We start from the raw sequence: 71,883 nt of genomic DNA, 5'->3' as shown, positions 1-71,883 counted from the left end.
GGGATACGCATGATAAATGTCGAGGAATCCGAAAGAAAGAGGGCGGTGCCTCGGCGCCGGATCGATTGCGGCGCCACTGTGAAGCACGCAGTAGAAAATAGGGATCATGCGCGAGCGGGAGATTTAAAGGAACCGCGAGCCTCTCCAACCCACTACGCCGTAGAGTGAAAAAATGAAGGATCAGCCCCCGAATCCCCTGAATCCGAGCCAGATTTATATCCTCTGTTTCCAGACCCTGACTCTTTTGTCTCCCGGGTGGGTCTGCTCAGACTTACTGGCCCTGGAGACGCTCAGTTGTAACAATGGGTAACCAAATATGTGATCATTACTGGGGAATTTTCTGCAATGGGCATCTTTGCATATCCTATGTTTACTACACAGCAGGGGGCTAAAGAGTGGGAAGCTCTATATGTTATGATTTTTTCTTGCAATTGACAGGGAGAGCCCATACAGTTTCTCTGTGATACTCATGTACTAGAAGTTGGTAAATATAAGTATGACCAGGTTTCTATCAACCCTTGGAGACCTCTGTAGATACTGCTGGCCACTTCTTCCAGCACAGGCTGGCCACCTGTGTCGGAATGAGTGTGCATTTTTCTCAGTATAAAAGCCCAAGCCTCATACGATGTGGGGGAGGCAGAGCCTCTGCGGGGATGCCCGCTAAGTTTGAGCCTGCCACCTCGCACTGCAGTGATGCTTCTCGGAGCTGGTTTGCTGTTAGTCTCCACAGGGTCCTTGTTCTGTACGTGGGACTGTAGTGGGAGTAATGATGGCTTTTGCAGGGACTAAAAAAAAAAAAAAGAGGGGGGAAGAGAGAGAGTAATGATGCTGCACTTAACCTGTCTAACCTGTCTACTTCTCAAGAACTGAAGAACTGATAACCTGGGGGAGGGGGTGTATTTGTGTCCTCCTGCCTACAGGTCCATGGTGACTGCCTGCAAAGTTTGTCAAGCCTTCCCATGAGCTGGACAGACGAATGGATAAACCTGATGCCTCAGCTACAGGAGCTGACTGTGATTACCCCAAGCAGAATGAGATAGAGGAAGAGAAAGAACAAATAACTGCAAAACATCACTTGGGGGCAGTTGAAAAGTAACATCCTGAATATGTGTGCTTGTAAAGTAGCTATTATTAGAGGTTGTGATTTTGTGTATAAAACCACCTGTATTTACTATCTAGTTGCTAATAAGAAACTGCACCTTGTATTGTATAGATTTGTCACTTTGTAAAAGAGATGTTAGAGTATGGAAATTTGCAGTAGCTGCTAGAAAATGCTAAGGCAAAAGCTAGAAAAATTTTAATACAATGGTAGTGTTATAAAGCAGGTGATGGAACAAATTAAGAGGGGGGGAGAATTCCACTGGTGAGAAATTTCTTTGGCTAGTCCCTCACTGCCATCAGCATCTTCAACATGCTGCTGCACCCTGTAATAGTTACTCTGCTAATGTAAATATGTGTGTGCCTTGCTGTAGTAGCGACTTGTTACTGGATAAAACAAAAGGGGGGAGATGTGGAGACAGTGTTCTCACAGGAGAATGCATAATTGGTACATAAACTTTGAATAGTCCTGAAAGATACAGCAAGGCCATGAGAGGCCTGAAGAAGCTTAAGCAAGCAAGATAAGAGTCCAAGAGACTCTACTGGAACAGCAACTGAGCAAACAAGGACTCGTTATCGCAGCTGAAAAAATTCAGCGCGGCCCTGCTTGGAAATATTTAGGTTGGCATATTACGGAGGGCCAAGTACGACCGCAGAAACTGCAACTTCACATTCAAATTTCGACCCTACATGATGCACAGCACTTAGTTGGAGATATACAATGGTTGCGTCCCGTCGTGGGCATTTCAAACTATGATATTGACACCTTGAGACCCCTGTTGTAAGGCACCGGCCCAGCACGGCCGGTGCGACCCACGTCGGAACAGCAGCTAACCATCCAGAGCATCAGCACACAAATTGTACAGAGATGGGTTGACCGTCGAGACCCAGACCTTCCCATAGACCTTACAATATTACAAGGCCCTAAGCAACTCTTGGGTGCACTGACACAGTGCAAAAAGAAAAGGGGGGAGGAGGTGAAGATATTGGAGTGGCTTTTTACTGCTGTCCGGCCCAAAACTACTATTCAACAGAAAATAGAAAATTTAGCAGAGTTGGTCCAAAAGGGCCGAATGAGGGTGTTGCAATTAACGGCCCAGGAACCCAGAACTATTTACCTGCCAATAAAATGGCGGGATCTTGAGTGGTATCTCCAGCATTCACAGGCGTTATAAGTCAGCCTGCTGTCTCAGGCTGCGGAGCTTAAGGTAGAGCAACTGCAATCCACTACCTTGCGCTGGATCAACCAGCAAGAATGGATCAAGATACCAAAAAGGAGTGAGCACCCGCTGGCCAATGCAGTAACGGTTTTTACAGACGCTGGAAAGAAGTCTCGGTGTGCCGCAGCGACCTGGATGCAGGATGAGAAATGGCACCAGCAGATATTGGCCACGGAAGCAGAGGACTCACTGCAGACTTTAGAGCTAGCGGCGGTCATCTGGACTTTTCTGAACTGGCATCACACAGAGATAAATGTAATCTCTGATTCTATGTACGTCACAGGTGTGGTTCAGGGCATTGAGGGTGCTCGGCTCAGAGAGTGTCGAAACCAGCGGTTGTTTGACCTGCTGCCATCATCCACATACAGAGTCATAAATGGTCACAGGGGTTGGGGGAAGGCAATGATAGAGCAGATCAATTAGTTTCCATTGCTGCACCCCTGAGCGACTTCGTAAAGGCCAGGGAGGCCCACAACACTTTTCACCAGAATGCCAAGGGACTATTCCATCAATTTAAGATTACAATGGAGGAAGCGAGAGGCATTGTCAGGGCCTGCCCCAGCTGTAGCCATCATGGACCAGGGCTGGGAATTGGGGTGAACCCTCGGGGCTTGGGCCCTTGTGAATTATGGCAGATTGATGTCACACACGTGCCGCAGTTTGGACACCTAAAGTATGTGCACGTCAAAATTGACACATATAGCAGATTCCTGTGGGCCACAGCCCAGACAGGAGAAAAGGGTTCCCATGTAGTACAGCATCTAACTAGCTGCTTTGCCGTTATGGAAGTGCCTCAGCAAATAAAAACGGACAATGAGCCTGCCTATGTAGGTGAGAGAATGCGCCAATTTTGTCAACAATGGGGAGTCAAACATGTGACTGGCATTCCCCATTCACCAATGGGACAGGCCATAGTTGAGCGGGCGCATCAGACCCTGAAACAGTACCTTGAAAAGTTCAGTGACGTTCACGACGTGCAAGAAAGACTGTCTAAGGCATTGCTTGTTCTGAACTACTTGTGCATTTTTGCAGATCAAGACTCCCCCCCTGCTCAAGTGCACGGCCGAGCCGCAGCGTCCGAATCTAAGGCACCCATGATGGTCATGTACCGTGATCCCAGCACGGGCCTATGGCAGGGCCCGGCAGAAGTGAAGTACATGGGGTGAGGTTATATGTGTGTGCTTACGTCCACAGGTACACAATGGGTCCCTGCGAAGTGGACCAAAATAGTGTCCTTATCTTCCCCTGCTCTTCCTGACAGTAACGAAGACTCCGGAAACAGCCAGCCATCCGCCTCCGCAGCCCAGGAACAACGGGTGGGCGACGATGGTTAAGCTTGCGGGGCAGAACGCCATTTGCCTCGCCTTACCTTCCCCTGGTAACCCGTTTCCAATATGTTTGGTTGGTATTCCTATAGGCAACTGGCCTTGCCCGTCCTCCATGTCGTGTGTAGCACTGCCAACCTCAACAGCACAACAGACAATTGGGACGCTTGGGTACCATATTTGCCTATTGCCCCAAATGGGCCTCGGGAGTAGAGGGGGGCCGTGCGAATGGGTGCCTGTGTAACATTTAGTTGAACAAGCGCCTAAGCCAAGGTGAATGGTACCACGACAAATGTAAATTCTAGTCCTTTAGATTACAGGAACGCCAGCGTCTGGTACAGGTATGCTTCCCGCAATACTTCCCGCTCTACTGATCATCCCCTGAAGTTGCTCAGCGGAATGTTCTGATCTGCGGCGATCCAGCCTGGCCTGGCATTCCCTCAAAAATGAAAAAGGGGACCTTGTTACTGGAAGACTGACCCTGTTGACCCCTAATACTTCAATGACAGCACCGTTTAAGGTGCTTAAAACGCTTTGTACTTAGTCTTACTGCTAACTGTAGATCTGATGTAAGTTTTTGGTCACCTGACACTATTATAACAGTTTCTTTCCTTGCGCCAGGTACGGCGTCGGCCGGGGCCTTGGCTCAGCTAAACAGACTTGGTTGCTGAGTTCCTAAGCAGACAAATCCTGCATCGAAGGCAATTTCTGATTTGTTGTTTAATGTTGACTCTGTAAGACATGCAACACTGCAGAACCTTTTGTTGTTGGAACAGGGACATGGATGTGAAAAGTTTGATGGAATGTGTTGTATGAATCTCTCTGATCATTCTAATTCGATGCACGCACAGCTGAGAACCCTGGCTCAGCTTACCCAGCAATCGCAAGTGAGCAATAACCTAGGGATAACTAAATGGTTGTCCTCACGGGGCATTACAGGTTGACTTAAACACTGTTGTTTGAAGCACTGCGCTTATGTATCATTGTTATGTTAATCATTGTAGCTATTAGACTTGTTTATAGTTGTGTGATGAAACAGGTGAACAGAATAACCCACAATGTCTTGCTCGCACAAAGAAAAAGGGGGGAATTGTTGCAGAATGGCTCTAAGAGCAAGGCCATGGATCCTTAGAGGCCTTGTGCGAGCAAAGCAACGGGTAGGCCTCACAGGTAACCGGATACCGGATGTGGGAGGAGAATGTGAAGGAAGCTGTGTATATCTAACCAATACTTTTGTGCCTAGGAGGCGTGGCTAAATACCACGCCTATATAAGTGAACTGTGCCACAAATAAAGTAGTTTGCTTATCACCCATATTGGGTTGGCGTGTCTTGCTTCTCCTCGCCGCTTACAGAAGACAGTCTGGGTTATTGCTGCTTCTGGTAAAGGCAAACCCACTTGTGGGATTGCTTTTGCTCAGGGTCCCAGTTATACTTTATGGGTAATGCATAAATTTGGGGAAGTCCGATGTATACTTCAAGGGGATTTGATTTTAGGGGAAAACAGCTAATGAACTCAGTTGCATGCTGTTGCCTGCTGTGTAATACTTTTATAGCCCATCAACTAGATGTCTTCAGGTTACCAGAAAATGGCCCTGACTTCCCTCCAACCATCATCCCAACAAAGAATGAACTTTGATGAAACCAGACGAGTTCTACGGTAAAGGAACAATCAGCAGCAGCAGGCAATGATCCAACACTGTAAGCAGACTCTCCTGCTCTGAAAGACTGTTACAAGAGATGGAGCCCAGCATCATGTACTGAATGGACTCAGGAGCTTTATAGGGATTGGTCCATGCATCAAGGAATGATCTCTGTGTGTGTGTGTGTCTGTGGATGTATATATATATGAATTCACATGAGATAAGCGCGATGGTATATTGAAAATGTGGGATCTGAGCATGACGTGAATGGTATGGAATAAGGGGTGGATACTGTCCTGGGTTCAGCAGTAGCAGTCATTTTTTTCTTCTTCTTGGTAGCTGGTGCAGTGCTGTGGTTTTGACTTTCGGCCTGGGAACAGTGCTGATAATCCCAAAGTTTTTATTTGCTGCTCAGTAAAGTTTACTCTGACTGACACGCAGATAGATTCCGCAACTCGTTAAAGTTGCAAAGTTGGTATGCTTTTATTCAGCGCTGAGGCGCATGGGGATACCTCCTCCATAGCATGTGCATCTCAGTGTTGCTTCCCTCTACTTTTATTTTCTAAAGTTATACTTATTCGTAAGGTTACATGATACACCTATACATACTCATGTCCTATCCCCGCTTCCTATTATAATGAGGGAGAAAGGTCCTTCGCACCTGCTTAGTGCCCCGCCCCGGTCGTGGGTGAGGGTATCAAGATGAAGTAAATGAGTCTTCCTCTTGTGAGTGGGGGTCTGTCCTGGGTTCAGCAGTAACAGTCATTTTTTCCCCTTCTTAGTAGCTGGTGCAGCGCTGTGTTTTTGACTTTCAGCCTGGGAACAATGCCGATAACACCAATGTTTTTAGTTACTGTTCACATGTTTAGTCTGACCAAAGACTTTCTGAGTCTCATGCTCTGCCAGAGAGGAGGGGAGTCCAGGAGGAAGCAGGGACAGGACACCTGACCCAAAGTAGCTGTCGTGGTTTAAACCCAGTCAGGCAACTCAATCACTCACTCCCCCCCTTCTTTCCCTCCCCCTACTCCCGGAGGGACTGAGAGGAGAATCGAAAAGAATGCAACTCCCACGGGTTGACATAAGAACAGTTTAGTAACTAAGGTATAACACAAATCACTACTGCTACCACCAATAATAACAATGATAAGAGAAAATAACAAGGGAAGAGAATACAATACCACTCGCCAAGAAACGAGTCCTACCATGTCCTTCCGGGTAACTCCCAGTTACCCCCCACCCTGGGCATGACGTGCTGTGGTATGGAATACCTCTTTGGCTAGCCTGGGTCAGGCGCCCTGTTTCTGCTTCCTCCTGGCTTTCCCTCCTCCCTGGCAGAGCATGAGCCTCACAAAGTCCTTGGTCAGAGTAAACATCACTTAGCAACAACCGAAACCATCGGTTTCACCAACATTGTTCCCAGGCTGGAAGTCAAAACACAGCACTGCACCAGCTGCCACAAAGGAGAAACATGATGTCCTGGGTTCAGCAGTAGCAGTCATGTTTCTCCTTCTTGGTAGCTGGTGCAGTGCAGTGTTTTGACTTTCGGCCTGGGAACAGAACTGATAGCGATGTTTTGTTTTGGCCAAGGACTTTGTGAGCCTCATGCTCTGCCAGGGAGGAGGGGAAGCCGGGAGGAAGCAGAGACAGGACACCTGACCCAAACTGACCAAAGAGGTATTCCATACCACAGCACGTCATGCCCAGGAGGTAACTGGGAGTTAGCCGGAAGGGCTGGGAGACTGCAGGGTTGGAGGAGGTATCGGTCCGGGCTTGGTCGGGCTGAGGGGGGCAACTTATCGGTTGGCTGGTGCTGAGGTGTTGTATTCTCTTCCCTTGTTATTTCCTTTATCATTATTATTACTGGTGGTAGCAGCAGTGATTTGTGTTACACCTTAGTTACTAAACTGTCCTTATCTCAACCTGTGGGAGTTGCATTCTTTTTGATTCTCCTCTCTGTCCCTCCGGGAGCAGGGGGAGGGCAAGAAGGGGGGGGTGAGTGAACGAGTTACCTGACTGGGTTTAAACCATGATTGCTACTGCTGAAACCAGGACAGTAACACTGAGGAGCACAGGGCTCTGAGAAAATGGCATCAAGGGCTGCTGGGTTTACATGGGAGATTTATTCTCCCACAGCTGCCAGATGTGCACAGATGCCAGTGCAGTGCTGCCAGACTGGCACAGATGCCAATGCAGTGTCTGAAGCATGAGTGGTTAAACAACCTACCTGCCACAGCCAAGAAGTTCAAGCTTCACCTAAAGTCCCAGTTGTTGCTGCAAAGTTACATGGCTCACAGAAAAGAGTAGGTAAATAGACAGAGTCTGGCAAATCTCCTTCCATAGGGAAAATCAGCTCAACACGGGCAGAGCCATTCCTTCCTTTTTTGTATGGCGGCTCACTGTTATCGACAAGCTTCTTTCTTGTAAATATGAGTTTGGAAAAACTATTTTCACTGGTAAATTAAGGGGTTTTCTTCTGCACAATTATATTTTTAGCAAGTTTAGTTTCAATTTTTACTCCTTCTGATTGGTGTTTAGAAGTTTTACACTTTTTTCTTTACAACCTTATGAAGTTCAACCAAGCCAAGTGCAAGGTCCTACATCTTGGTTGGGGCAATCCCAGGCACAACTACAGGTTGGACAGAGAAGAAATTCAGAGCAGCCCTGTGGAGAAGGACTTGGGGGTGTTGGTTGATGAGAAACTTAACATGAGCTGTCAGTGTGCGCTTGCAGCCCAGAATGCCAACCGTATCCTGGGCTGCATCAAAAGAAGCGTGACCAGCAGGTCAAAGGAGGTGATCCTCCCCTCTACTCTGCTCTTGTGAGACCTCACCTGGAGTATTGTGTGCAGTTCAGGTGTCCTCAACATAAGAAAGACATGGAGCTGTTGGAACAAGTCCAGAGGAGGGCCACAAGGGTGATCAGGGGACTGGAGCACCTCCCGTATGAAGACAGGCTGAGAAAATTGGGACTGTTCAGCCTGGAGAAGAGAAGGCTGCGTGGAGACCTCATAGCAGCCTTACAGGATCTGAAGTATACAAGGATGCTGGGGAGGGACTCTTCATTAGGGACTATAGTCATAGGACAAGGGATAACGAGTTAAAACTTAAACAGGGGAAGTTTAGATTGGATATAAGGAGAAAGTTCTTTACTGTAAGGGTGGTGAGGCACTGGAATGGGTTGCCCAGGGAAGTTGTGAATGGTCCATCCCTGGTGGTGTTCAAGGCCTGGTTGGACAGAGCCTTGGGTGACAAGCTTTAGTGTGAGGTGTCCCTGCCCATGGCAGGGAGTTTGGAACTAGATGATCTTAAGTTCCTTTCCAACCCTAACTATTCTATGATTCTATGACTTCAGATACTACTTAGCTTAAATGTTCTTTCTCTTTGTATTGGAAACATTTTTCCATTGACAACAGTTGACTGTTCTGTTGTCTCTATGGAGTAGGGATGCAACATAAGGCAATTTTGTCTCTCTTTACAGTGAGTAGAAGTGTGGAGGAGAGAAAAAGTTAGGCTTAAACCCATCCAGAGGTCTCCTCAGGACTTACCTGATCACCCCATGGTCCTTCAGAACTAAATGTTATATGAGGAACTGACAGATAAAAATTTTTATTGGAGTCTCTATTGGACTGTAGATAATGGATCCTGAAAGGTGAACACAGTGATCTTGGTACAAAGAAGCCTATGGAAATGTGAGGAAAACTCAGTGAGGACCATTTCCTTTTCTTTTGTTACTGGAGAGTTGTAATTCCTTGTCAAGGAGCTAAACCATAGGCTTACACTTTTTCCACTCCTGTACCCCAGCTGTTTGGTTGCAGACTTATGCACTTGCATTTTAAAAAATATGTAAAGACATAGCACTGTACAGTTTGTAATAATGCTGCAGAAGTTCGCGGTGCCATCAGTCTCATTCTGCAGTGGTGGTCACCCAGTACAAAGCTGTTCTGCACTGCCATCCACACAAGGTGTGGGTCACTAGAGGTGAATTCATTTATCAAGGGGAAAAATCCGTCAGCCACAGAAAAGGTCCATTACTTCAGCTGTACTCACACTTGGACTGTTCTGTTCTATTCACAGAACCATTTTTATGTCGTGGCTGCTGCTAACAGGCTGAAGAGATTTCAGGCTATGTCTTGCACAAGCTTGTGTGAAGCATCTACTACTCTTAGAGCCATGGAAGACATAACATGAAATCATGGAAGAAGGGCTCAGTATCTTCAATAATTTCTACCCCTTTGTTTTATAACATAAGGTTTTGGGTCTGCCCTCCTTAAGTATTGTGTGTGCAGTGCAGAGCTTCCAGAAGTGCCTCAAGGAAGAAGTACTGAAATTATTTCTAAAAGCAAAGGTGACCTTGTTTTGTTTTTACAAGTTTTTAGTTGTTATACATAGTGATGGAAAAACATGGCTGATACTGGGGCTGATTATTGCTGAAGGCATTGATTCTGCAGTGTTGTTGGAGTGTTTATACCAGAAAACACCTTGTCAGGTTTCTGCTTTCTCACAATGATCATCTCTGAAGACTTTCTTCATGACTGAAGTGCACTGCCACAAGGGTTGCACAATTGGTCAGTTGCTGAGGTGAGTAACTTGAGAGAGGATGCCTGCAACACCGGAGTGGAGCGGGGAGAGATCAGCGTCCAGGAGCCTCAACTCAGAGCGACAAAAGCCATTGAGGAGGGAGCCTCAAGTCCTCAACAGGACTTGCCCAGGAGCCGGCAGCACAGCTCTCTCGAGCAGCTGACTCACTGGGGACGGAGCCATGAGGCTCGGCGGCAGCTGTGAGCGGTTAAAAACTCTGCCCAGGGAGTGCGGTGAGGCAGGTTGCGTGGGCAGGTGAGTGGGGTGACCTCCTGATCACAGAGGACTCGACTGGAGCGCAGGAGGAGGAAGGACTGCTTGCTTGTGCAAAGAGACGTAGATGGGACGATCGACCAGATAGATCATGGTCACCACTCGATCAAAACCTGTAGTTAGGAATAACGTGGGTACCCAGACTGAGCCTTCCTGCAGACATGCAGCCGTGCAGGTCTCTGGCTGCAGTGAATGCCTGAGCCTGGCACTTGTATCGGAGAGAGCCAGTGACACCGCTTGTGTGCGGTGTGAGCAAGTAGATGACCTGCTAAAGCAGGTGGTTGAACTGAGGGAGGAGGTAGAAAGGTTGAGAGCTATCAGAGAATGTGAAAGTGAAATTGATTGGTGGAGCCACACCCTAAGGCAAGGGCAGAGGGAAGTGGTTGAACAAGTGATAGATCCCCTTCCCTCCTACCTTCAGATAGAAGTAGTGAACTTAAGGGACAAGGAGGTATGGAGGGAGGTCCTTCCTCGGAGAGGTAAGCGAAAACCCTCACAATCCTTTCCTTCCTCCCAGTTGCCCTTGAGTAACAGGTATGAGGTCTTGGAACTGCAGGGCCAGGTAAATGGAGATGGAGGGGTAGATCCATCTAGTGAGTCACCTAGGGCTTGTCACTCACCCCCATGCCTTAGAACTTCCTCAACCAAGAAGAAAAGAAGATTAATTGTGGTGGGTGACTCCCTTCTGAAGGGAACAGAAGGGCCCATTTGTCGACCAAATCCATCCCACAGGGAAGTCTGCTGCCTACCTGGGGCTCGGATTGGAGATGTTAAAAGGAAACTCTCTGATCTGGTGCAGCCCTCTGACTACTATCCACTGCTGGTTTTTCAGGTTGGCAGTGATAAAATTATTACAAGCAGGGCAAGGGCAATGAAGAGAGACTTCAGGGCCCTGGGACGGCTGGTTAGAGGGTCTGGAGTGCAAGTGGTGTTTGCCTCCATACCTGTTACAAGCAAAGGTGAAGAGATAAATAGGAAGAGACTGCAGATTAATGTATGGCTACAGGACTGGTGCCAAAGGCAGTGGTTTGGGTTTTTCAATCATAGGCTGCTATATGAGACACTTGGTTTGCTGGTGGCAGGTGGGATACATCAGTCCCAAAGGGGGAGAAGGTTTCTGGGGCAGCAGTTAGCAGGGCTCATTGACAGGGCTTTAAACTAGGTAGGAAGGGGGAAGGGGAGATAACTGGGCCTGTTGGGGACAAGCCCAAGAGAAACATGCTAGGGCTTGAAGAATGGCAGACTAGGGAGAACTCTCAATCTATTGTTTCATTTGAGGGAAAGGGTAGTTGTTTAAACCCTGTCCTGCAGGGGAAAAAGGGTACCTGGGCAAGAGTTAGTAGAGCTCACTCACAGAGCTCTAGGTTAGATTCAAAGTGCGAGGGGGTTGTAGCTGGGTTTGAACTAGTGGGGCAATGTTCTAGTATGAATGAAGACCAGAAGGCCTCCTGCCTTCCAAGGGTGCCACTAGCGTGCTCTGCTCGCTCCCTGAAATGCCTGTACACCAATGCATGCAGCATGGGGAATAAACAGGAGGAGTTCGAAGTCTGTGTGCGGTCTAAAGGTTATGACCTGGTGGCAATTACAGAGACATGGTGGGACAGCTCACATGACTGGAATGTGGTTATGGATGGCTATGTCCTTTTTAGGAAAGATAGATCAGCAAAGCGAGGTGGTGGAGTTGCTCCTTATGTGAAAGAGTGACTAGAATGTATTGAGTTCTGTCCAGGGACAGATGAGAACCAAGTGGAAAGTCTGTAGATGCGAATTAAGGGACAGGCTGGTACGGGTGGCACAGTTGTGGGGGTCTATTATAGACCTCCTGATCAGGACAAAGGAGTTGATGAGGCTTTCTACAGGCAACTGAAAGCAGCCTTGTGACTACAGGCCTTGGTCCTTATGGGGGATATTAACTACCCCGATATTTGCTGGAAGACTTACACAGCCTGTCATTCACAGTCTAGGAGGTTCCTCCAGTGCATCGATGATAACTTCTTAATGCAAATGGTGGACGAACCAACTAGGAGAGGAGCGCTGCTGGATCTGGTACTCACTAACAAGGAGGGTCTGGTTGAAGTAGTGACGGTCAATGGCAGTCTGTGCTGCAGTGACCATGAGATGGTGGAGTTTAGGATCTTGTGTGGGAGGAATAGAATACCTAGCAAGGCCACATTTCTGGATTTCCGAAGGGCAAACTTTGGCCTCTTCAATCAATTGCTAAGGGAAGTATCATGGCAAAGGGTACTAGGTGGTAAAGGGGCTCAAGATAGTTGGTCAGCATTCAAGGACCACTTCTTCAAAGCTCAGGATCAGAGTGTCCCAATGAGTAGGAAGTCAAGTAGGGGAGCCAGGAGACCAGCATGGTTAAACAAGGAACTGCTGGGCAAACTCATGCAGAAGAAGAGAATCTATGGATTATGGAAGGAGGGGCTGGCCACTTGGGAGGAATATAGGACAGCTGTTAGAGGATGTAGGGAAGCAATTAGGACAGCTAAGGCCTCCTTGGAACTTAATCTGGCAAGTCGGGTCAAGGACAATAGAAAGGGCTTCTTCAAATACATAGCAAATAAAACTAACACAAGAAGAAGTATAGGCCCACTGCTGAATGAGGTGGGTGCCCTGGAGACAGAGGATATAAAGAAGGCAGAGGTGTTGAATGCCTTCTTTGCCTCTGTCTTTACTCCTGCAGACTCTCCCTGGGGGACCCAGATTCCTATAGCTCCGTAAGGAGTCAGGATAAAGGAGGAGTTTGCTTTGGTAGATGAGGATTGGGTTAGGGATCAGTTAAGTAATCTGGACATATATAAATCGATGGGTCCGGATGGAATACACCCGCAGGTGCTGAGGGAGCTGGCAGAGGTCATTGCTGAGCCACTCTCCATCATCTTTGGTAAGTCGTGGGAAACAGGTGAGGTGCCTGAGGATTGGAGGATGGCAAATGTCACGCCGGTCTATAAGAAGGGCAAGAAGGAGGACCCGGGTAATTATAGACCGGTCAGCCTTACCTCCATCCCTGGAAAGGTGATGGAACAACTTATTCTTGACACCATCTCTAGACATATCAAGGATGAGGGGGTCATTAAGAGTAGCCAACATGGCTTTACCAAGGAAAGGAAGGAAGAAAGAAGGCAGAGAGTTGTGGTCAATGGGGCAGAATCTAGCTGGAGGTCTGTGACTAGTGGAGTCCCTCAGGGGTCGGTGCTGGGACCAGTGCTGTTTAATATTTTCATCAACGACCTGGATGAGGGAACTGAATGTACCCTCAGCAAATTTGCTGATGATACTAAACTGGGAGGAGTGGCTGACACACCAGACAGCTGTGTTGCCATTCAGAGAGACCTGGACAGGTTGGAGAGTTGGGTGGAGAGGAACTTGATGAAATTCAACAAGGGCAAGTGTAGAGTCTTTCATCTGGGGAAGAACAACCCCATGTACCAGTACAGGTTGGGGGCTGACCTGCTGGACAGTAGTGAAGGGGAAAGGGACCTGGGTGTCCTCGTGGATAGGAGGATGACCATGAGCCAGCAATGTGCCCTTGTGGCCAAGAAGGTCAATGGCATCCTAGGGTGCATTAGAAAGGGTGTGGTTAGTAGGTCAAGAGAGGTTCTCCTCCCCCTCTACTCTGCCTTGGTGAGGCCGCGTCTGGAATATTGTGTCCAGTTCTGGGCCCCACAGTTCAAGAAGGACAGGGAATTGCTTGAAAGAGTCCAGCGCAGAGCTACAAAGACGATTAAGGGAATGGAACATCTCTCTTATGAGGAGAAGCTGAGGGAGCTGGGACTCTTTAGCTTGGAGAAGGAGACTGAGGGGTGACCTCATCAATGTTTACAAATATGTAAAGGGTGAGTGTCAGGATGATGGAGCTAGGTTTCTTTCAGTGATGTCCAGTGATAGGACAAGGGGCAATGGGTGTAAACTGGAGCATAGGAGGTTCCATGTGAACATCAGGAAAAATTTCTTTACTGTGAGAGTGACAGAACACTGGAACAGGTTGCCCAGGGGAGTTGTGGAGTCTCCTACGCTGGAGATATTCAAGGCCTGCCTGGACAAGTTCCTGTGTGATGTACTCTAGGTTACCCTGCTCTTGCAGGGGGGTTGGACTAGATGATCTTTTGAGGTCCCTTCCAACCCTTAGGATTCTGTGTTTCTGTGATTTTTTCCCCCTGGTGTTTGTTACTTAGAACGAAAGATACGAGGTATCCATTTCTTCTGTAATTTTCTCAAAAAGATTGTTTTTTTTTTTCCCCAAACATGATGATAATGATTCAGTTCAACTACAGAGTTGAATGGCTTGGGTTTGTTGGCTTTTTTTTTTTTTTTATTCTACTCTGTCTTTTTGAAAAAATAGTCATTGTCGTGGTTTAAGCCCAGCTGGTAACTCGGAAACATGTAGCTGCTTGCTCATTCCCACTTTGCTCCCCCCCTTCTCCCAGCAGGATGGGGAGGAGAATCAAAAGTATGTAAATCCCATGGGTTGAGATAAGAACAGTTTACTAACTAAGGTATAACACAAAACCACTATTGCCACCACCAATAATAATAATGATAATTATGAGGGAAATTACAAAGCAAGAGAATACAACCACTCACCACCTGCCAACCAATACACAGCCCGACCTGAACACTGATCTAGCCCTTCCGGGTAACTGCACCCAGTTTATATACTGGACATGACGTGCTGTGGTCTGGAATACCCCTTTGGCTAGTTTGGATCAGGTGTCCTGTCTGCTTCCTCCCAGCTTCCCCTCTTCCCTGGCAGAGCATGAGATTCAAACAGTCTTTGGTCAGAGTAAACATTACTTGGCAACAACTAAAAACATCGGTGTTATCAACGTTGTTCCCAGGCTGAAAGTCTGTTGTGGTTTAGAACTCAGCCACACGGTCTCGCTCGCTCACTTCCCCCCTTCCTCCTCCCGCGCTACCGGAGGGATGGGGAGGAGAATTGAAAGAATGTAACTCCCACGGGTTGAGAGAAGAACAGTTTAGTAACTAAGGTATAACACAAAACCACTACTGCTACAAACAATAGTAATAATGATAAGGGAAATAACAAGGGAAGAAAATACAATACCACCCACCAACCGATAATACCCAGCCTGACTGGGCAGTGCAGTAGCCCTTCCGGGTAACTCCCAGTTTACATACTGGGCATGATGTGCTGCGGTACAGAATACTTGTTTGGCTAGCTTGGGTCAGGCGTCCTGTCTCTGCTTCCTCCTGGCTTCCCTTCCTCCCTGGCAGAGCATGAGACTCAGAAAGTCCTTGGTCAGACTAAACATTTGGGTAGTAACTAAAAACATTGGTGTTATCAGTGCTGTTCCAGGCCAAAAGTCAAAAACGCAGCGCTGCACCAGCTACCAAGAAGCAGAAAAAATGACTGCTACTGCTGACCCCAGGATAGTATCCACCCCTTATTCCACACCGTTCAAGTCATGCTTGCATCCCACACTTTTCAATATACCATCACTCTTGTCTCATATATATATATATATACAGATACACCCACAGAGAGAGAGATATAATTCCTAAGTCTACAGACCATCATGAAAAAGTCTGATGAATTCTATCAGTCCATGATGTCAAGCTCCATCTATTGTAACAGTCTTTCAGGACAGGAGAGAGAGTATGACACAGGCAATCTGATAGGCCTCCCCATATTTGTAATTCAGCCATCGTCCTCCATACCAAAGATGCTTTAACCGTTTGGCTTGCTTGATTACAGCACATGTTTCACACTAATGAATAACCTGGGCAATAGTGTCCATTGTTAAGTTCACACCTTGATCACGAGCCCATCTATATGTTGCATCTCTGCCCTGATGGCCTGAAGTGTCATGGGCCCTCCAGGACAAAAATAATTCACCCTTATGTTGCCAAAGTCCATCTGAGCCACTTCAATCTTAGCAGCTTTATCCACTTGTTGGATGTTCTGGTGCTCCAGTGCAGCAGCCCAGATGGGTTTACCTCTGTGTTGCCAGTTGCTCTGCTTCCATTGCTTCAACCACCCCCACAGGGCATTTGCCACCATCCATGAGTCAGTATAAAGTACTGGCCACTTTTCTCATTCAGCAATGTCCAGGGCCAGCTGGATGGCTTTCACCTCTGCAAACCGACTCGATTCACCCTCCCCTTCAGCAGTTTCTGCATCTTGTCATAGGGGACTCTGTACAGCTGCCTTCCACCTCCGATGCGTTACCACAATACAGCAGGACCCATCAGTAAACAAGACATATTGCTTTTCACTTCCTGACAGTTTATTATATGGTGGGGCCTCTTCAGCACGCATTACCTCCTCCTCTGGTGACATTCCAAAATCTTTGTCCTCTGGCCAGTCCATGACGACTTATAGGATTCCTGGATGACTGGGATTTCCTATTCAAGCTCGTTGTATAATGAGTGCAGCCCACTTACTCCATGTAGCATCGGCTGCATGATGTGTAGAGGAGACCCTTGAACTTCCAGCCCAGCATGGGCAACTGGGGTGCCAGGAGGAGCTGTGCTTCAATGCCTATCTCTTCTTAAGCAGCTCAAACCCCTTCATCGGCTGCCAGTATCTTTCTTTCAGTGGGAGTATGGCTGGCCTCAGATCCTCTGTACCCCCGATTCCAAAAGCTGAGGGGTCAACCTCGAGTCTTCCCTAGAGATTTCTGCCAGAGGCTCCAGGTAGGATCATTCTCCCCAGCTACGGTGTAAAGCACATTTTTCACATTTTTCCCGTTCTGGACTGGTCCAAGGGCTACTGCATGAACTATCTCTCCTTTAATTTGCTCAAAGGCTTGTTGTTGCTCAGGGCCCCGTTTGAAATCATTCTTCTTCCAGGTCACATGAAAAAGGGGGTTTACATTCAGACTGGAATTTGGGATGTACATTCTCCAGAACCCCACAACTCCTAAGAAAGCTTGTGTTTCTTTCTTATTAGTTGGTGGAGACTTTGCTGTTATCTTGTTGATCACTTCTGTGGGGATGTGGTGATGTCCATCTTGCCTTTTTATTCCCCAAAACTCAATCAAGTTCCCTTGACATTACTCTGTTTAATGGCACAACCAGCCTTCAGAAGAATTTGGATTATTTTCCTCCCTTTCTCAAAAACTTCTGCTGTATCGCCCCACATGATAATATCATCAGTGTAGTGCAGGTGTTCTGAATCTTGCCCTTGTTCCAGTGCAGTCTGGATCAGTCGATGAGTCCCCAGCCCCGGACTTGCCTGGTTTACGGCCACTCTATCAGTCAGGACACCTGACCCAAACTGACCAAAGAAGTATTCCATACCACAGCATGTCATGACCAGGATGTAACTGAGAGTTACCCGGAAGAGCTAGTGCAGGGTTGGACTAGGTATCGGTCGGTGCTCGGTCAGGCTGGGTGGGCAAGTTATCGGTCTGCTGGTGCTGTGGTGTTGTATTCTCCTCCCTTGTTATTTCCTTTATCATTATTTTTATTGGTGGTAGAAGTAGTGATTTGTGTTATACCTTAGTTACTAAACTGTTCTTATCTCAACCTGTGGGAGTTGCATTCTTTTTGATTCTCCTCCCCATCCCTCTGGGAGGAGGGGGAGGGCATAAGTGGGGAGTGACATAGAAACTGTGGCTGATTTATGGCTGACTGTGTTTAAACCATGACATGGTGTGACTTCATTTAGGTCACAATAGTCTATCGTTTGTCTTCACTCTCCATTAGACTTTCACACTGGCCATATGGGCTATTAAAGGGTGAGTGGGTCCTGCTGATCAGTCCTTGGCCCTCCAGACTACAGATCAGATTATGGATGGGAATCAGGGAGTCTCTTTTGGTCTGATATTGCCGCCAGTGCACTGTTGTGGTCGTGATTGGCACTTCTTGTTCTTCGACCTTCAGTAACCCCACAACAGAAGGATCTTCTGAGAGACCAGGCAAGGTGGACAGCTGCTTAAACTCCTCCACCTCCAAGGCTGCTATACCAAAAGCCCATCGGTACCCTTTTGTGTCTTTGAAGTACCCTCTCTTGAGGGTATGCTAAGGATTCATGGAGCCTCTGGACCAGTCACAATAGGGTGCTTTTGCCACTCCTTCCCAGTCAGGCTGTACAGTCAACTCTTGGGGTCCTCCTGTCACTCCAGATATACAAATGAGTTCCACCCCTTGATAGTTTGACAGCATCAGGGTACACTGTGCACTGGTATCTACTAGAGCCTTATACTCCTGTGGGACTGATGTGCCAGGCCATCTGATCCACAAAGTCCAGTTAACCCAACTGTCCCTCTCCACCACCTGGCTTGAGGCAGGGCTCCTCTAATAGTGATCATAATATTCTCCACTTCTGTCTTGAAGAAAGGGATCAGAATTCCTGATTACAGGAGTTAGAGTAAAATCAGCTCTTCCACTCCATCTGGGAAGCTGCTCACCAAAGACTGGAGCAGCAACTTTCTTGAGAGGATCATCCTTGACTGTTGTCTTTCTCTTCAACTCACGCACCTGTTCCTCCAGAACTGAGGTAGGTTTTCCATCCCATTTTCTCATGTCTTCTCCATGATCCCGCAGAAAAAAAATAGGGTGGCTCGTGGCATGTACGTCCTCTATCTTCTCTCTTGGGCAATACCCTATTGTTATGCCTTCTGTGAAATATGGACTCACTCCTCTAAACAAGATAACAAAGTTTTATTGAGGGACAAAGTCAATAAAGCAAAAGCAACAGTGCTGGACGCATGACCGTAGCCAGAGGCGCAAGTGATTAGCATTTGTTACAGGTTTATATAATGTCCTGGGTTCAGCAGTAGCAGTCATGTTTTTTTTTTTCCTTTGTGCTAGCTGGTGCAGTGCTGTGTTTTGACTTCCAGCCTGAGAACAGTGCTGGTGAAGTCGATGTTTTCAGTTGTTGCTAAGTGATGTTTACCCTGACCAAGGACTTTGTGAGGCTCATGCTCTGCCGGGGAGGAGGGGAAGCCGGGAGGAAGCAGAGATGGGGCGCCTGACTCGGGCTAGCCAGGGAGGTATTCCATACCACAGCACGTCATGGCCGGGGTGGGGGGTGACTGGGAGTTACCTGGAAGGACACGGGCTTCCGGGTGGAACTCGTCTTCTTGGCCGGTGGTATCGTATTCTCTTCCCTTGTTATTTTCCCTTATCATTGTTGTAGTTGATAGTAGCGGTGGTGATTTGTGTACATTGGTTGCTGGACTGTTCTTGTCTCAACCCGTGGGAGTTGCACTCTTTCGATCCTCCTCCCCGTTCCTCCGGGAGTGGGGGAGAACCCCGGTGGGGGGGTGGGACACGGACCTCGATTGTTGTCAGCTCGGCACCACTCACTGGGAGTGAGTGAACAAGTTACCTGACTGGGTTTAAACCACGACATATACTTTCACTATTACATTACTTACATGCATATTAATAATTCCCGCATATAGGCGGGGAATATTATAACTAACTCCTGGAACTTATTATCATAAGTCCCCTCCTCTTGGCGTCTGCGCACTGCTCTCCGGTGATTGTGGGCAGGGGTTTTGAGGAAGCAGTCTTCCTCATGTGAGTAGGGGTCTTCAAGATGAAGTAAGCAGTCTTCCTCACAGTGTACTTTTCACCTTTGGCACAGTTGGACACCTCAGTAATCACACAACTAGCTGAAACTAGCCATATCTGTAATTCTTCTGGTAGCTAGCAAAGATTTAAAACAGTGTGACCTTCCTGCAAAATAGTGCAGCCGTTATAGAGTGGTTTTTAGAAATGAAAGTTCATCTGCTGTGCTTCAGAGAGGCTGGATTTATACCTAAAGAACAAGAGTGATAATTGTATAGTGCATTTGCCTCAAATGAAACTGTTGACATTAATTTGTGACATACTCAGCAGTTGAACATGTTATAAATGTGGCTCAAATAAATTGACGAGAGCCAGACCAATGAATCAAATCGGTTTATTGAGCAAGCGACAGCAAGCAAAACAGCGCTGGGTGGCCGGGGAGTCTCCGCTCCGCCAACGGCACGCAACCCACTTCCCCAAAGTCACTGGTTTTATACTCTTCTTCATCCGATATACGTGTCACTTCTTGGCGTACTCTGCGTCTGTGTGGCCTGTTGATAAGGGGTCTCATTCTGCCTCCCGGTGGGTGTGGGGAGGAAGGCTCCTTATCTCCTTCCCCATACATCGTTTACTTTAACGGATGCCTGCGGTCTATAAGCAAAATGTCAAAGCGTCGTAATTTTCCAGTAAGTCTTAAGCAAGCAAGATTTGATTAACAAACAGGAATTTACTCATCACAAACAGGTCTCCTGTTTGACCATTTGGTCCTTTGCAATCCAGTGAAGCAGAAAGAGCCACTACTGTCTGAGAAGAGCAAAAGAGACTTGGGAAAAGAAGGGGATTGGGATCACCTCCTCTTTTTTAATTAAGGGTATTTTAAATTAGGGATCTTGATCAAGGCACCGCGGCTGCAGTACACACTCAGGGAAAGAGCTGCGGCAGAGATCAGCGATCCAGGGTCGCGCCGCCCTTCCCTCACCACTGCAGTCCGAGGCCCGCGGCGGCGGCTCCACTGACAGCCACATCCTCAGGCCTGTGGCTTCTTTCACACCGATCGCAGACAAAGGAGGTCGAGACCAACCGGGGAGGAGCCCGGAGGCGCAGCTTGGCCAGGCCCCGGAGGGCTCCGCTCCCGTCGCCCCCGCGCGGTACCTGATGATGCTGGGCTGACTGAAGCCCACCCACCATTCACACTCACCCCACCGCAGCGCTCGAGCCTCTGCGCGACAAGGTCGGACAGCGGACTGGCCGACCCCACCTCCAATCATCGGCTTCTACGTCAATTGGCCCGGAGTGCACCACTTCCTCAGAGCTGGCCAATGGGAAGGGTGTGATGGTGTAGTCATATGATGGTGTGTGGCGCTGTAGGCTGTTGTTGGCAGGGATCGTGTGTGGCGGCGTGGCGGCCATGGTGAGGGTCAGCGGGGCGGCCATGGTGAGGGTCAGCGGGGCTGGGCGGCTGCGGGAGCGCTGGGTGTAGCCTAGCTGCTGCCGTGTGTGCGGGCGGGAGGGGCCCGTCCCGCCTCAGCCGGTGGCCGAGGGGCAGGCCCGTTCGGCCAGGGCCCGGCTGGAGCCGGGGGCTCCTATTCGGGAGTGCTGTCAGCGGTCGTGCCCGGCGAATGGTGAGCGCGGGTCTTGGCTGGTTGCGGAGGCCGTAGCCGGGCTTGGGGGCCGTTGGCCCGGCCCGGGTGGAGCTGAGGTGAGGGCTGGGCCCGCGGTAGCGGTTCGCGCGGTGGTGATGGTTGCCTGTGGGCCGTCGCTGCTTGTGTCAAAGCAGTCGCTGCTGTGCTGGCCTTCACTGAGTTCGCTTGTGGGGCCGCAGGGAAGGTCGCAGGTCGGCGTGTTGGCTGGGGAGACCCTGGCGCACCTGTGGCCCGAGTTGAGATGTGCTATAGTGTGCTGCTCCTGCCAGCCCCAGGCTGTGGCCCCTCTGGCACTGTGCAGGTACGCTTCTCTTGTCTGCATAGTAGTCTCCCTCTGGGGTAGTTTCTCCCGACCTTTCAGTCTTGAGGTGTCAGACTGTCTTAATAAACGTCTTTTCTCGCAAACATTGTGGTTTTCTGTTGCTGAGTTCAGCTCCATAGAGCTTCGGGAGCACACGTTGGTGTTTATTAGAGGCAAACCTGAAATTTTAGCATAGAAATAGCTCTTATTGAGAAATGCTTTTTAGTTTCCAGTAAAAATAAGGGGACATTCAGTTTTCCTAGTAAAACTGAAAGTCTGCCTGTGTCTTCTGCAGCATTTAATAATCAAACTTTAAGCAGCACTTGCTGTAACCATCACAGTCTGTTAATTGACTGAAGTGTGGAATATAAACAGTAGCAGTAGTATCTAGATAATGAGGCAGAAATTAACTGCGTGCTTTATGAAGCAGGAATTGCACAGTTTTTAGGCTTCTGGGAGAGACTTTCAAGTTATGTGTATGTTGTTATCAGTTTAATACTACCTTCTCTAGAGGTGGAGGGGGCAAAACCCGTAGTGTTATTTGAGAGATGAATGGAAAAAAATTAGGTAATGCAAAATGCTAAATCTATGTAGATGTTTAAGTGCTTTTAACAAGACTGATTTTAAGAGGGCTCTGTTTGTTCTTGATCATCCCATGATTAAAAGTCCAGCCCCTTAATTCTTGTTAATGTCTTGTGATTTCCTGTGGCAGTAAGTACCAGTTTAAATATGTGAAAAAAATCTTTTTTTCTCTCTGGCTCATCTTTGAGCTCCTGTACTGTGAGATAGAAGTTCTGAAGTTGCCTTGAATACTTCAGAATAATGCTTCCAATGGGGTATAAAATGCTTATGCATTTTTGGTGAATTCCAGGCAGCTCAATGATTTTTACAGAATTGCATTGTGTGCACCCAGGCTTCATCTGTAGTCTGGCAGCTGTCCTGATCTGCTTCTGTAGCTAATCCATCTTCTGTCTTGGGTAGTGTTCATTTTAAATGTCTTAAGGGTGACTGGTTGGTAGTAGTCCTAATAAATCCAACTAGGAAGAGGCAGAAAACCTCCTTGGATAAATCCCATTCATTATGGTACTAAGCACAAGAATGTGAGTAGATGGAAGTAAAAGTAATGTGTGGAACAGGCTGCGAGCACATCAGTTATCTAAAGAATCATAGAATAGAATCATAGAATCGTAGAATAGTTAGGGTTGGAAAGGACCTTAAGATCATCTAGTTCCAACCCCCCTGCCATGGGCAGGGACACCTTAAGCTAAATCATATCACCCAAGGCCTTGTCCAACCTGGCCTTGAACACTGCCAGGGATGGAGCATTCACAACCTCCCTGGGCAACCTATTCCAGTGCCTCACCACCCTAACAGGAAAGAATTTCCTTCTTATATCCAATCTAAACTTCCCCTGTTTAAGTTTTAACCCGTTACCCCTTGTCCTGTCACTACAGTCTCTAATGAAGAGTCCCTCTGCAGCATCCCTATAGGCCCCCTTCAGATCCTGGAAGGCTGCTATGAGGTCTCCACGCAGCTTTCTCTTCTCCAGGCTGAACAGCCCCAACTTCCTCAGCCTGTCTTCATATGGGAGGTGCTCCAGTCCCCTGATCATTCTCGTGGCCCTTCTCTGGCCTTGTTCCAACAGTTCCATGTCCTTTTTATGTTGACACCAGAACTGCACACAGTACTCCAGGTGAGGTCTCACAAGAGCTGAGTAGAGGGTCAGGATCACCTCCTTTGACCTGCTGGTCACGCTCATTTTGATGCAGCCCAGGATACGGTTGGCTTTCTGTGCTGCAAGCGCACACTGCCAGCTCATGTTCATTTTCTCATCAACCAACACCCCCAAGTCCTTCTCCACAGGGCTGCTCTGAATCTCTTCTCTGTCCAACTTGTAGCTGTGCCTGGGATTTCTCTGACCCAGGTGTAGGACCTTGCACTTGGCATGGTTAAACCTCATGAGGTTGGCATCAGCCCACCTCACAAGCGTGTCAAGCTCCCTCTGGATGGCATTCCTTCCTTCCAGGGTATCAACCGAACCACACAGCTTGGTGTCATTGGCAAACTTGCTGAGGGCGCACTCAATCCCACTGTCCATGTCAGCGACAAAGATGTCCAAACAAGACTGGTCCCAACACTGATCCCTGAGGGATGCCACTTGTTACTGGTCTCCAGCCAGACATTGAGCCATTGACCACAACTCTTTGTGTGTGGCCATCCAGCCAGTTCTTTATCCACTGAGTGGTCCATCCATCAAATTGATGTTGCTCCAAGAAAAGTATTTAATAATTTGGAGATTAGATGAAATTGCATTTTAGAATGGAACAGAAGCAAAACCTTCTGCTTGTTTTATTTATACTCTGTATCCAGCTTAAGGTACCAGTGTAGACACAGTTCAGGCTGTTTGGTAGGCTCCATAAGCTTGCCATAAATTCTGCTGTATTTCAATACAATGTAATTCTCTTGAGTACTGTAAATTACCCGGTTTTTAAGTGAAAAGAACATCCTAACTAGTCACACATTGACCCAAGGTAATAACCATCCACAGAGTGCAGCTGTCACTTGATGATAACCATGTGTGGAAACATCTGTAATTCTGAAGCTGAAAGTAGCTTGCTTTCTGAAGTAGAAAGAAAAGGGTAAGCTGAGTATTTAATACACAGACTTTGAAAAGTAAGAGAGTTGGAACTTGTTCAGTGGTGCTGTTAAGGTGTTTTCATATAGAAGTCAAGCTGCTACAAACACCACCTCAGGTTGCTTCTGTTGTATGCTTGTGGCAGTGGTAGGTTATCACTACCTGTATGACTGTACAATGCCAATATTGTCTTTAGACATGAAGTGCAGTACCCTTGTAGTACAAACATCTTTGGACCAGTCACCTTCTCAGTCATACTGGAACACATACAAATGTGATTTTACTCTTAATCTTGAAGAGATATAGAAGATAGCCAGCATGGCTTCACTAAGGGAAAATTCTGCCTGACCAATTTGGTGGCCTTCTATGATGGGGCTACAGAATTGATGGACAGGGGTAGAGCAGTTGATGTCATCTACCTGGACTTGTGCAAAGCGTTTGACACTGTCCCACATGACATCCTTGTCTCTAAATTAGCGAGACATCGATTTGATGGATGGACCACTCAGTGGATAAAGAACTGGCTAGATGGCTGCATACAAAGAGTTGTGGTCAATGGCTGGAGACCAGTAATGAGTGGTGTCCCTCAGGGATGGGTGTTGGGACCAGCCTTGTTCAACATCTTTGTCGCTGACATGGACAGTGGGATTGAGTGCACCCTCAGCAAGTTTGCTGATGACACCAAGCTGTGTGGTTCGGTTGATACCCTGGAGGGAAGGAATGCCATCCAGAGGGACCTCGCCATGCTTGTGAGGTGGGCTGATGCCAACATCATGAAGTTTAACCATGCCAAGTGGAAGGTCCTACACCTGGGTCAGAGTAATCCCAGGCACAGCTACAGGTCAGGCAGAGAAGAGATTCAGAGCAGCCCTGCATAGAAGGACTTGGGGGTGTTGGTCGATGAGCAAATGAACATGAGCTGGCAGTGTGCGCTTGCAGCCCAGAAAGCCAACCATATCCTGGGCTTTTAACATACTTCTGATGTGGTTATAGCATATGACAGTCAGCTCAGTAGTGATGTATCTTCTCTAAAGCACTAGTGTGGGTTCAGGGGATGGTAGAATGTAGCATGTTCTGGCAAAGACATAATTCAGCAAGTCTGTTACATGATGTTTTGATATTTGTTGCACATTAGTCTCAGCACTGTCAACTTCTGTTCCTTGAAATTCCAATCTGTCGTGGAATAAATAAAGCTTAGCAATTGCAGCAAAGTTCTGCTGGCAGAGCATTCTTGTTTCACAGCTGGAGGTTTTCTAAGAATTTGCCTATTGGATAGCCTGGGAAGTAGGGTCATCTAGCCATAGATGCTATTGTTGCTTTATGCTTAAATTTTTTCTTGAAACATCTGCACTTAGTTAATTATAGAGAGAGCTTTGTAAGAGGTGGAATCATTCTAATTAGCATAGGTGGCTTTTTCCATTGACTAAATGGACTCATTAATTATTGGCATGGTTTGAATATTACTGAGGCACATTGAGTCCTAGAAGTGATGGTTAGAAAGAACCTTTATCTCCTATAACCCTGCTCCTTGAAGCAGGATCATCAGTGTTGGATCATATCAGCCTTGCTTTTGTCTAGCTGGGTGATGGAAGACTTTCAAGGGCAGTTTCACTGCTTATTTGGGTGTGATGGAGGCAAGAGGAGTGTTGCTTGGCATTGTCTGTTTCCTGTATGTGGAAAAGGGTACAGGGGAAAACAAGGGGGAGATACTGTCTGTGAGTCTTCAGGGAGATTCCAATTGCAGAATAAGAATCTAATTAAATATGGGAGAAAATGGGTGTTCCAAGGCTGCAGTGCTCTATAACCAGGAAGTTTCTGATAAATGAAAACCTTTCTATTTTAATGAAGACATCAGTGCCCAAAAGGCACTTATGGGGACTGCACACATGGGGTGTTGTCCTGGGTTCAGCAGTAGCAGTCCTGTTTTTTCCTTTGTGTTAACTGGTGCAGTGCTGTGTTTTGACTTCTAGCTTGAGAACAGTGTTGGTGAAGCCGATGTTGTCGGTTGTTGCTAAGTGATGTTTACCCTGACCAAGGACTCTGTGGGGCTCATGCTCTGCCAGGGAGGAGGGGAAGCTGTGAGGAGGCAGAGACGGGGCGCCTGACCCGGGCTAGCCGGGGAGGTATTCCATACCACAGCACGTCATGCCCGGGGTGGGGGGTAACTGGGAGTTACCCGGAAGGACAGGAGCTTCCGGGTGGAACTCGTTTTCTTGGCCGGTGGTATCATATTCTCTTCCCTTGTTATTTTCCCTTATCACTGTTTTAGCTGATAGTAGCGGTGGTGATTTGTTGCTGGACTGTTCTTGTCTCAACCCGTGGGAGTTGCACTCTCTCGATCCTCCTCCCCATTCCTCCGGGAGCGGGGAAGGGGAGAGCCCCGGTGCAGGGGGGGGGGAGACGGACACGGACCTTGATTGTTGTCAGCTCGGCACCACTCACTGGGAGTGAGTGAACAAGTTACCTGACTGGGTTTAAACCACGACAGTTCTTTTTGGCGCCCAACGTGGGGCACGAGGGGTTGAGATAAGAACAGATCTGACTGGATTGATAGTCACTCGTCACAATGCTGATTTATTGGCTCTCAAGGTTTTTCCTCTTGATCTCACAGTTTCAGTATACCATATCTTACGTCCATCCGGTATTGGCTGTATTAGTGTTTTTCAAGTGTGGGGCTTGGGCTAAGGTTTTTATCCCATTGTACTTTATGGTAATGACTTGTAATACAATAGAATCATTGATCATGAAACTGATCTGGTTTATGTTCCCAGTGTGGTCACCACCTTTATACTTTGGGAGGTATATGATGGAGGTGCTTAGCAATTACACATCTTTTTTCTCCTTCTCAGGTGCTCAACCTGTGAAGGAGACATCCTTTTACCCTCCTAGTCGTCCCCCAGACCATTTACATTTGAGAGTTTTGAATTTTTTGAATGGCCTTTTAATGCTGTTGAGACTTGTTTACTGATGGTGATGGGAATCACCATCCTAACACGCATACAGAGTGTGTTTTGCCCACTACTGATTTCAAGAGTTAAGCAGATTCAGGTTTGGGTCTTGTCTGGGGTCAAAAGATGATGTAGGAGGACCGTGAGATTTTCCCAGAGGCTGGACAGCCATGAGTGGCAGGGTGTGTGGGATAGTATGGGCAAGTATCTAGGTCAGTGGGCCCCTCCAGTATTTTGGAATTTCACTACCGAACAACTGCAAAATCCAGAAGAATTAGTAAAACACTTAAATGAGGTGTGTGGTCATTCTGGCCATACCAGAGATGGACAAATCACGGCAACGTGCTGGGGCTTGGCCTATGCTTACAGGGCCTTGTTCAAGACTATCCAGCACCTTCAAAAGGAAAAGAATATCGGCGGATTTGAGGGCAAAGCGACAGTCGCTACTCAAACTTTGGCTGCAATGAACTGCGCAGCTACCCCAGTGGCAAGTACAGCAGCTGCTCAAACTTCAACTGCAACAGACAGCGCGGTTACCCCAGCTCCAAGCACGGTAGCTACACCACCCCCAGCAACAAGTACAGTCGCTACTCAAACCACAGTGATAATCACTGCAGCCAAACCAGAGGACCAATTCGTACCAATATCAGTTGCCCCTGTACGCAAGAGAACAAGCAAAAAGGAGGCAAAAAGGGTGAAGCGAGATGAAGAACCAATGAATTCACCACCCGGTCCAGAATCTGATCAGGAGTCATCATCACATGACGAAGAAGAAGAAGAAGAGGTAACTTCTCGACCTCGGACCTCAACCGAGCTGCGGAATATGCGAAAAGATTTTACCCGTCAACCAGGGGAGCACATCATCACCTGGTTACTCCGATGCTGGGACAATGGGGCCGATGGTCACGAACTAGAAGGTACAGAAGCCAAGCAGCTGGGATCACTTGCTAGAGAAGGGGGAATTGACAAAGCAATTGCAAGAGAGAAAAAGTCCCTCAGCCTTTGGAGGAGGCTCTTGGCAGCTGTGAAAGAAAGGTTTCCGTACAAGGACGATGTTACGAGTCGTTCGGCCAAGTGGACTACTATAGACAAAGGCATCCAGTCTCTGAGGGAATCGGCCATCGTAGAGATGATCTATCACATCAAGCCGAATAACGGGGATACACCTATAGATCCAGATGAAGTTGAATGTACACGACCCATGTGGCGAAAACTTACACGGAATGCACCGTCATCATATGCCCATTCATTGGCAACAGTGACCTGGAATGACATAGTACCACTAACAGTGGATGAAATGGTTCATAAACTCCGAGAGTTCGAAGACAATCTCACTCCTTCCATCATCTCAGCTGTGAAAAAACTGTCCCAGGACCTCGACAAATTGAGGGACGATGTATCTGATTTATCCAGCTCCTCACGTGTACCAACACGCGTCTCAGCTATTAACAAAAGACGTCCTATTGTTCAAGAGAGGAGATACAGAAGGTATACGCCACGGGCTACCCTATGGTTTTACCTGCTGGATCACGGAGAAGACATGACAAAGTGGGATGGAAAACCTACTTCAGCTTTGGAGGAACAGGTGAGTGAACTGAAGAGGGGAGCAAGGGCCAAGACTGATCGTCCCATGAGAGCTACGGCTTCAGTCTCTGGTGAGCAGTTTCCCAGATGGAGTGTAAGAGCTGATTTTACTCCAGCTCCTGTGATAACGAAGAATAATCCCTTTCAACACGACTTAAGTGTCCAATGCTGTGACGACCATTAGAGGGGCCCTGCCTCCAGCCAGGTGGAGGTAGGGGACAATCGGATTTACTGGACTGTGTGGATCAGATGGCCTGGCACATCAGTCCCACAGAAGTATAAGGCTCTAGTAGATACCGGTGCACAGTGTACCCTGCTGCCATCAAGCTGTCAAGGGGTGGAACCCATCTATATCTCTGGAGTAACAGGAGGATGCCAAGAGTTGACTGTGCTGGAGGCTGAAATCAGCCTGACTGGGAGGGAGTGGCAAAAGCACCCTATTGTGACTGGTCCAGAGGCTCCATGCATCCTCGGCATAGACTACCTCAAGAGAGGGTACTTCAAAGACCCAAAAGGGTACCGGTGGGCTTTTGGTATTGCTGCTTTGGAGACTGAGGAAATTGAGCAGCTGTCCACCTTGCCTGGTCTCTCAGAAGATCCCTCTGCTGTGGGGTTGCTGAAAGCTGAAGAACAACAAGTGCCAATTGCGACCACAACAGTGCACCGGCGGCAATATCGCACCAACCGAGACTCCCTGATTCCCATCCATCAGCTGATCCGTAGACTGGAGAGTCAGGGGGTGATCAGCAGGACCCGCTCACCCTTCAAAAGCCCCATATGGCCAGTGCGAAAGTCTAATGGAGAATGGAGACTAACAGTAGACTATCGTGGCCTGAATGAAGTCACACCACCCTTGAGTGCTGCCGTACCGGACATGCTAGAACTTCAGTATGAACTAGAGTCAAAGGCAGCCAAGTGGTATGCCACGATTGATATTGCCAATGCATTTTTCTCCATTCCTTTGGCAGCAGAGTGCAGGCCACAGTTTGCTTTTACTTGGAGGGGTGTCCAGTTCACTTGGAACCGACTGCCCCAGGGGTGGAAACACAGCCCTACCATTTGCCATGGACTGATCCAGACTGCACTGGAACAGGGGCAAGCTCCAGAACACCTGCAATACATTGATGACATTATTGTGTGGGGCGATACAGCGGAAGAAGTCTTTGAGAAAGGGAGGAAAATAATCCAAATCCTGCTGAAAGCCGGTTTTGCCATAAAACGGAGTAAGGTCAAGGGACCTGCACAGGAGATTCAATTTTGGGGAATAAAATGGCAAGATGGGCGTAGACAGATCCCCACAGATGTGATCAACAAGATAACAGCAATGTCTCCACCAACTAATAAGAAAGAAACGCAAGCTTTCTTGGGTGCAGTGGGGTTCTGGAGAATGCACATCCCAAATTACAGTTCGATTGTAAGCCCTCTCTATCATGTGACCCGGAAGAAGAATGATTTTAAATGGGGCCCTGAGCAGCAACAAGCCTTTGAGCAAATTAAACGTGAGATAGTTCATGCAGTAGCCCTTGGACCAGTCCGGACCGGGCCAGATGTAAAAAATGTGCTGTACACTGCAGCTGGGGAGAACGGTCCTACCTGGAGCCTCTGGCAGAAAGCTCCAGGGGAGACTCGAGGTCGACCCCTCGGCTTTTGGAGTCGGGGATACAAAGGATCTGAGGCCAGCTATACCCCAACTGAGAAAGAGATACTGGCAGCCTATGAAGGGGTTCGAGCTGCTTCGGAAGTGATTGGCACTGAAGCACAGCTCCTCCTGGCACCCCAGTTGCCCGTGCTGGGCTGGATGTTCAAAGGCAGGGTCTCCTCTACACATCATGCAACTGATGCTACATGGAGTAAATGGGCTGCACTAATTACACAACGAACTCGAATAGGAAATCCCAGTCGTCCAGGCATTCTAGAAGTCATCATGGACTGGCCAGAGGGCAAAGATTTCGGAATGTCACCAGAGGAGGAGGTGGTGCGTGCTGAAGAGGCCCCACCATATAATAAACTGTCAGAAAGTGAAAAGCAGTATGCCTTGTTTACTGATGGCTCTTGCCGTATTGTGGGAAAGCATCGGAGATGGAAGGCAGCTGTATGGAGTCCTGGACGACAAGTTGCAGAAACTGCTGAAGGAGAGGGTGAATCGAGTCAATTTGCCGAGGTGAAAGCCATCCAGCTGGCCCTGGACATTGCTGAACGAGAAAAGTGGCCAGTACTTTATCTCTATACTGACTCATGGATGGTGGCAAATGCCCTGTGGGGGTGGTTGAAGCAATGGAAGCAGAGCAACTGGCAACGCAGAGGTAAACCCATCTGGGCTGCTGCACTGTGGAAAGATATTGCTGCCCAGGTGCAGAACCTGGTGGTGAAGGTACGTCATGTAGATGCCCATGTACCCAAGAGTCGGGCCACTGAGGAACACCAGAACAACCAACAAGTGGATAAAGCGGCTAAGATTGAAGTGGCTCAGATGGACTTAGATTGGCAACATAAAGGTGAATTATTTCTGGCCCGCTGGGCCCATGACACTTCAGGCCATCAGGGCAGAGATGCAACATATAGATGGGCCCGTGACCGAGGGGTGGACTTAACAATGGACACTATTGCCCAGGTTATTCATGAGTGTGAAACATGTGCTGCAATTAAACAAGCCAAGCGGTTAAAGCCTCTTTGGTATGGAGGACGATGGTTGAAGTATAAATATGGGGAGGCCTGGCAGATTGACTATATCACACTGCCACCAACCCGCCAAGGCAAGCGCCATGTGCTTACCATGGTGGAAGCAACCACCGGGTGGCTGGAAACATACGCTGTGCCCCATGCCACTGCCCGGAACGCTATCCTGGGCCTTGAGAAACAGATTTTGTGGCGACACGGCACCCCAGAGAGAATTGAGTCAGACAATGGGACTCATTTCCGGAATAACCTTATAGATATTTGGGCCAAAGAGCATGGCATTGAGTGGGTATATCACATCCCCTACCATGCACCAGCCTCTGGGAAAATCGAACGGTACAATGGTCTGTTAAAAACTACCCTGAGAGCGATGGGTGGGGGAACTTTCAAGCATTGGGATACACATTTACCAAAGGCCACCTGGTTGGTCAACACCAGAGGATCTGCCAACAGGGCTGGCCCAGCCCAGTCAGAACTTTTACATATTGTAGAGGGGGACAAAGTTCCCGTGGTGCATATGAAGAATTTGCTGGGGAAGACAGTCTGGGTTATTCCTGCTTCAGGTAAAGGCAAACCCACTCGTGGGATTGCTTTTGCTCAGGGACCTGGATATACTTGGTGGGTAATGCGGGAAGATGGGGAAGTCCGATGTATACCTCAAGGGGATTTGATTTTAGGGGAAAACAGCCAGTGAACTCAATTGTATGCTGTTGCCTGCTGTGTAATGCTTTTATAGCCCATCAACTAGATGTCTCCAGGTCACCAGCGACTGGCCCTGACTTCCCTCCAGCCATCATCCCAACAGAGAATGAACTTGGAACATCATGGACCGAATGGACTCGGCAGCATTATAGGGATTGGTCCATGCACTAAGAAAATGATTTTTTCCTCTTTGTCTGTATGTATATGGATGTATATATGTGGGAGAGCGATGGTGTATTGAAAATGTGGGATCTGAGCACGACGTGAATGGTATGGAATAAGGGGTGGATAATGTCCTGGGTTCAGCAGTAGCAGTCATGTTTTTTCCTTTGTGTTAACTGGTGCAGTGCTGTGTTTTGACTTCTAGCTTGAGAACAGTGTTGGTGAAGCCGATGTTGTCGGTTGTTGCTAAGTGATGTTTACCCTGACCAAGGACTCTGTGGGGCTCATGCTCTCCCAGGGAGGAGGGGAAGCTGTGAGGAGGCAGAGACGGGGCGCCTGACCCGGGCTAGCCGGGGAGGTATTCCATACCACAGCACGTCATGCCCGGGGTGGGGGGTAACTGGGAGTTACCCGGAAGGACAGGAGCTTCCGGGTGGAACTCGTTTTCTTGGCCGGTGGTATCGTATTCTCTTCCCTTGTTATTTTCCCTTATCACTGTTTTAGCTGATAGTAGCGGTGGTGATTTGTTGCTGGACTGTTCTTGTCTCAACCCGTGGGAGTTGCACTCTCTCGATCCTCCTCCCCATTCCTCCGGGAGCGGGGAAGGGGAGAGCCCCGGTGCAGGGGGGGGGGAGACGGACACGGACCTTGATTGTTGTCAGCTCGGCACCACTCACTGGGAGTGAGTGAACAAGTTACCTGACTGGGTTTAAACCACGACAGGTGTGTGGGAGGAGATGGTACTGAGGATACTGGTTTTAAGAAGGTTAGGGTGATGTAGCTCATAGCCTGCTAGCTCATTACTGAGATTTAGTTTAAAAGAGTCTCTGAACCATAAAGAAATGCAGTATGATCCTTGGAAAGGCAAAAGATGTTGAAGGCTTTTGAGGAAAGGTAAGAGGAAGAGGGTCACTGGGATAAGTAGTAGACATGAAGAGTTGTTGCTTCTTTTCAGTTTTCTTTTGCTTTCTGTAAGTCACTTCTACCTTCCAGAAAGCACTAACTGTACTTTATCCTTTGCTTGTCTGAAACTTGTCCTTAATCGAGTTCTGTGGCTTAGACAGTAGGTAATTGAGAATTGTGAGTACAGGAAAACATCTGTGCAGTCTAGACTTTGCTTTGAAGCTCTGTGTAAGGAAGTAACAATGCTTCCTCTCAGCATAGTGATGTCTTTGCGTTCTCTTGAAGCTTTTTTCTTGCCAGATACTTGCACTGGATTCTTGACTTCTAAATGTTAGAAGGGAAAAGTTGACCCTGTTCTGTCCCCTTGGCTTTGCACTCCAAGAACCGGTGGTGTTCACAGGCTACTCATAACCAATCTCCTCCCTGACCTGAGGTTTTTGCGGAGTCCTGGGAGCTTTCTCCCTTGCATATCACACAGCTGTTCAATAACTCTTGAGTGGTCATGCTGCAGTGTCACTTGCATTTCATTCTAAACTGAGGAAAGCCAGTTTGAATGAAGTCATAAACAGCTTCATAGAAATTACTGTTTTGGGGTTTTGTTTGTTTGTGGTGTGGTGTTTTTTTTTGGTTTTTTTTTTTGCTTTGTTTGTTTGTTTTTTGTTTTGTTTTTTTGGTTGGTTTTCTTTCGAGCCAATAACACAGCAATCTCCTCCTCAGGATGAACAGGAAAAACTTCTGGATGAAGCCGTTCAGGCTGTGAAGGTGCAGTCTTTCCAGATGAAGAGATGCTTGGTAAGAATGTGACTTTAAAATGCAATGAGGCTTCTTATCTGCTAGGAGTAAACAAGTAAATCAATACTAATCTCCAGTGCTATGAGGAAAAGTAACCCAAGTATGTATAGGTGGTAGATTAGAAGTTTGTCTTGTATCCTGTGATGCCAGGTGATTATATGCAGCATAAGTCTAAGTTATATGCCGCCTAATAAACTGGCTTTCAGTGAAGTGGTAGTGTTGGGCAAGAAGCAGGGAAAGAGGAATTCTAACAGTGGTCTGCTGGCAGTGTGTATCCTCCATCTGCTTTTTTAAAAAGGCTAAAAGTGTAGCTTTCTAAAATACTGTAGTTGCCTAGTATTTCTTATGGAATATTCTCCCTTCCTCTATAGGACAAAAACAAGCTCATGGATGCTCTGAAACATGCTTCCAACATGCTTGGTGAGCTGCGGACTTCTGTGTTATCTCCAAAGAGCTATTATGAGCTCTGTATCCTTTGAAGAGGAAACAAATAGTTAAAATGATGATTTTTGGAATGAAATGTTAATCTGCTTTTTTGGTACAATGGCATCTCTTCTATCTTGTATTTACTAGCATTTTTCTCAGTATTTGATTATCTGGATATATTGTAGGAGAATATGCGCTTATTTGCTCACTGTGTAAGTTTATCTTTTCCCTTTGGTATGAAGCAGGTCTTTAATGTCTTTTATATCTTCTTCTGGGAGGCTTCAGGAGTCTAGCTCTATAAAAATATCAGCTTTGTAAAACATCTCTGCTTGCAGTATGCTACCCCCAAATTCTGTAAAACCAACTTTTTTTTTTTTCCCCTTTGTTATTTTATTAGCTTCTAACCATAAGTCAATTCCTCAATGTGTTTATTTGTGCATACTTTAGTGTCTGAAGAAGGGGGAGCCTTTTCATGAGATTTAGGAATAGAATGTGAATATTTTCAAATACTGCTTTTTCCAGGTGTGGGTGATGTTCTTCTATAACACATAGTATGCCTTTATTTTAGATACTCTGTTCAGTCACATTAATTTGCTTGCTCTTTTGACCTTTTTTTTTCCCTTTAATATGCTAAAGCTGACAATTGGAGGCTTGGGATTAGTTGTGCGTGTTTATCCCAGTAGTGATTGTTGTTTCAGAAGTACTACCTACTTGGGCATGATTGTATTTGGTTACAGCATCTTTTCTCCTTGGTGTGAATGAGCAAGTTACTATGTAAACCTGCTATAAATATTTTAAATTAAACTCCTTAACTGTGAGAAAGACATGGCAATTTCTGATGACCTGCACTACTTGGAAGTCTACCTGACAGATGAATTTGCCAAAGGAAGGAAAGTGGCAGACCTTTATGAGCTAGTACAGTACGCTGGAAATATTATTCCAAGACTGTAAGTGCATATATGTTACTGTGTGTGTTAAAAATAGTGAATAATGGTTGGACTTTGGGTTCAGAATAATGATTGACTCTGTTCTTGCTTGACAGCAAGATTTCAGTTTGCAATGGTGAACAGTATTTCTGCATATCTTAAGAGTGGAACTTCTGAGGTTTAGGCCAAGAGTGTAGCTAGCTGCAGAAGGTCAGTTCTTCCTGACAGTGTGCTGGTTTTGTACATGACCAAGATGGAAGCACTTTGATATTGGGAAAAAGGTTGGCTTTTGGGTAAAGAGCTGGTCAGTGGAAGATTAGTATCCCATTCTGATCCATGAGATTGGTTACACATTTATTAACATTTTCAATTATCTGTTAATGAACTTGTAACTGAGGATCTAGGTCTTAGATCCTCACACAGAGCAGATGCTTCATAACTGTCCATCTCTTGGAGGGTAAGAAGTATGAGAAGGAAGCTGAAAATTTCTGTAACTTAATTTTGAAAAGCTTTGTGATTCTGAATGTGTGCTTTTGGTGATAGCATGCTAGAGATGATACTGGAAGGCTTATCTTTAAATATGTGACCATTAGGCTGGAGTAGATCTAGATATTCAGACTTGGGGCTTGGATTTTGTTTGGTAATGCAGTTATTAATTCCTGACATTATGTTCATGCCAAGAAGAGGCTTTGGAGACACAAGGCTGCATCCTCATGCAGTTTCTGGAGTTTGGTTAATGACTACCACAATGTTTTTACCCCTTTGCATAATAATTTGAGTTGTCTTCTTGGCTGTTTGATGTAGACTCTTGTTATCCCTTATGAGCATTTCTGGTGCTTTCATGGAGGTTCTGTGAACATCCATGCAGGAGACAGAGGCACCAGAGGCTTAAGGCCTCTGAACAGAATATGTGAAAATTCTGAGTGTTGTAAGTTTTTTCTCTTAAGCTGAAGGGGAGTCCAATACACTTGAGCATCAGTCCTTTGCATCTTGCATGTCCCTTCTGCCTGTTGCTTAATACAGAGATGCTGAAGGAATAAGTACAGGCCTGGGGGTTTCTGAAGAGCATAACACCTCTCCTGCCAGACTGAAGTGTGAAGGAGGCTTAACTGCTTCAACATAACAGATTACTTATCTACATGTGTTGGAGCTGTTTTCCAGTTTAGTGGAGTGCTGAAAGTATAGACAAGCCGATCTGAGAGCATTCAGAACATGATGTATGCTAAGCATTTAGAGATTCTATGTGTAAAGTACTGTGATGAGGCCAGGTGGCTGTTCAGACTTGCTGTGCTGTCTGGCAGAGGATAGCAGGAGTTGAAAGCTAATTTAATATCCAAAATTATGGGACCTAGGTGATATTGTATTGCTTTCTGTGCTTTGATAATGCTGCCAGGATGGAAGAAAGGAACTGTTACCTTGAAGTATGTTGTTGTTGTTTACAATGTATTGTTTCATCCTGTGCCTTTTGCAGGTATCTCCTGATAACAGTAGGTGTGGTCTATGTCAAGTCATTTCCACAGTCCAGGAAAGATATTTTGAAAGACCTGGTAGAGATGTGCCGTGGAGTACAGCATCCTCTTAGAGGCCTCTTTCTTAGGAACTATCTCTTGCAGTGTACCAGGAATATCTTGCCAGATGAAGGCGAGCAAGCAGAGTAAGATCATAGAATCTCAGACTGGTTTGGATGGGAAGGGATCTTAAAGCTCATCCAGTTCCACCCCTGTGCCATGGGCAGGGACATCTTCCAGTAGACCAGGTTGCTCCAAGCTCTGTCCAGCCTGGCCTTGAACACTGCCAGGGATGGAGCAGCCACAGCTTCTCTGGGCACCCTGTTCTGGTGCCTCACCACACTCACAGGGAAGAATTTTTTAAAAATCGTTTTAAACAGAACATATTAAAATTTTCTGTATGACTTTCTTTGGTTTTGAGATAAGTAGATCTGTCAAGTCTCTAGAGTTCTAACAGGTGTTTTGTCCATTAAAAATTCTCTTTCGGAACTAAGGTTTCTCACAAGGGAGGGTATTAACCTTTCTTGTGAGCCCAGATATCCCACTACACGTTTCCCTACCCTCCTACCTTCTTAAAATTTGATGTTCACCAGACGAAAGGATGAATACCTCTGACGAGCTTTTCCTGTTCCTAACCTGTTCTCAATTGCAGCGAAGAAACCACTGGAGACATCAGTGATTCAATGGATTTTGTGCTGCTGAACTTTGCTGAGATGAACAAACTTTGGGTGCGAATGCAACACCAGGGCCATAGTCGGGACAGAGAGAAAAGGGAGCGAGAAAGACAGGAACTCAGAATCCTAGTGGGAACAAACCTGGTTCGCCTCAGTCAGTTAGAAGGTGTTAATGTGGAGCGATACAAGCAGGTAGGATGTCTGTCCATCCTTTTTGACTTTTTACCTTTTCCAAATGAAACCAGTTTGGGCTTTCAGATAGGCAGCTTGAAGTGTTACAGCTGTGTTAAAAGTTCAGTAATCCTGGTGCTTCTCAAACTCTCCATCTGAAGAAAAGTCCTGAATACTAATAAAGCTGTGTAATATGTTGTGAGGCTGAGGATGACTAATGCATTTTTCCTTTAAGCTTGTGTGTAATGTTGACAAGAAACTTTAAACCAACTCATTCTGTAAGTAAAATGGGAATCCAGAAGGGAAGTTTTAAGGGATGTGTACACATACCAAATTCTGTGATAGAATTTACAAGTTAAATGAAGCTATGCTTCCCAAAGCATTTAAGAGAGCTGTTACTGCATGAGATGATAGTCAAGCAATTGCATTGTTTAGAAGTTTGTCCCTTGAAAGTTCTACCATGTAACTGCTGAAAATTATTTTAAGCAGTGCTGCTGAGGCCCTAAGTAGTGGTATGTGCCAGCAAAGCTAGTAGCACTGACATTCTAAATCAGAGCTTGCAGATTGTACAGTGTATGAAAGGGACAAATGTCTGAGACCAGGAGGTTTTTATTTATTTTTTTTTCCTTATCAGATTTCTTATCAGAAAACTTTTACATAAAGAAAAAGCTGAGAAATGCTAGAAATACTACTTTGCTTGGATTAAATGTGCAAGTGAATATAAATTTAGGAAGTAATTGTCAAATCACTGTAGGACTCTTTCCTATTCCAGATTGTTCTGTCTGGAATATTGGAGCAAGTTGTAAACTGTAGAGATGCTTTAGCTCAAGAGTACCTCATGGAGTGCATCATACAGGTGAGCTGCTTAAATTCAATTGCAGTGATGGGCCACAGGGATACTTACTTCTCTATTTTTAGTCAGTCAGGCTTTCATCTCTTCCTCATGAACTGGAAAATTTCATCGCTGGGACTCTTACCTAGTGCCTTGTCACATATTTTTTTCTAATAGGTGGGCAGAGTAGAGATTTGATTTTGTACTCCTGCTGCAGAAGCTTGTAAGCATCTGAGCTGCAGTGCCTGCAGTATGAATTATAACAGATAGCTGGTCCCTCAGGTTACTCGTTTGTCTTGCTCCTCTTGCTTCATGCATTTACCCAGTCATGGTCAGCTTGGGGAGCCCTAAAGCACTGGTGGACCTGTCTGTATTTACTATGTGGCTATCTGCTTTAGAATTACTCTGTTGCATTTTACTGCTGTGTAACAACGGGCAAATTCAGTTTGTAACTTGATGACTATTGATCTAAAACTTCAGGTTTTCCCAGATGAATTTCACCTCCAAACCCTGAACCCATTTCTTGGAGCCTGTGCTGAGCTGCACCAAAATGTGAATGTGAAAAATATAATTATTGCTTTAATTGACAGGTGAGTGACCAAGGGTGTGGAAACTGGCTCAAAATTAAGATTGTGTTGTGCACAAGGATATAATTCTTCCAGCATTTGAAAGCTTTCCATTTTCGATATGAAGAACATTGTAGCTTCTGCCCTCTGGACTCTGCTTTTACAGCTTCCTATAAAATCTGTTTTAAGGACTGATTAAAATTTGTAAACAGATTAAGCCAGAAAACAACCTGTTTAGTATCAACCAATTTAATGTTTCTGAGCTAAAGTGGCAGCAGTGTTCTTACTTGAAGTATTGTGTGCAATTCTGGTGTCCTCGACATAAAAAGGACATGGAACTGTTGGCACAAGTCCAGAGGAGGGCCATGAGGATGATCAGGGGACTGGAGCACCTCCCGTATGAAGACAGGCTGATAAAGTTGGGTCTGTTCAGCCTGGAGAAGAGAAGGCTGTGTGGAGACCTCATAGGCTCCCTTCAGATACTGGAAGACTGCTACAAGGATGCTGGAGAGGGACTCTTCACTAGGGACTGTAGTGATAGGACAAGGGTTAAGGGGTTAAAACTTAAACAGGGGAAGTTTAGATTGGATATAAGGAAGAAATTCTTTATTTGTAATGGTGGTGAGGCACTGGAAGAATGGGTTGCCCAGGGAAGTTGTCAATGCTCCATCCCTGGTGATGTTCAAGGCCAGGTTAGACAGAGCCTTGGGTGAGATGGTTTAGTGTGAGGTGTCCCTGCCCATGGGGGGGGGGGGGTTGGAACTAGATGATCTTAAGGTCCTTTCCAACAGTAACTATTCTATGATTCTATGCTAGCCATGTTGGTCATAAGTACTTCTTGAAACCCTGAAAATCCTCATGGCTAAATCGTGTATCAAGGTTGCTTTACTTTGCAGTTTTGATCAGAGAACGTAACACCTCTTCAGAAAAGAGCTAATAGGAAATGGAGCTACCTTCTTAATTTTTTAGTTTACCACTAACTTCCTGCCTGTTCTCCCAAAAGTGTTTTTCCTGTAGAGATACAGCTTAAAACTGCTAGCACTGAATTCAAATATGGAGGAGGAATCATAGAATCATTTAGTTTGGAAAAGACCTTTAAGATCAAACTTGAAGGTTTAGTTTGTATCCTGGAAGGAAACAACACATTATCTGTGAGTGCCTGTACTTTCTTACTGCAGAAAGGAAGTGCACTTTCCTGGCTTTTTGAAGCATCAGAAAAGCTTTGTCCTTGCATTTGCACACAAGCATGTGTACCTTTGTATTTAGTCCATGTATCAATCTATGGACTTCAATTGACATAGGGATCTTGAGTCCTACTTTCGACAGTGAGTATGTTTGTTGTGGTTTTGTTTCTTTGTCCTTAACGTCTGGAGATGGAACATGTATATTAAGCATGAATGGTGTAACTTAGGATCTTGTAGGTTTTACTAAGAAATCTGTAGCTTGTTTTGTTCAGGTTACATCAGATCTATTTGTTCAGGACTTCAGTCTTACTGGAGTATCTTTCAGTATTTGTGCACTCAGCAGAGAAGCAGCTCTGCCTTCATCCAGAGATATTCACAGGAATTCACTGGTTTTCAACACTTTGCTGATGTGCCTGAGGTTGTTTTTATTTTTTGTTTTTATAATTTGGCTAGCTTAAAACAAGACAAAAAAAACCCAAACAAAAATAAATTTAAAAAACCCACAAAGCCCCCAAATCCTCAGAAGCATTGCTTATAACGGTCTAATTTCTGAGACTTGTCTGTCTTGTGACTGCTTTCAGAAGAGGTCACAATCTTTTACTAGCTTCTTATGTTACCACGTAGCAACGTGATTCCTGCAAGAAGGTGTTCCTCAAGTAGCTTTTGCGGTTGTGTCTACTTAGAGGTTTTAAACAGGTTTGGTATTACTTCCACAGTAAGTTTTCACTGTTACAAACAACAGTAAGCAACTGACTTAAGAGTGAGCCTGCTGTCTTCCTAGACTTAACACTACTGTGTTTTGTTGGGTCAGTAATAATGTCTTCCACAGCTTTCTTAATTGGCTATAGGACAGAGGTAGAAGCATGGTGGTGTGATGATCATCATCTTTGTAGTATGGCAAGTTGTGCTTTTGACTGTAATGTTACTGCAAGTGTTGGAGGATGGATCTGTTCTTGGAATCCATTCATTGTGTTTGGATTTGGAGTTGTTAGGAGCAATTGTTGTGTGTTTCAGTACTGTGTAGTTAAGGTATGAATCTGCCCCATAGGGGTAGTGCCTATTGTCTTATCTTTATTTCAGCTGACATAGAATAATTGAAACTGAACGTCAGTGACTGCTGAAGAAGCTTGTGAAGCTGTAGTTGCTATTCCCATGGGCCTTTCGCATTATGGAATCTTCCTGCAAATAGTCTCGCTGCTTTGGGATCTTTCTTGCCTTACTAAACAATTCATAGCTTTTAATTATGCTGTCATCTGCCTGCAGCTTATCATACTTTGTAGCATGCTGGCCTTACCTTCTGACTTGTTGCCAAGAAAAGCTGCCTTGTCCCTTTGAGAAAAGGCAGTGATTGTTCCTGCTTCTTATCACCCTAATGAAATATGAGTAGTTCAGTGTCTTTTTTTTTTTCCTAGCAGTGAAGCTTCTTGACACCTCAGCCTTTTCTTACCTGACTTTCTTTCAGACTTAATGTTAACTCAGAATTAAAGTTTAATAACGTAAAAAAAAAAAATTAGGTGCTTTTTTCCTAAATACTTTTGTAGGTCTTTCTCTAATTCAGTATAGAATAATCCCATAATAATTAGAAAGCAAAGATAGTAATGCTGAGCTTTTTTTTTAATCTGCAGCCTTGGTAAGGTGCTCGCCTTCCTGTAGTGATTCTTCTGTTGTCTGATTTCTGCAAAAACAATGTTTGGCGTGACTTTCTTTTGTTACAGATAGAGATGGCTCTACAACATCCAGCATTCTTTGGATGCTCTTGCTGGATGGGGATCTCTTGCTTTGTTTACTTCTTGGGGGGGGGGGGGGGGGATGACACACGACAACAAAAATTTTCCTCCACTTTAAATTTACTTTGTGTTTTGCTCTTTGCAAACAGTAGAAGTACCAAACATGTCAGTCTGTCTTTGGAGACAAAGTATAGTTAAGTTAGCATATTTCTTCTGTTGTTTTTTCTCTGGAGGCTGTTTTGCAGAGAATGCTATTGGATTGACTTCAGTAATAACACTGAATAGATGCAGGATATTTGCTTTTCCATCATTTGAGTAGACTATCTCTTTCTCTGCTGGAACAGCACACTTGCCCCTAACTGAAAAACATGGGATTATGAAACATCCTCCTTGTTCCTTCTTCATCTTGCTATCTCTGTCAACACTCTTTTCCAGGACTGATATTTACCAGGCTCAGTTGCTCCTGAGGTTTCTGACTTCTGTTAATTTAATTTTTGCTTGTAATAGAACTTGCAAATATACCAAAGGACTTGCTTTTGCTGTCAGTGTCTCTTTCTGGCCTGTGTCTGAGGAGTCGAAAGACTTTGCTGACCAAGCAGCTTTCCTTTATCTGTTACCAGGTTAGCTTTATTTGCACATCGTGAAGATGGACCTGGTATCCCAGCAGATATCAGACTGTTTGACATATTTTCACAGCAGGTGGCTACTGTTATACAGGTACGCTGGGTATTCTTGCATGCAGTTTTGGGGTGGTTTTGCTAAGTTATGTGCTGCTATCCCCCCCCCCATTCTCTCTCCGCTCAGTGTTGTCTTAAATTTCAGTCTCGCCAGGACATGCCCTCAGAGGATGTGGTATCTTTGCAAGTTTCTCTTGTTAATTTGGCTATGAAATGCTACCCGGACCGTGTTGACTACATTGATAAGGTGTTAGAGACAACTGTGGAAATACTCAATAAACTTAACTTGGAACAGTAAGTGTCTCCTGCATTCTCTCTGGTGTGACAATTAATACTTTAAAATCTTGACTTCTACATTTCATATTTAGCAAAATAGCAGATGTGCTTTGATGTGTAAGGTTACTGCCTTTGGGCCAAGCTATAGAGGATCATGATACACTACTGACTAACCAGCACTTACCTGTGCATAAATCCTACTGTGCAGCTCTACAGCTACACAATGTGTGTACCAAGCTGTGTGTAGTCATTATCTGTTCATCCCTTACAGCACTTCAGTTATCCCCTTGCTGAATTTGCAGCCACAATCTCTGCTTCTGCTATCAGCAATTTAAAATGTGCGTTTTCCACTGTACATCCTAAAGAGCAAGATAAGAGTTGTTTTGATGCCTCTTTCTTTCTCCCTAACAGCAAGTTGCTTAGATGTTGTGCTATACATCAGAATTGGTATTGAGACAGACTTTAAATTTGTCTGCATGTGTGAACTATTGACTGTGTTTTGCATGTATTTATTTATTTTTTTTTTTAGTATTGCAACAAGCACTGCTGTTTCAAAGGAACTGACTAGACTTTTGAAGATCCCTGTTAATACTTACAACAATATCCTGACAGTTCTGAAACTAAAACATTTTCACCCACTCTTTGAATACTTTGATTATGAGTCCAGGAAGAGCATGAGTTGTTACGTGCTTAGCAATGTATTGGATTATAACACACAAATTGTGTCCCAAGAACAGGTATGACATAAGTTAATTTGAAATTTTAGGTATTTAAACAGCAGTTTGAAGACTTGAAAACACATACTAAATGACTTAAAATCATAGAATTATAGACTTCATGCAGGGCATGCTTTGTTTCCTAGTCTGCATGCCCCTGCCTTTCAATCTTAGTAGCACAGCTTTATCTTATGTGATAATTCTTCCACCCATGTTCTTTAATATCTTGTCTTTGTACATCTTACCTAACCTCATCTTAGAGACTGTTTGTTAGGTTTGAATAAAGACCCTGAACCCCCTTAAAACTAGGCCCATTACCTAAAGAAGACTAGATAGTACTTTTGGAATCTGAATTTCCTCTGTACTGCTATGCTGTCCCGCTTGTGCTAGGAGGGACTACTTCTTCAGGGAGTAAGGCAAATAGATTCTAAAGCATCACCAACTCTGACTTGGCTTGTGTTTTGTCAGCACTATGAATGGCTGTAAAGATGTTCCTGGTTGATGTCAGCCTATGCTTATAGACTACTTGGGTTTAAATAGAGCTATTATTGCCTTTAACAGGTTGATGCTATCATGAATCTGGTATCCACACTGATCCAGGATCAACCGGATCAGCCTGCTGAAGATCCCGACCCTGAGGACTTTGCTGATGAGCAGAGTCTTGTGGGAAGATTTATTCATCTTTTACATTCAGATGACCTTGACCAACAGTATCTGGTATGGCCATTAGTGCTGTGAAATGCTTGTGCTCTCTGAAATGTCAGTTTTGCTTTATTTACTTTGAGACTTCAGTGTAGCTGTGAAGTGGGGCATCACTGCTCTGGCACTACAAACTCAGTAGAGAACACTGTGTGACATTTTTAATGCTAGTATGAAATATTTTTATTTGGAAAAAGCAGGTGAAGACTTGAAAGCATTTTGTGGATTTAAACTTTTCAATCCCATGAGGTGGCAGTTTGGATGCAATTGTATTAGTTTGTACTACTTGATAAGCATCACAAATACTTGTATCAGATTTTCCTACATTACAAGAATAGTAGGAAAAAATCCAAGACTATGGGATTTTCACAACTCTTTCACAGTATCTCACTTTAAATTATGCATTCTGTATGGAAGAGACCTGAAATGCAAATTCAAACACCTTAGTGCATTACAAGCCAAAGTGTCTAATACAGTGACAGATTTCTGCTTGTTGATGTTATTTACATGAATTCTAGTAATTACAATTCATGCAATCTAAAAAGGTATGTAGGGTTGGACACTGAGCTTCATTTCTAGTGCTTGTTTCAAAGTGGTGATGGACTGCTGTGACCAGAAAGCAGGGTAATACCTGGCTGTAATAACTAGATGTTGTTCTGACACTTCAACTCACTTTTTAACTCTGATCTCTAGTAGAAATTCTCTGAAATTTGGTTTCTGAAGTCTTAGTGTAAAATATAGCATGTCTGAGTTTTGTCCCCTTTGAAAGGGAGTTGGGTTATTACAAACAACTAATGTTTAGCTTGCCTGGAATGGATTGAATAATTTCTCTTCCGGTACCTGGAGTTCTTGCTATTCCCAAGAATTCTGGTTATGAGAATACATAACTAATTATATCAATACATAGAAATAATCCCAAAATAAGTGAAAGGAGAGAAGCTAACAGTACAAACAAGTAGAGCTCCTTAGTACCTCTCCCCAGGTTGAGAACAGGGGCAAAAGGCAAAGTAGTATCATGTTCATTTTGTATGTGTGGCTTGTGCTCAAAACTGAGAAATGCAATAAAAGAAGCATTAATGAGCATAGTGAAAACCTAAAAGTTGGGGGAAATGGCAACTGTTGCATGTATGGCTACCAGAATGTAGTGCTATAGTCTTTCAGTGTACAAGAAACCTTATAGGCTTGTGTGTTCAGTTTCATGAGACTTGGCTTCTTTTATGTTCTTATAGGCTATTGTAAGGAAGTATAGTCCTTTTGTAGCTTCCACTGAGTTGAGGACAGAATGTATCTGATATAATTATTACATTCAAGCTTGGGCAACTTCCATCTTGCTGCACAGTCCAAAATGTATCTGCAGTTAATATAGTACAAGTGTTGCCTAACACTTAAGCAGCTGTAAGAAAAGTTTGAGGAGATGCTACGGAAACTGCACACATTTAATTCAAGTAAAGCAACTTGTATGTAGTACCCCACCAAAATACTGCGATCTGATGCTGGTGCTATGTCTTTCTGATGCTCTTATTCCATAGAGTGCAAACTAAGTTGTAGATGCAAATAAGACACATTTTCAAGAATGCTCTAGGCTTACAGTACTTCTATTCTAGATCCTAAACACTGCCCGGAAACACTTTGGTGCAGGTGGAAACCAACGTATTCATTTTACACTGCCACCATTGGTTTTTGCTGCATACCAGCTTGCTTTTCGTTACAAGGAGAACTCCAAAGTGGTAAGCTGACCTCTAGGTAACTCTTGTATACTTGTGTCTTTTGGGCTTTCTTAAAAATGCATTTTGTCTGGCTATGGTACACTAAAACTTGATACAGAACACTAAGGTTTTCGTTTGTTTTTTCTTGAGGCAGATTTTTACTTGAGGTGTGAATGCTTTCTAAAGGAGGATTTTTATCAATTCATACTAAATTACCTCAGCACTTGAGGAATAGTGAAGCAGAAATTGGCTAGTTGTTTATTCATGAAGGTGACTGATGATTTGTTTTTACTTGGAGACCAGAGAACTGGGACACTGTAATTGCTGGCACAAAACAGATTTAAATCTGGATATTGAAATTCATCAGCTTCTAAATCTGTAGCTGTACTGTTTTAATATTTCTGAAAGCAAGTGTTTTTTTGTAGGTTAACTTATATGATAGTTGCAAAAGTGCACACTAAAACAATCACTGATCCATCTTGGCCCTTTAATGCTTTCTGATTGAGATAGCTAAAATATATACTTTTTCTTATCATGGAGGATATATTGTGGGGAAATAAGTTAAAATGCTGTTTTAATTAATGTTTTAAAATGCTCTTCCCTTCCTGATTGATGCTCCAGACTGAATAGAATTTTTCTCCACTTAACTGAGCAAAAGCCTCATTAGCTGTGTTTTAAGTGTAGCTGTGGTAACTGCAATTCAGTGTGTAAACTCGTGAGGAAGGTTTCTATGAGCTGGTAGGAAAAATGGGTGTGAATTTTTTGTGAATGGAAGAAATACTCTGTGAACACCTGAGATCAACGCAGTACTGCTAGGGCACTCATTACTGCTTCAGTAAGTGGCTGGTGTGGCACACAGAAGAAAACAGGCTGGAGAACTTGACAGATCTTATTACAATTTAGATTCTCTTTGTATCGGTATTCTTGTTCAAGCTTTGGCTTGTTTCTCTTCTCTAGGATAACAAATGGGAAAAGAAATGCCAGAAGATCTTCTTATTTGCTCATCAGACCATCAGTGCTCTGATCAAAGCAGAACTGGCAGAGCTGCCTCTCCGTCTCTTCCTACAAGGAGCACTGGCTGCAGGAGAGATTGGCTTTGAAAATCACGAAACTGTGGCCTATGAATTCATGTCCCAGGTGAGTGTCCAGCTTTTATACTTACTGTTCTGTGCTACCTTAAACCTGGCTTGGGTAGGTTTCCTGAACACTGAACCATCCAGTGTGATTAAACCATCTTGAAATTATTGACAGCTAATGCTACTAGGTAGAAACTCCTCATCTTAATTCTTGCTTCCCAGGCTGCTGTGGAATTAAGCTCCATTGCTACAGATTTGAATACTCAGTCTGACAACGTGGTATGTTGCGATACTGCCTACTAGTTGTATAGTTGGCTCACTGGAGGAGTGCAGCTTTCTGAACATGAAATGTTCCTTCACTGCTTCCAAGCCTGTGTCCCAGCTCCTGCTGTCTAGCTGGTGTTGCCCTGACCACAAGCCCTCTTTAGAAGGTCTCTAAAATTTGCAGTGTTCACAGCTGTCATGCTGAGCTTTGCTAATCAAAATCCTTCTGTTTAAACCTATTATAAACTACTGTGAAAATCCACTTCAACCCATTCCATTTCCTGGTCTTAAGCCTTATTTGTTGCAAAAACATTGCCATCCTCCCTATCAGGTTAAGAACCAATGTATTTAATGTTATCCACGTTGCAAGCTTTGTCCTAATGTTTCCTCTAATACTGCTACTAATGCCTATTCTTTAACAGTGTAGTTAAACTCAGCCTTTCCTCACTGTCTTGTATCAGTTGCCTTTGTAGCACAATTCTGAAGATGAGAGCAGCACGGCAGTTATGTACCTTCTATTAGAGATGGCTCAAGATTTTGTCTCGTGTTTTCTCTCAAGGCTCTTCAACCATGTAGCAGCAGTGCCAATGGTTTTCTTACCTACTCTGTGGTCACTGACCTACCGTTCAACTTCTGCTCTACTGTTCTATATGTTTCAAAGAACCAAATCCTCTTCAGGGACTACTACTGCTACAGAGGTTCCATATTCAAACAGATGCTTGAAATGAGGAAAAACTCAGTCTTCAGATTATATGATCGCATTTGTTTACTATGACCACTTAAGTAAGAAGTATTTTTTTGCAAGATATATTTCCAGTCTGTGGATTTAACTTAATTTTGACACTCTTAACGAAAGATCTGTTTTCCTGCCTGAAGCTTTTAACAAATGTAAAACTGGACACTTTACTGCCTTGTCACTGGCACATGTGAATTGGGTTTGTGTGTGTGTTTTTTATTTTTTGTTGTTGTTTTTTTTTTTGTTGTTCTGATGTGTTCTAAAGCAGTGATTAAAAGTCTTGCTTTCTCCCTTGATTAGGCCTTCTCTCTATATGAAGATGAAATCAGTGATTCAAAAGCTCAGCTGGCTGCAATCACCTTGATAATTGGGGCATTTGAGAGGATGAAGTGCTTCAGTGAGGAGAACAATGAGCCTTTGAGGACTCAGTGTGCATTAGCAGCCTCTAAGCTCCTTAAGAAGCCAGACCAGTGCAGGGCTGTGAGCACTTGTGCCCATCTGTTTTGGTCTGGCCGAAATACTGACAGGAATGGAGAGGAGGTAAGAATAAAGGGACAGCAGTGTAACACATGCTACCTCAGTAACATTGTTCTGCTTTGCTTCTGAAGGCACTTGCTTCTAAAGTAGACATAGGATCATAGAATTATAGAATAGTTAGGGTTGGGAAGGAACTTAAAATCATCTAGTTCCAACCCCCCTGCCATGGGCAGGGACACCTCACACTAAACCATCTCGCCCAAGGTTCTGTCTAACCTGGCCTTGAACACTGCCAGGGATGGAGCATTCACAACTTCCCTGGGCAACCCATTCCAGTGCCTCATCACCCTTACAGTAAAGAACTTCTTCCTTATATCCAATCTAAACTTCCCCTGTTTAAGTTTGAACCCGTTACCCCTTGTCCTATCACTACAGTCCCTAATGAAGAGTCCATCCCCAGCATCCCTATAGCCCCCCTTCAAATACTAGAAGGCTGCTATGAGGTCTCCACGCAGCCTTCTCTTCTCCAGGCTGAACAGCCCCAACTTTCTCAGCCTGTCTTCATACAGAAGGTGCTCCAGTCCCCTGATCATCCTCGTGGCCCTTCTCTGGGCCTTGTTCCAACAGTTCCATGTCCTTTTTACATTGAGGACACCAGAACTGCACACAATACTCCAAGTTGAGGTCTCACGAGAGCAGAGTAAAGGGTCAGGATCACCTCCTTTGACCTGCTGGTCATGCTTCTTCTGATGCAGCCCAGGATACGGTTGGCTTTCTGAGCTGCGAGCGCACACTGATGGCTCATGTTCATTTTCTCATCAACCAACACCCCCAAGTCCTTCTCCACAGGGCTGCTCTGAATCTTTTTTCTGCCCAACCTGTAGCTGTGCTATCAGTGATATAGACTTCATCAGAATGTATTCTAAATATATAAAGCTTCTAAATTTCACTGCAGTGTAAGCTGCATACATACAAAAATGGAGACAACTCAAGTTTAAGGGTGGAAGTATCATACAAGCTTTGGAGCATCAACTAGTTGAAGACTGGCTGTCAAAGTACAGTCTGCATTTTGCATGTGTCTATTATGGTAGGTGTGTTTACATATGAACTATTAAACTTCCGAATTTAAGATACATGTTATTTAAGTTAAATGTAAAAAAAAAAAAAAAGTTGCGTGGTGTTCAGGGCTGGTGATATAAACTGTTGTAATTATAAAGAGCAGTGTTTGAAATCTGTTTCTCAAAGTATGCATTAGTGTATGTATTATAAGGTTGAGCTTATTAATTTTATTGGGGGCTGTCAACAACTGTTTGTGTTATTGTCTGAATTAACAAGATGTAAAACTAGTGGTAGTCAGGCAAGGTGAGTTTTCAATGACAGCTTGTTTGCACAGTTTGTGTAGCGTTGTTTGTGGTAGACCATCAGGAAATGCCATACGTCTGCCAAGGGAAGAGATACTGGAGCTCCCCAAGGTTATTTCTTTTAACCTTTGTTTTCTTTCTTCTAGCTTCATGGAGGAAAAAGAGTGATGGAATGCCTAAAAAAGGCTCTGAAGATAGCAAATCAGTGCATGGACTCCTCTCTGCAAGTCCAACTTTTCATAGAAATTCTGAACAGATATATCTACTTTTATGAAAAGGAAAATGATGCAGTGAGTGGAAATGCGTTCTCTCTATTACATCTTTTTAAAAGAGGTTTTCTTTAAGTTCTTCATGCTTATACCCCAAATCATGCGTCTTTAACTTGCTCTGTAGTCTTTTACGAGAGGTACAAGTTCTGGCAGTAACAGAGTAGTCAATTCTTGATGTGGTAGTAAAACTGGGGATAAAGCTTCATTTTTACATGGGGGAAAATGCCAAACATTTCCCATTTAGTTATGAATTTATATATTGTGGGACTTGGATACTGGAAATATTTATTGGATCAAAATTTACTAGGATTTAATTTTAATACTTTCTCATTTAACTTTAGAGTTACCTAACTTAATATATACATAAGGGAAGGAAAGTCTTTACAGGTGTTCAAGGTTACTGCTAAGTGCATCAAATGGTTGGTGTAAGCTTTAATTTTGAGAAACAGGTAATTGGCATTTCATGTACCAACTTAAATTCTGCATCCGGGATAGTTGCTGCATACACTTTCTATTAGCAGATAACCAGACAGGTTTTTCAAAAAGTTTACTAGTTAAGTAGAAATTGGGATCTCCTTCAGTGTTGGCATTTGGTCAAGAGCAGATGTTGACGAATGCCCTATACTTCTGGGAGAATGTCTAAAGAGATTTTAGGGATTTACTGACTTCACAACAACTGAACTGGCTTCCTGCTGTAGTAGTGATCTAAGTATAGGAGATGCAGTATCTGATGGAGATGAAAATAAGATTTTGAATTTCAAAGCACTTGGCAGATGTAAAAAGAGTCTTTGGATTCAGTGGTGTTCTGTGTACTGCGGGACTGGACACTGTAGGCAGATGTGCTTTCCTAGGCAATGACTTGGTCACAAAGAACTACTTTAAGTCTGATACTACCATCCTGACTTACTTCTACAAGAAACGTTATGTTAGAATGCACAGGCAATATGATTATGTGCTTTATTTGTTTTAAAATTTTTTCAATTTGCATTGAATAAACTGGAGAGAAATGCTGTAGTAAAAGTTAAGTCTATCAGGTTAATGACTGATTAAACTCTTTACATTTTCTGGGATGGGGGTGATTTCCACAAAGCTCTGAAATCTGTGTGGCCATATGAGAAGCAAGAGCAGGCATTCTCCAACAGTTTGCATACAGCCTTGCCTGTATTTCTAAGAACTGTTCAAATACCAACAGTTTAGACACAGGTCTGTTAAAGCCAGTGTCAGTGCACTTTTATGCAGGTCTTGCTCATGGCTTCTGTTTATGTTCTCCTGTAGGTGACAATTCAGGTTTTGAATCAGCTGTTACAGAAGATAAGAGAAGATCTCCCAAGCCTTGAGTCTACTGAAGAAACAGAACAAATTAACAAACACTTTCTCAACACACTGGAGCACTTGCGTCTGAGGAGGGAATCAGCAGAATCTGAGGGGCCAATTTATGAAGGTCTTATTCTTTAGGAGGATACACACTGTAATTATTTCTTTTTATTTACATACCACATGTCAAGTTGATTGGTGTCTGGTTGGGTTGGTCGGTGTCTGGTTGGTTGGGTTGTTGGGGTTTTTTGGGGGGGTTTCTTTTTGTTGTTTGCTTTTTGGTTGTTTTTTTTTTTTAGATTCATAGGTTGTGCCTTTCAGAAATGTCAAGTTCATGTATTCAATCTGGCACTTCAAATGCTTGAGTACTTTAACAAACTTGAAAGGTTGGACCAGCAACTGCAGGTTTCATCAGGTAGCATGGCTGAAACTTTCTTTGAAATCCATGTGAGATGGTAGGGCTCTTCAGGTTCTGATTTCTCTTCTGTTTGTTCATTGTTGCTTCTGTAGCACTAGAGTTCTAAATTGGCAGTGACTGTCATCTGAAACTGTGATCCTTGTGGAGCATCAGTTTTTTGGGATTATTGTAAGATTCTGCTTGTGCTTTTCTTTTAATGCAGGTTTAGACTAAGTGTAATATTTTCCCTAAAAGCTAGAATATATTAATGCATGTTTGGATAATTTTAAAGTACCATGTTCTAAACCAGAATTTCTATTTTGCATATTAAGGCTCTGTGACATTTGGTGAGGGCCAGTACTGTTCACAGGGCATATTTATCAAGATACCTTTGTTCCAAATAGTATAAAAATAGAGAACTTGTAATCTATAGATATGTATAACCTTCATTACTGTAAACTTAGGGGAAAATGCATTACACAAGTTTATTCAGTATCATGATTTTCCACCAGTGAAACAATAAAGTTGATATTAACACATGTTGTTTCATGTCTCTTCAGAGCCCACTGTTGAATTCAATGTCAATGTTGAACCTTTTGATAAAAGCAAAAGAACTTCTTTTTTGTAGGGACAGAAAAATCAAGGCATAGTTAACCTGGGCAAGCTGGGAGGCTACTAACATTTCTGATGTGGAAGTTTATCATTAAAACTCAGTATTTTCCCAACTGATGCTGAGATGGTGTGTGTTCACATTTCAGAATGCTTTTATGACATCTTGAGAGTGGTAGAAAACTCTACTGGGTTCTAGGTCTGTGCTGGAGTGATGAGTGGCAATTACATGAAAAGCCATAGGAAACAGAGTGGTAGAGCAATTGCCAATGGCAACTCCTGTGAAAACTGATCTGGTCTGTAAGTTAATGCCAGTTGCTGAAAGCTTTGAAAAGCTTGTTTTGCCCGAACTGAATGTAATATTCTAAAGCTTAACTAATTGAACTTCCTTGTTTCTTGAGTTGTGAAAATTGTCCTGGCTTGATTGGGTAGTGAATGAGACTCCAGTAACTTAGTGTAACCTGTTGTATGAAAAAGGCAAATATGATCCTAAGAAACAGGAATTGGGGAGCAGACAACAATGACAAATAGATTCTTGATTTATTGATTTGTAAGTCTAGCTTGGAGGAGAGGAGGAATGAGGAGATGATGTAATGGCTTTACTTGCACAAGTGGTATAATTAATGCTGTTGAAAAACCTGAATGTTGCTCTGCATCTGTTAGTAATGTTCCTCTTAAGAGAACTGTTAAGCTGATTTTTTTTTTTTTTTAATTATAAAACATCCATAGAAGAACATGATCATGTTTGTGTAGATCCATTCATGTAGTAGCAGTATGCCCTCCTAGTATACAGTTTTTGCTAACCATGTTTGTTTAATGATCAAGGTTGGTCCTTGTAACTTTGGAGTTGTATTTGAGTAAGTTTTGCAGTGGTTTCAACTGCAGGAACCCAAATGCTGTAGCTAGTGCTTTTTCCCTTGTACCACTTGTTAAGGCTACAAAGCTATGACTTGTCCACAGTTCTTAATTGCTTTTATTGAAATTTTGCAGAGTAAATAATTTCAAAATACTGTCTGTAAACTTTAAAATTGACTGTACTAATATGCATTTTGGCTGTGGCAATGGACAACTGCAGCTGTTCGATAGCTATCACTTGTCAGCAAAGGAAAGTGTCTGTTAAGCTATGTAGGAAATGCTTATGATGGTGGAAACTTGTATCATTAGTGATGTTGAAATTGATACCTCTTGTGGGACAAATCTAGTCAAAACTTGGAATCTAGCTGTGTGAGCTTCTCTAGTGGCAGAGGCAGAATGGCAGGAACAGTACGTAGTTCTTGTCTTTCACACTCATGGTAATAGCAAGGCTGTAAATTTTAACAGACTTCTCCAAGTTGTGTCGTTCATGATGCATGACTTGGAAAATGTCTAAACAATTCAAGTAATACTTTTTTTTTGCCTTTTTTTTTTTGTTTACACCACTGTGACTTGATTGATGAATAGATCCAATGGGTGGGGTAGGGGAAAACTTTTTTTTTTTTTCCAGGAAAAAAAAGATCTGGTTCCTCTTGTCCCATGCTTTTCCTAGGCACCAGTATTTAGTTTTTTGCATTGGCCATGATCTCATCTGGCTTGTCACTAAGTGGAGGAAAAATCATCCTACACTTAACAGCTGAGACCCTTGGTGTCCTAGAGTTAGTTTGTGGGTAAAATATAACAGGTCTAATGTTAAGACTTTATGAAATTCCTTAACAGTATTTACAGTTATGAAAAGTGAGAGACCCTGAACTCTTATTATTGGCCATGAATGCTGTATTCCTTTTTCAGCACTTTAATGCTAGTGCACTGTTACCAGAAAAATATACTGTTGGCATAATTCCCAAAGAGCTTTGAGAAATTATCTTTCTTTTAATTGCTGTGATTTCTTCAGCTACATGGATGACTGTATTTTTATATATTCATAAATCTCTACATTTGTACCTAATTGTTAGTATTCATAAACTACCCAGTGCAGGTTGATCTTAAAATTTGTAGGTGAATATTAACCAGTTTATACTCCTACTGAAAGGAAGATGTATTGTTAGCCTTCACACTTTTCACATAAAACTAGGAGAATGAATTTTGGCTTTTCCTGGACACAGGAGTTTTTATGAAGACTTTCCTAATGCTCATGTGACACGGTGGATAAAGAACAGGGTTAATGGGCCTTGAAGCCTTTTTAGAGGGGAGAAGGGCTACTTGTTCTTTTCTTCTCTTCTCATGTTTGTGAGAAAAAAAAAAAACAAAAACACAAAACCAAACCACCCTTCCCTCTGTCCCTCCCTCCCCCCTCCAACTCATTTTACAGTCCTCTAGACCAGGTGATAGGTTTTCTTTTCTGAGGGATGGGTGTTTCCTGATGTTGAGGATAAATGCTTAAAGTATGTAAGGTAAGCACATGTGCAGAGGCTAGCTCTAGAGGAAGACTTCCTTGGTCCTGCAGAAGGCTGGGGTACCAGCCTGTCATGGCTTAAGCCCAGCCACCAACCCAGAACCACACAGCTGCCTGCTCACTCTCCCCTTCCTCACCCCACTCCTGGAGGGATGGGGAGGAAAATCAAAAGAATGTAACTCCTACGGGTTGAGATAAGAACAGTCCAGTAAGGAAGGTATAACACAAAACCACTACTCCTACCACCAATAATAATAATCATAAGGGAAATAACAAGGGAAGAGAATACAACCACTCACCACCCACCCCCCACTACCCAGCCTGACGGAGCAGACATCTAGCCCTTCTGGATAACTGCCCCCAGTTTATATACTGGGCATGACATGCTGTGGTATGGAATACCCCTTTGGCTAGTTTGGGTCAGGTGTCCTGTCTCTGCTTCTTCCCAGCTTCCCCTCCTCCCTGGCAGAGCATGAGACTCAGAAAGTCCTTGGTCAGAGTAAACATTACTTAGCAACAACTAAAAACATTGGTGTTATCAGCACTGTGTTTTTGACTTAGCAGTTAACTTAGCAGCAGCCCATCCTGGACATCTGCTAGTTTCAGATACTCTTTATCTACATGTCTTGTTTTTCTGTCCTGATTTCCTTACACTTATTTTTGTGCCTTTTGACCTTAGTACAAAACAACACTGTAGTCAAAAACACAGTGCTGCACCAGCTCCTAAGAAGGAGAAAAAAAAATGACTGCTACTGCTGAACCCAGGACAGTATCTACCCCCTATTCCACATGTCCTGGGCTCAGCAGTAGCAGTCATTTTTCTCCCCCTTGGTAGCTGGTGCAGTGCAGTGTTTTGACTTTCGGCCTAGGAACAGAGCTGATAACAGTGGTGTTTTGGTTTGGCCAAGGACTTTGTGAGCCTCATGATCTGCCAGGGAGGAGGGGAAGCTGGGAGGAAGCAGAGACAGGACACCTGACCCAAACTGACCAAAGAGGTAGTCCATACCACAGCACATCATGCCCAGGATGTAAGTGGGAGTTAGCCGGAAGGGTGCATAGTCTGCAGGGTTAGAGGAGGTATTGGTCGGTGCATGGTTGGGCTCGGGGGGGGGCGAGTTATCTGTCGGCGGGTGGTGAGGTGTTGTATTCTCTTCCCTTGTTATTTCCTTTATCATTATTATTATTATTATTATTGGTGGTAGCAGTAGTGATTTGTGTTATACCTTAGTTACTAAACTGTTCTTATCTCAACCTGTGGGAGTTGCATTCTTTTCTTTCTCCTCTTTGTCCCTCCCGGAGTAGGGGGAGGGAAAGAAGGGGGGGAGTGAGTGAGCGAGTTGCCTGACTGGGTTTAAACCACGACACCATACTATTCACATCATGCTCAGATCCCACATTTTTCAGTATACCCTCACTCTTATCTCATATATGTACATACACAGACACACAGAGATCATTCCTTGGTGCATGGAAAATCCCTATAAAGCTACTGAGTTCGTCCAGTCCATGATGTCAGGCTCCACCTTTTGTAACAGTCTTTCAGAGCAGGAGAGGCTGTGTGCAGTGTTGGATTGTTGCCTGCTGATGGCACTGCAGAACTTGTCTAGTCACTGCTGAGCTTTGGTTAGGGTTGGGAGGAAGAGGAAGCCATGAGCAGTGTTTGAAATGAGGCTGCAAGCAGTACTGGCTGCATCCATAGAATCATAGAATAGTTAGAGTTGGAATGGAGCTTAAGATCATCTAGTTCTAATCCCCCTGCCATAGGCAGGGGCACCTCACACTAAACCATCTCACCCAACGCTTTGTCCAACCTGGTCTTGAACACTACTAGGGATGGAGCATTCACAACCTCCCTGGCCAACCTATTCCAGTGATTTTTAACTCTTAATTCCATTTTGCCTTCTTTAAATATTGCTTCTTGCCCTAATAAAGATTCCAGAGAATTTAGCATGCATCAAAATTTTATGCATTCCTATTTGTTTTTCCAATTTGTACTTCAAGGATTTCAGAAAGAATGCCTCTTTTTGCCTTTTGTTTTTTGTTTGTTTGTTTTGTTGTGTTTTTTTTCTCTTTTCCTTGGTGGCCAGTAGCTCCCACATCTGTAACAAATTCTTTTCCCTCTGAATTAACGCCAAATAAGTTGCTCCTGTATCCACTAAAATTTCCACTTTATTTCCTCTGGTCTCTAGTTTTAATTTAACCAGTGGATCTACTAGGGTAGATTCCCCAGGTCCCTTGTCGGTCTAGTTTCAGTTCAGCCACCGGAGCCACCCCATGGCACTCCCCCCCCAGGGCAGTCTCACTTCCAACCTCCAAAACTCCCCACAGCACACACACACCGATCCGGTCCCATAGGAGAAGAACCCACTTCCCCCACCTTTGCCCGACATTCCTCCTCCACCAGTTTCAAAGCATTCAACACCCCCTCAGTCCCGTCTATCAACATGTCTATTCCCACTTGTTTGCCTGCCCCAGCACTCATCCCATGCTCAAACAGGAGCTGTGCGAGCTCCCCTCCTTTTCCCCCTTGGTTTTCTCTTTTTTTTTTTTTTTTCCTTCTCACGGCTGCTCACCCTGCTCTGCAGGGCTTACAGATGCCTGCCTCTGCAACAGCACTTCTGAGTTAATGTGAATGTGCTGCTTGTTGCCAGTGACAGAATCTCCTCCTCCTTATCAATATCTGATAGAACAGATATAGAGGATGTTCCTCTCAGAGGTATCTGTGATATATAATTTTTCTATTTATTTTCCTGATTATTGTTTTTTTAACTTTTAAACATCATTCCCCCAGTATCACAGGCTGAACAACATCTCTCCAGCTTAGCTTTCTGGTTTTCCCTGTCCTTTTCCAAAGCCAAAATTAGGGATCTGGCAGATCTATATTAATTTCACATTCTGTCTGCCACTCCGGGTGGTTTCTTAAAGTGAAAAACATATCTGTATATAGTACTTCATCCCATTTCCTGGCCACCTCAAAACCAACATAAATTGTAACAATGTCTTATAATTCAAAGTTCCATTTTTAGGCCATTTCTCCTGATCACAGAATTGTAGAATTAACTAGGTTGGAAAAGACCTTTAAGATCATCAAGTCCAACCATTACCCCAGGACTGCCAAAACCACCACTAAGCCATGTCATTAAAGGCCTCATTTCAATGTTTTTTGAACACTTCCAGGGACACTGATTCCACTACTTCCCTGGGCCACCTGTTCCAATGCTTGATCACCTTTCGGTGAAGAAATTTTTCCTAATGCCCAGACTAAGCCTCCCCATGCCCAGCTTGAGACATGTCATTATGAGATTAAAATGTGGGTTTTTTTTAAATCTCTCTCCTACAATTCAACCATTTTCATTGCTTTATCTAATTAAATTCACTACGAGTTACCAGACAATGGGAGCTGTAGCCCCATTTTCTGATCTGACAAATCTAAAATAAATAAATTATACATGTACACACTGCCATAAAGGATCCTCTGCCTTAGGCATCAAACATCCTTAAAGAACTGCTATCATCAAACCCTAACACACGACAGACAGAAGGAGGAATCCAAGCCAGGGAAAATTCCATATCAAATTGGAAAAATGCTTAGCAGTCTCCAGAACAATCCAAGTCTGGAAAGGCAAATTGAACACATATAGATGATGACCATGGGACAGAGCCGTTTCATTGACACACTGTTCTCTTTCCATATCATTCCTGAATGTCTTATGGGTTTTTTTTTTACGGATGAGCATATAATAAATAGGGGGCTAATACCTGTCCTCTGCTACTCAACTTCAGAGACTTCACACCAAAATCCCAATTAATACTTTCCCCAATCTCATAAACAATCACAAGCTTGGCAATTAACTTTTCAAAAGCAAGCTTTTTACACTCACAATGTTTTTACAGATACAATTCATACACAGATAGGAACATCACAGTCTTTATAAAAAGATACACCTGCACACAAGACCTGATATTCCATACGTACGCATCAAGTACTCAACTTTATCCAGAGAAGTTTCATATCAAATTTTACAAATTAAAAATAACAGGGGTGTACATCATGCAAAATTACAGGAGTGGAGAATTGTCACTTTTAAGCTGGCAACAGTCTAACTAAAAACAGACATTGGTTACAATATTTTATCAATGTTTTCTTGTTTACCGAGGCCCCAGAAGACCCTCCCAGTTCTTTCCAATGTGCCAAAATGTAACCCAATGGGCTTTTCTTCAGAATTACCTTGTTTTGACCGGCTCTCATTTCAGACAATCTTTTACAAATCTCTATAGCTTCTCTTTCCTAGTGCTCTGCAAATGCACTTAAAAATATGAGAGCACCTACACACAAGTTTTATGATATTCTCAGGGGATTCTGTAAAATAATGTCTCTGGGTTCTGCAGATCAAATCCCCTTGTTAGCGTGGGAACAAACACATAACCACCGGAATGGTTATATGAGGTGCTTTATTACAGCACTGGGAAACCAGGGGTACGCACCCAAATCTGGTTCCAACCTCGTCACATCACGTTCGCAATTTATACACATTTAGCACGGATTACAACATTAGCTAATGCATATGCATTAAGGATTGCCACATCAGAAGTGTTACAACATCAGCCTCTTCTACGCTTGCGCAGCCCCCTCTGGTGGTCGTCTGGTGGTCGTTTTGGTGAAGTAAGGAGTCTTCCTCAGATGAAGTAAGAAGATCTGAAAGGACAGGAAAACAAAGAGGGTTGGGTGCAGATACTGTGGATACTGTCCTGGGTTCAGCAGTAGCAGTAATTTTTCTCTGTCTTAGTAGCTGATGCAGTGCTGTGTTTTTGACTTTCGGCCTGGGAACAGCGCTGATAACACCAAGTTTTTTAGTTGTTGCTTAGTCATGTTTAGTTTGACCAAGGACTTTCTTAGTCTCATGCTCAGCCAGGGAGGAGGGGAAGCTGAGAGGAAGCAGAGACAGGACACCTGACCCAGACTAGCCAAAGAGGTATTCCATACCACAGCACGTCATGCCCAGGATGTAGAACTGTGGGCAGTTACTCGGAAGGGCTAGATCTCTGCCCGGTCATGTTGGGTATTGGCTGGCAGGTGGTGAGCGGTTGCATTGTCTTCCCTTGTTATTTTCCCTTATCATTAATATTATTGGTGGTAGCAGCAGTGGTTTGTGTTATACCTTAGTTACTGGACAGTTCTTATCTGAACCCGTGGGAGTTACATTCTTTCGATTCTCCTCCCCATCCCTCTGGAACTGGGGGGAGGAAGGGGGGGAAGTGAGTGAGCAGCTGCATGGTTCTGGGTTGCCAGCTGGGCTTAAACCACAATATTGTTCCAAGTTCTCTCTGTCCTACTGTTATTTCACGTCTTAGGTAGGAAATTTGGGTTTGTATTTGTTGGGCCTTTTGTTTGGATTCCCAATAACCATTCAGTCCCAAAACATTTAATAATCCCACCATCCACTGGAGACATCCTTCTTTTGTTTCTGTAGCAATTAATAGGTCATCCACATATTGTGACAGAGTCCCCGTCTGAGTGGGTGGCTTCCATGATTCTAGTTCCTGTGCTAACTGATTTATAAGAATTGTTGGACTGTTTGTAAACCTTGGAGGTAATACCATCCAAGTTAATTGAATTTTCTTTCCCGTGTCAGGATTTTCCCATTCAAAAGCAAATAAATTCTGGATTTTTTTTGGCCAATGGTAAGCAAAAGAAAGTGTCTTTTAAATCCAAGACAGCAAACCATTTCTGATTTAATTTTAGTTTGGTCAATAAAGCATATGGATTACCTACTACAGGGTGGATGTCCTCTACTATTTTATTTGTTGCCCTTAAGTCTTGAACTAGCATATACTTTTTTCCATCTGCTTTCTTTACTGGCAAAATGGGAGTGTTCACATTCCACTAATAAACCATATTTTAGAAAAATATAAATTTTTTCTTTAATTCCCCTTCTATCTTCTAACCTTAAAGGATATTGTTTTATTTGGATGGGGCAACCCCACCCTTTTAATTTCAGTTTTAATAGGCAAAGCATTCTTTGCCTTACCTGGGATTTCAGATGCCCAAACTCCTGGATATACCTGATTGAGGATTTCTTCTACTTCAGGTGAATTGGACTTCCTGATTTCCTGTTGAATAAATGATACACTCAAAGCTTCAATTAATCGATCCTCTTATTTTTTTTTAGTTCTATTTCACCTCCTTTGAAAGTTATGGTTGCCTCTAAATGTTCTAATAAATCTCTTCCTAACAATGATTTGCGTGAATTTGGCATATATAGAAATTTATGTATCCCAGTTTGTTTTCCTATCATATATTTTAAAGGTTTTAGAAAGAATGCTTTTTCCTGACAGCCAGTAGCTCCCACAACCATTACAGACTCTTTTCCTTTTAATGTTAGATCTTGTTTTAGGACTGAATAAATTGCCCCAGTATCTATAAGAATTCCATTTCTTTTTCCATGGTCCCTATCTTAATTTTAACCAGTGGATCTGCTAGGGTAGATTCCCCTGGTCCCCGACAACTTATTCTAGGTCAGTAGTCAGTTGAGTTTGTTGTTTTCCTTGTGGACATTCCTGTTTCCAGTGTCCAAACCCATTCCATTTTGCACATTGATCTGGACCAAGGGAAGTTCTTCTATAACCACACCCCACACCCCCCATCACCATTCCACTACCATGACCTCTAACTGTCATTCCACTATATCTCTCATTCACTTGCTCCAATGCTGCAACTGTGGCCGTTTTCAAAACCTTTCCTAATTTCTTTTACTTGTTCTCTATTCCTGTATACTTTCCAAGCCACTTCCAGTAACTTTTCTATATCTCTTATTTCAGTTCTGGATAATTTTTGAACCTTTTATCTGATGTCCTCCGATGACTACCCCACAAAGGAATTTGCAAGCTGTAATTTGCCTTCCTCTGAGGAAGGATCCATTGTGGTGCATTTTCTCATCGTTTCTCTGAGCTTGTCCAGAAACTCTGGCGGCAACTCCTTCGGTCCCTGTCTTATTTCAAACAGCACCGACCAATTTACTGCTTTAGCTATGGCATTTTCAAGCCCATACTTAATCCAATTTTGATATCTCTTCAGAGATGCATTCTCTCCAGCATCATTATAATCCCAATCTGGAGCTGTAAGGGGAATATGATCTTCAACCCTCCCAGCCATAGACCCTGCAGTAATCTGAGCATTTACTTGAGTACAAGCAGTTTTTATAACCAATTGTTTTTCTGTCTCTGTTAATGCATCCAATATTACATCTATGTCCTTCCAATCAGGATCCTGACTTTTTACCAGAATCTCAAATTTCTTAGCTACCCCTATAGGGTCATTTTGATAATATTTTTCAATCTGCTTCCACTTATCTAAATCTCCTAAAGAGAAATTCACTTTTATCCTGGTATGTCCCTCTGGTCCCATTGCTTCCCTAAGAGGGGCTTGCAGGACAGTCCTAGTTTTACTACGGACACAGACTACAATGGGAGTGGAGGGAATTTTCTTTACACTTTGTTCTTGCTCTTCATCTGAATCAGAGGATTCCTCCTGAATCAGAGGTAATCTCTGATCCAGTACCTTTGGGGAAACATAATCCTCCATTCTATCCTCAACCATGTTATCCTCAGCTCTTTTCCTATGTTTTCAAACACATTTCCCCAATATCACAACCAGAACAGCATTTTTCCAATCTATTCCCAGCCTGCTTCCTTTCTTTTTCTAAAGCTAAAATTAAAGGATCCAAAGGTGCTATATTAATTCCACATTCTTTTTGCCATTCTGGGTGGTTTCGCAGCATGAAAAATGTATCTGCATACATTACTTCATCCCATTTTACTTGCCGCCCCAAAACCAACATTAATTGTAACAATGTATTATAGTTCAGAGTTCCATTTTTAGGCTATTTTTCCTGATCCTCCAAAGTATACAAAGGCCACCATTGGTTACAATATTTTATTTACTGAGCCCCCAGAAGACCCTCCCAGTTCTTTCCAATGTGCCAAGTGGAATCAGTTCTAAGTAACGTTAAGTTTGATGGCTTTGTAACAGTAGCAGTGGAAAATAACTGAGGTACGTGTTTCACAGATGAAAAACAAAAAAATAGAGTGCAGCTAGAGAACATAATGAGAATCTTTGTATAAGATAAGCCATTGTAGTTGGTGTAGTTTTAGGTCCTTATGACCTTAGTACAAAAATAAGTGTAAGGAAAACAGGACAGAAAAACAGGACATGTAGATAAAGAGTATCTGAAACTAGCAGATGTCCAGGATGGGCTGCCGCTAAGCTAACTGATAAGTAGAAGGACAGGATGATTATGTCTGCAGTGTTACTGAACCAATTAAGCTGGTGTAAGCATTATCTACTGTGTGTGCTTCAAAGACTGCCAGAAGTGATGAATATTGTTGGAAGAAGTAAACGACCCCCAAAGACCACCACCACATTTTTGTACGCATGTGTTCCAGAGTTCAAGGATTCCACGTGAGAGAAAATGAGAGACAACTAGAGAACTTGCAAGTAGTTTATTAATATAGGAAAATATAGAGATAGTAAAAGATACAGTCAAGGATACTTCTGATGTTTGGTTATCTTACCAACCCCAAGGACCAAGTAATGACAATCAGGAAACCAGCTCCGAGAAAGATCATTGTAGTACGAGGTGGCAAGCTCAACCTTAGCAGGTGTCCCCACGGAGGCAACATTGACCTGGGTGGTATGGGGTTCTGCCTCCCCCACATCGCATGAAGCTTGGGCTTTTATACTGACAAAAATGCACACTCATTCCAACACAGGGGGCCAGCCTACGTTGGAAGAAGTGGCTAGCTATATCTAGAAAGGTCTCCAAGGGACAAGACTTTTCCAGGGAGTTCTAAAGCAGAACTTTCCAGGTAGGAACCAAAGCTGGACTTTCCAGGGAGCAGCCAAAGCAGGACTCTCTGGGGAGGAGCCAAGCAGACAAACAGTACTTTTCTATCTTTGTGTGTTTCACCAAGGACCATTATATATTGTCCCTGACACATTCCACCCCGTAGTCCGTGGTTGGAACACGCAAATATTTTACCATCCATGCTACAGTTTTATATAGTATACTGTCTATAAGGGAACGGATTAGTGCTAAAAGACAAGGAACATAAAATACATGAAAAACCAATACCTATTACCACTAATAATGCAACAGCTTTTTGTAGCTAGTCCCACCCCCTACGTCCATCTCTGAAAGGGGTTCCACCTAGTGATTTCTGTTAGCTGGTTAGCGAGGGTCTTCAACTTTTGTATTTATGCATGTATTGAACTGGAGTTACTTAAATTCATGCAACATAACCTGTCAAAATCTTCACACCCATGCTAATGCACTAAAGCAAAAAAAAATTGCTGCCCTATTTTGTCTTGCACAATCAAGGCGGCGAGCACTTTGGCTTCGGTTCTTCGCAAATTGGTAACAGTCTCCAGATGAAATGGAGGAAAAACAAAGCAAAGCAGTGATGTCCAGGCTCCAAAAACAAGGTTTCACCAATGCGTTGGCCAGATATACTGGGAGTCTTGGGAACCTGGAAATAGATACTGTTACTTCCAAAGACACAGTCCTTGGCGTTTTTTATCCCCTTGTCTGCTTCAGAAATCTTAAATCACACAAGTGCAGCTCCTTGACATTAGCCTTTGAGAACAGAAGATTCAAATACAATATTTATTATATTATTATTACTTATAATAGTTACTTATGCTAATGATGAAACCTGCTTTAGATGACCCTGCTTGAGCAGGGGATTTGGACTAGATCATCTCTCATGCCAAACAAGACTTCATCTGAGGAATTTTCTTTGGTTGGTCCCCCACTGCCACCAGCATCTTCAACATGCTGCCTAAGGTCTTCATTCTCACAGTCCCTGCATCTGCCTTCCAAGACCTGGGTGGTGTGATCAGAGCATTTGCCAGTGAAGACTGAGGCAAAGAACTCTTTGAGAACCTCCACCTTCTCCAAATCCAGGGTAGCCAGTTCTCCTGATACCTTCCAGAGAGGGCCCACATTATCCCTAGTCTGTCTTTTGTTTGCAACATACCTATAGAATCCCTTCCTGTTATCTTTCATATCCCTTGCCAATTCTAACTGGGCCTTAGCTTTCTTGACCTGATCCTCAGCTTCCCAGACAACATCCCTGTATTCTGCCTGTCCTCTCTTCCACCTTTTTTAAGCCTCTTTTCTCCTTCTGAGTTTTCTCATCAGGTCCTTATCCATCCATGGAGGCCTCCTGGCCCCCCTGCCCTGTTTCCTTCTAGTCAGGATGCAGCACTACTGAGTTTGGAGCAGGTGATCCTTGAATATCAACCAGCAGTCTTGGGCCCCCTGCCCTCCAGGGCTTTGTCCCATGAAACCTTACTAAGCAGGTTCCTGAAGAGGCCGAAGTCTGCTCTCTTGAAGTCCAGGGCAGTGAGCTTGCTGCATGCCCTTCTCACTGTCCTGAGGATCTTGAACCTGACCATATCACGATCGCTACAGCCAAGGCTGCCCCGGAGCCTCACATTTCCAACCAGCCATTCCCTGTTGGTGAGCACGAGGTCTAGCATGTCACCTCTCCTTGTTGGCTCCTCTATTACTTGCAAGAGGAAGTTGTCTTCCAGGATCAGATGAGCTACTCTACCCTGGTAGAGCCAAACTATTTTATAACTGAACTGATTTTAACTGTCTGAATTGCAAAAGTGGTTTTTATTATTTATGCCACCTGCTATCTGCCTTCTTAGCTCAAGCCAGTGTAAGTCTATCTTCATTGCATAGTCTATGAACAAATAGCAACCTATGAGATCTAGTCCTTTTATGGATTCCTGCTAGAATGCACTCAAGAGATGCATGATACCTTTGCAAACTTATTCTAGGATTTGAGAAAAATGCAATAAATAAAGCATGACTCAACAGTTGGCCTTTAGAGGAACAGAGCTTGATGAGCTCATAGCTTTTATGATTTATTAAAAATTAGGTCTTTGTCTATTTAAATGGCCATACAAGAGCATAAGAGGAGAAAAATCAGTTGAGGAAAAAAAGAACAGTGAGATCTTAAGAATGAGGACAAGAGGTCAGCAAGTGAGGGATTCCTGGGCTTGTGCAGAACCTAATTTACTTAAAACTTCCAATTTTATTTTGGATCCTTTCAAGGTTGACAATTTTAAGCAGAGAGTCTGAATACAAATTCTATATACTAGCTACTCTACATGTGCATGGAAACTCATCTGGAATATAGTTCTCAACGCACTTGAGTCAAAACCCTAGAAACTATCTCCTTGGATCTGTCTCCACAATACATGTACAAATTTCTGCTTGGGTGTGCATACACAGCTCTACAGTCTCAGTAGGAAGTGCACAAAAGCTCTCTTAAGAGGGATGGAAATTAAGATGAAAGCAATGACAGGCTCCTGCTCCTTCATAAGTTTGGAACCTTCAGGGTTAGCATAGATATTAAGCATAAGGATAGTATAAAAAGCATGCACTAACAGAACTCATGGAAACAAACTTTTGGCAGCTTTCAGGTCCCGAACTCGAATGGACCCTGACTGGGACCTGGCAACAATGAGTTTCTCATTCATATTGACCTGTAGGCTCTCAATGGGTAACATATGACCTGTCAAACTCTGCAAAGAAAACAAGTCACCATTAACAGCTACTGACAGAGCTCTGTCCACAATGGCTTTGTTCATGTATTTATCCATGAGTTGGAACCACCTGGCTGTGCCACTGCTCCTGTTTCCACATCAGCTACCAGTATGGTAGAACACCCTAAAGACCAGCTTTGACCTGACAGGGGGAGATTGAGATGAGATCTTAGGAAGAAGTTCTTCCCTGTGAGGGTGGTGAGGTGCTGGCACAGGTTGCTCACAGAAGCTGTGGCTGCCCCATCCCTGGCAGTGTTCAAGGCCAGGTTGGACAGGGCTTGGAGCAACCTGGTCTAGTGGAAGGTGTCCCTGCCTGTGGCAGGGGGTTGGAACTGTGTGAGTTACATCAGAGTGATTTGTGTCAGCAACTCAGGGGTCCTAGTGATCATTGCACGTTGCGTGGAGATGGAATCCCTTGTGATCATTGTGCTATGTGCAAAGGGTATGATAAGTGTCCCTGTCAATACCACAGTGAGGAGGAAGAAGAAACAATGGGTGTCAGGGGCTATATATTCTGGGGACAAGAACATCATCAGAGCCCTTGATAAATTTAAAGATCGGTCCCCAGGGAGAAGAAATAATATTTCTAGTTGATACTGGAGCCAAAAGATCTACGGTTCGGCATATTCCTATGGGATGTCAGATAAGTAAAGATAACCACCTTAGTAGTAGGTGCAAAAGGGGAACCCTTTAGGGTCCCTGTTATCAAAAACGTAGAAATAGAATCTGAAAAGAAAATTTGTATAGGAGATTTTCTGCTAGTGGAGGAGGCAGAGAGTAACCTATTAGGACGAGATTTAATTATAAAGTTAGGAATAAATTTAGAGGTGGAAAAGGGAGCGATTACTGTAAACTTATATCAATTAACAGAAAAGGATGAAGAACAGATTAATTTAAAAGTCTGGTATAATAAGGGAGAAATAGGAAAACTAGACATTGAACCGCTGGAAGTGGAAATAACAAACCCAAAGGAGCCCATTAGGGTCAGACAATACCCGATCTCCTTGGAAGGAAGGAAAGGATTGAAACCAATAATTGAAGAATTAGTACAGAAAGGAACCTTAGAACCCTGTATGTCACTGCATAACACTCCAATTTTACCAGTCAGGAAATGAGATGGGAGCTATCGGCTAGTTCAAGATTTAAGGGTAGTTAATCAGAGAACTGTTACCTGGTTTCCAGTGGTGGCATATCCGTACACCTTATTGAATCAGGTATCACCAGAACATACCTGGTACAGTGTAATTGATCTAAAAGACACCTTCTGGGCCTGTCCTTTAGCAGAAAAAAAGCAGGGATTATTTTGCTTTTGAGTGGGAGGATCCGGAGACAGGTAGATATTTCTCGAAATTGTTAGATCCTGGAAGTAGAGGCTGGCCAACGTGTCTACAAGCAGTAGTAGCAGTAGCCTTATTAGTTGAAGAAGCTAGGAAGGTAACCTTTGGAGGATCCCTAGTAGTTTATACCCCACACGATATTCAGGGAATCCTCCAACAAAAAGTGGATAAATGGCTCACTGATAACAGACTATTAAAATATGAAGCTATTTTAATCCATTCCCCCGATCTGGAATTAAGATCAACAACAGCTCAAAATCCAGCACAATTCTTATTTGGAGAATGGGAGGAAACTTTAACTCTTGCTCACAATTGTATAGATATGGTAGAATTACAGACAAAAATTAGACCAGACTTAGAGGAGGAAGAATTAGGAGAGGGAGAAAAAATATTTGTGGATGGATCTTCACGGGTAATTGATGGAAAACGAAAATCCAGATATGCAATTGTAGATGGGAGAAAATGGGAAGTAATCGAGTCCGGACCATTGAGTGCAAGTTGGTCAGCCCAGGCATGCGAGTTATATGCCTTGTTGTGAGCACTAAAAAGACTAAGAAATAAAAAAGGGACTATATTTACAGACTCAAAAAAAGCCTTTGGTATAGTCCACACCTTTGGGAAGATATGGGAAGAAAGGGGTTTGATAAATACACAAGGTAAAGGGTTAATACATGAGGAATTAATAAGACAAATATTGCAAGCAATAAGAGAACCTGAAGCAATAGCTATAACTCATGTTAAAGGACACCAGAAGGGGCTCCAGTTCAGAACCAAAGGAAACAACCTGGCAGATGAAGAAGCCAGACGGGCAGCTCTTTTAGTTTTAACCGCTGGTGAACACCTAGAAACAGGAGAACAGATGAATGAACCCAAGACATACTCTCAAAGTGAGATAAAGGAATATGAAAAATTAGGAGCCAAATTCGAAAACAATAAATGGATATTACCAGATGGGAGAGAAATGTTACCTAAGGGTTATGCTAGAAGAATATTGTGTAGGTTACATCAGCAAACACATTGGGGAACAAGAGCACTTGTTGATCAATTTTTAAAATTCTATGGTTGTATGAGAATTTTTGATATGGCAAAACAAGAAGTACAAGGATGTTTAACATGTCAAAAAGTTAATAAGAAACAGATGAGACAGGCTCCCAAAGGGGGAAGACCTTTGGCCCACAGACCTTTGGAGAGGATACAGGTTGATTTCACCGAACTACCAAAAGTGGGGCGATATAAATACCTTTTAGTGATAATAGATCGATTAACACATTGGGTCGAGGCCATTCCCACTGCAAGGGCTACGGCTCAGGTGGTGACAAAACAACTACTTGAGAATATTATTCCTAGATATGGGATGACTGAAGTAATAGATTCAGATCAAGGATCAAATTTTACCTCTAAAATCCTTAAAAATGTTATATCAGCCTTGGGAATCCAATGGGATTATCACACTCCTTGGCATCCCCAAAGTTCTGGGAGAGTAGAAAGGATGAACCAAACCTTAAAACATCAATTATCAAAATTAATGATTGAAACTAAAATGACATGGATAAAATGCCTCCCTAAAAATGCCTAAATATTAGAACTATGCCAAATTCGACAACTGGAGTCTCACCTTTTGAGATGCTATATGGGATGCCCTACACTCGAGGGCTACCAGTAAGTCACCCCAAATTGGAAGATATGACTATCCAACGCTATATCACTATTTTGAATGAAAACATGCAAGAACTCAGAGCCAAAGGAATGCTAGCTCAAAGCACTCCTTTGGAATTTTCAATACATAAAATCCGACCAGGGGACGGACAGGGTACTGATAAAAAGTTGGAAGGAGGGTAGTCTAACCCCTCTTTGGGAGGGACCATTTCTTGTTCTTCTAACTACAGAAACGGCGATAAGAACTGCTGAAAAAGGGTGGACACACGCATCACAAGTAAAAGGACCCATAAAGGAATGGAGAGTTGTGACTGAACCTGGGGACACCAAGCTAACCCTCAAGAGGACTTAAAGAGGTAACTGGGGGAATCCATATTGACTCCTATAGATATTATATGGGAAAAACAGGTGTAACTGAAAACATTTACATAAATAATAGAATAAGGGCCAATACCAGTCCACTTCCTATCTGTAAATGTTGCAGCCTATATATATATATATAATAGGACAAGGTGTCCCAATTGTTCAAAATATTATTACTTGGAGAGGAGACCAGGAACAATTTCTGAGGAACCAATTACAGTTCTTTTGCATTTGGTGTGAAACTATAACCTCATTAGAACAGTTGTTATGGGTCAAATATTATTGCTATAATAGCTGACGGGGAATATATCTCTAATCTACCAGAGAGGGCAAGACCGGAGGGAATCGGTGCTGCAGCTGGAGAGGTCTGCCAAGGGCTGCAACCCCTGGGGCTGTGACCGCTGAGCACTATGATCTTGACCGGACCTCTTTTGGTGTTGGTTCTGATAGGAACCATATGGGGAAATGCTGTGGCTTCTAAGGACATTCACAACAACTGTAGTGAATGCATTACCACAACTAGACGAGAGAGAGTAACCTCTCAAACACTGATCTGTCACACCGTGTATGAATGTAAAGGAACAATAACCGGCTACTGCATACGTAACCAAACCCAATATAGACTTTGTAAAGATGTTTTGATCCAAAGAAACTCCCTTATGGCAAATGGAAATCCTGGTTGCACCCCAATATTGGGAGGCCACCTTTGTGGATAAGGATGGGACTGTGTATGTTGGGCCACCACAAATTGGGGTTATGAATACCATTAAAAATGGAAAATTAAAGAATTTGGAATTAAGATATGGGCTGCTCGAAAAGATCCAGGAGCTATAGTCCAAGTTAAAATTATGGAAAGTGTTAAGGAATCAATACAACATCATTTATTATTCAATTAATTCTATCATGAAATGGAAACAGGAGTCCAATATGAAATTCCCACAGCTACTAAAAATCTCTTTGTAAATCTCGCTGCTAATATAGCTAAAACATTGAATGTAACCAACTGCTATGTTTGTGGGGGATTACCAATTATTCTATGTATAATCCCACGTTTCACCAGACTGATACATACGGTTGTACAAAACATGCAATTCACTGCCATGCCATTGCAACCAGAGATAGCCAATAAGGGGGAAACCCACTCGTTAATGATATTAAAAACTAAAGTGACTCCAATGTTATCTGCGGCTCGCAAAGCAGTCATTAAACTGGAGGCCAAGACATGAATCAATAACTTACACAAAAACAAAGGGGGGAATATATGTGAGTTACATCAGAGTGATTCGTGTCAGCAACTCAGGGGTCCTAGTGATCATTGCACTTTGTGTGGAGATGGAATCCCTTGTGATCATTGTGCTATGTGCAAAGGGTATGATAAGTGTCCCTGTCAATACCACAGTGAGAAGGAAGAAGAAACAAGGGAATAATTCCCCTGGGTCAACCGCAATATTGTGCAAAGAAATGTTTTGCTCATTGTTTAAATTGCATGAATGTTCTTAGAAAGGGAAGGGGGGGGGGGGGTAGGTAACTTAGAGGTATGTCCTGTTACAGAACATTGTGAAATCTGTGTGCTGAACAAATAAACACATAAGGAGTGGAATTTATGGGGGCTAAGATGGCGGTCAGACTTGTGGTAGACATAATATTTCTTCACCCGGAGACAAGACCCCAACAACAGGTGGAGAACCCCTGGAAAAGAAGACAACAGGATTGGCTGAAGAAGCCACAATCACAAGGGATTCCATCTCCACACAAAGTGCAATGATCACTAGGACCCCTGAGTTGCTGACACGAATCACTCTGATGTAACTCACATATATTCCATGCTTTATTCCATCCTCAAACAGGTCTTTTTAAATAGCTAAGCTAGCTCTGTGCCTCACATGCACATACAGAGGGAACGCACTGGGAATACCAGTTGGAAGCTGCCTGTTCTGATGAGACTTTCTTAGGATTTCATGTGCAACTGAAATCCTCTACAT

At 43.9% G+C, this 71,883-nt stretch overlaps 1 protein-coding gene across 4 annotated transcripts; it reads left to right on the top strand.

Moving 5' to 3' along the window:
• Positions 1-20,822: 20,822 nt before the first annotated feature.
• On the top strand, positions 20,823-51,763 carry LOC133275272 (vacuolar protein sorting-associated protein 35-like). 4 transcript variants are annotated; one of them, XM_061465121.1, is made up of 18 exons: positions 25,175-26,093; positions 32,998-33,168; positions 33,895-33,969; positions 34,341-34,437; positions 35,219-35,342; positions 36,793-36,975; positions 37,482-37,695; positions 38,447-38,530; positions 38,987-39,096; positions 42,604-42,700; positions 42,806-42,954; positions 43,466-43,673; positions 44,214-44,369; positions 45,956-46,078; positions 47,015-47,194; positions 48,434-48,673; positions 50,118-50,261; positions 51,516-51,763. In XM_061465121.1, exons 3-18 carry the CDS (start codon positions 33,955-33,957, stop codon positions 51,693-51,695), a joined length of 2,304 nt encoding a protein of 767 aa, XP_061321105.1. In that variant the 5' UTR covers positions 25,175-26,093; positions 32,998-33,168; positions 33,895-33,954; the 3' UTR covers positions 51,696-51,763. The 4 variants fall into 4 exon arrangements, with proteins under 4 accessions (XP_061321106.1, XP_061321104.1, XP_061321107.1 ...); XM_061465122.1 differs by lacking the exons at positions 25,175-26,093; positions 32,998-33,168; positions 47,015-47,194 and adding exons at positions 20,823-20,975; positions 47,356-47,412; XM_061465120.1 differs by lacking the exons at positions 25,175-26,093; positions 32,998-33,168 and adding an exon at positions 20,823-20,975.
• Positions 51,764-71,883: the final 20,120 nt, after the last annotated feature.

This window comes from Pezoporus flaviventris, unplaced genomic scaffold (assembly GCF_033815535.1).
Source record: "Pezoporus flaviventris isolate CSIRO_AGI_PZ_B2104156 unplaced genomic scaffold, CSIRO_AGI_Pfla_v1 ptg000038l, whole genome shotgun sequence".
NCBI lineage: Eukaryota > Metazoa > Chordata > Aves > Psittaciformes > Psittacidae > Pezoporus > Pezoporus flaviventris.
This window is presented reverse-complemented; position numbering and strand designations above follow the sequence as displayed.

Coding starts and splice junctions, on each gene's coding strand:
- LOC133275272 (XM_061465120.1), top strand. Junction 37,696..38,446: donor ATGTGGAGCGATACAAGCAG/GTAGGATGTCTG, acceptor TTCCTATTCCAG/ATTGTTCTGTCTGGAATATT. Junction 39,097..42,603: donor ATTATTGCTTTAATTGACAG/GTGAGTGACCAA, acceptor ATCTGTTACCAG/GTTAGCTTTATTTGCACATC.